We start from the raw sequence: 72,089 nt of genomic DNA on the forward strand, positions 1-72,089 counted from the left end.
ATGTGTTTCAATTTACAACCTCGAAAGCAAAACCAACTAGCACCATGTTTTTTTCATGGTGCTGTGATCAGAAATAATACTCTTTGACTGACCAAATGACTGACTTAGGTTTGGCTACTGATTCACCTTGCATTGAGGCAGTTTCACATCATCTTCCAAATAAATGTGTATTAAATCTTCTATCTGGTGAGGTAGAATACAGATATTTCTGCAGCAGCTCAAATACTACCACTTTTAAGTATACAGTATACAGACCTTTTCCCAATACGTATGGTTGGGTTATGCCATAGAGAGGCATATAATTGTCTTAAGTGTGAAACACCACACATCCTGTGTATTTCTCTCCACACTGCCTTAGAATGAACCGGTGCTGGGTTTGAAGAGTAATCTTGTCTATTAGTAGTTGAGATGCGAACGAATATCCAAAGGTTTGATAGGATTTACTAGCTCCTGTTCTATTTTGATCAAGCTCAGCTCTCGGTCTGTTTCCTTCCATCGCTTAATAAATCTAGTTATTTCAAATGATTGCATTGCCTTAAATTGGTAAGAGCCATACCACCTACATTATCCCTGTGTCCCTTGGTGACCATATTTTCTTAATATTGATCCTTGGTCTCTTCTTGTACCACAGAAAGTCTTTGATAATTCTATCAAATTGCTTAAACATCTGTGGTGATATACTGACAGACAAAATCATGGAAACAAAATTCAATTTTGAGGCAACCACCACTTCAATTTCGCCCCATTTATCCAGGTTCAGTTTTATCTTCTGGAGGAGTGGTTCCATATTTGAGATGATCCTCCAAATTCAAATTTAAGTGAATCATACCTGAAGGTATCCATTTAAAATGAAATTAAGTAACAACACTTTGGTGACATGTATTTAATTTAGGCATACCCTACAAGTTATCCTGTAACCTGACAATTTAGCGTATGAGTCATTATGTTAAACTATTATTTCTAGAACTATTGTGAAGAGCACCTAGAAAGGCAGAACACATTTGATATCAACCCTTTTGTGAGAACAGCTGCTCTCGAGTACTTTCACCCAATTACGAACGCCGGGACCATACCCGATTTGGTTAAAAAGATAACACCCGGTCGGCCAGGCTGACACGAGTTTCGGACTAGAGAAATTGTCTGTCGTTTAATGACAATATTGCTTTAATTTAGTAGAGGACACTAATATCCAAAGCCTGGTGTGCTGCCATTTTTCTCTGCGGTCCCACGTGACTCTCAATATACATTCTTCAACCAGTAGACAGATCTTTTTCCACAGTATAGTAAAGTTTGCACCTGTGCTGCTCTCTTGACAAAACATAAAAGTGCACTGCCATAGCTCACGGTGCACTTCCGTGTGCTTTTAGCACCTTGTCTTGATTCATCTTGTCTCTCTCTAACTCATCTCTCGTTTGCTCTTTCTGCAGCTGTTTGAGATCACAGTGCCGATCACCCAAGGCACCAAGCCGGTCACCATTAGTGTGGCCAACCACACCCAGTGCAGTTGTCTGTCCAAAGTGGACGTCTACAAACAAGTTCACAGCATCATCAGGAGATCCCTGCCTGAGTAAGCACTCACTGCATCGTTGTGTCACACATACACACACACACACACACACACACACACACACACACACACACACACACACACACACACACACACACGCACACACACACACATCCAACCTGCAGACAGTTCTGTCAGCTTCTCACACATTATTCTGAACCAAATTATTGCTGTCCCCTCAGAGCTATGTGTGTGTGTGTGTGTGTGTGTGTGTGTGTGTGTGTGTGTGTGTGTGTGTGTGTGTGTGTGTGTGTGTGTGTGTTTGTGTGTGTGTTTGTGTGTGTGTATATAGGGCAGGAGCAGCCTTTTTCCAGCAATCAATATTCTGTGTTCTGTTCTTATTGGCACACACACACACACATATACACACATATACACACACACACTCACACACACACACACACACACCACACACACACACACACACACACACACACACACACACACACACACACACACACACACACACACACACACACACAGTGTTTGAATCTATTGTTACAGCCGTTGCATCCTGTATGCGTATACTGGCAGTGTTACTTTAGGAAACACTTTTCAGATTATTTCCTGATTAAAGATGCAATTGATAACATTGATAAAGTTCAACCACTAAATGGTGCACTCCCCCTCACGTAAACAACGTGGTTGCCAGTTCGATGCACAACCTGCATATTTCATGGACAGTGTTGGTGTAAATTTCCAGTTAGCTAACTAGTAAACCTTAGTTTGAGTTTACCGGTCATGAAGAAAAGTAACCGCCTGGGCGTGGCTTTTCAGCCCTTAAAACTATGTCGGCTGAGTCCAACGAGCAAAAGCAGAACCAATGTTCACCCTGGTCTAGTTCCTCCTTTTGTCACTGAGCACTTGGGATGGTTACCGGAGGCTCACTAAGTTACTTTTCCGTTTTATTCCAAACTAACTGGTAACTAGTAAGAGTCTTGATTGCTGACTACACAGAGATACCATGCGATACCAACAACGTTATATTATTGTCTCACAAGCCTTATTAGCAAAGGCGGCAACAACACGTTAATGGAGAAATACACACAGCCCATATTTAAAAAACGTTGCCTTTAAACAATCCGTCATGACCTCTGTAAGAATGTGATGTCATAACTATACATATATAGGTCGAAAGTTTTGCTGCAATGTCGTTGCAACGCTGAGAGCGCAGACACTCAGCGATCAGAGCAGATTGGGCTTTTTCAGGAGGGTGGCATAAAGAGACAGGCGCTTAAATGGGCCGTCTTAGATAGAGGGTAAAAACAGGCGTAACAGACAGTATGAACAATAATGTGTTTTTTGAACATTAAAGCATGTAAACATGTTCTTGAAGAAACTCAAAATACATAAAGTAAAAATGATGAACCTAAAAATGAGCATTAGATATATCTCCTTTAAAGAACTGTGATCATTTTTAGTGAGCAGGACATTTTACAGTGTACAAATTAACTTGTAGTGGAAGAGCTCTATAAGAATGTTTCTGAGTTACATTAAGCATATCGTTTGCATTTGTGAACTTTAGTATCTTGTAAGTTATCGGCAGACATACATTGATACATATATATATATCTTTAATAAGCAGATATTGGTTCATATTTCTTCTATATATAGTTATATATGTATTTTAGGTCACATCATTTTTCAAATCAGATAAATGAGCTGTATTCTGAACGATGGTCAGAACCTGGGGCGGATGAAATTCAAGTAGATGCTGTGTGTGAGAGTGTTTGTGTGTTTGGGGGGGTACATTACTGGAGAATAATGACCTGTTCAATATGGAATGTGCACTTATATGTGCCATAGAACTTCACAATAAACACAAACTAAGGAAAGACATGAAGGGTAAGTCAATGAAGGTTGTGTGTGTGTTTGAAATACATATCATTGGAATGTAACTTGTAGGTAGTTTGCTGCTCTAATGCAGTGGCTCCCAAACCTTTTCTGCAGGGCCCCCCTTTTGTAGATAAGAACATTTTCGAGCCCCCCCCCCCACTACGACACACGTACACATATTTACCTTCCAAACTCCACTGGGATTTATTTTAAACATTGTAATTTATACAATGTTATTACTTATTATAATACTTATTATCTTATTATTTAACAAAACAAAATAAATAATAAAGTGGAATTATTAAAAGTCTAAGTCATTAAGCTGCTCCTCTATGTCCTACACATACATATGATACATATCATTATTTGACATAGGAACTTTAGCTTGCTGGCTGTTGCTTCATTGATCATTGTGGAAACCATATTGATAGCAGAGGGAAGTATTAAGGCCATAGTGTGCGGCTTTTTACACTGAGCAACTCTGTAGCAACTTTCTATGAGGCGAGTTGAGCGTTTGAAGGCACAGATGCAGCTTCAGTAAAGTGCGCAACAGTTTATGAGTTTTTTCCTGAAGAAATCAACTGGTTTGTCTTTGTGCTCCGGATGTGTTGTCTCCAAGTGGCGTCTTAACTTGTTCGGTTTCAAACCGTCACAAGCTAGTATTTTCAGACACACACCACACTGTGGTCTCTCCTCGTTACCCACTGGTGAAGCTGAAGGTGATATATGCCTCATCATATTTTCTGGTCTTGACTTTTGCTTGGGAAGCTGGCACATTTGGTGAAGATTCATCCTCTGCTTTGCGTTTAGCTGGGAGCCCTGTCATAAACTTGTCCATGTTATCCTAGCAGGGCTCAAGCATGCCTCATTCATTTGGCACACCTCCCACTTTGGGAACCACTGCTCTAATGTGACTGATGTTCTGTGATTTACATGGACATCATATATATTTACACACACACACACACACACACACACACACACACACACACACACACACACACATACACACACACACACACACACAAAGCAGTGGCGTTAAACACAGCGTGACAGATTATGTCTGGAAAAGGAAACGCATTGTATAGGTTTTCACACTTCCCCAACATGTAAGAATACATATGTAAGCATGAAGCACATATATGTTTCACATTAGGTGAAGTGAGAGAAACACACCAGTAACACAGCAGCCTATTCCCAAGAAATCTTTCCCTCTTTTCCTCTCTCCATCTTTTTCTTTCACTTTGCTCTATTTCCTGTCAGACACATTAGTGAGGATGTCTGTTTTTATGTGTCTATGCCACTGCAGCTCTAATTGAAACCACACTATGTCTCTAGTCATCACACACTCTTTCACAACTTCAACACTTTGTCTGCCTGCAAACACACAATCACTGTCTGTCTCTGTGTTCAGGTCAGCTCTTCCCTAAATGTTGATGTTCAGCCAGACCATTTTCACATTGAGATGTTTTATATAATAGTCTATGTGTGTATGTGTGTGAGTGTGTGTGTGTGTGTGTGTGTGTGTGTGTGTGTGTGTGTGTGTGTGTGTGCAATAATAAAGATGCACTATGTTCATGTGTAGAGGACAACAGACCTATCTCTGTAGCACTTTACTCACAGTGAGAAAGTGGCTGTATTCTCTTTTACCAAACTTATAGCCATGTTTACATTGCATGTTATGGCTCTACTCAACTCGACTGGACTCCATTTGTGGCTTTCTATTAGGAAAGTTGTGGATAGTACCTAGTACCTTTTTTTAGTACCACCTCGGTTGAGGTTGTGAATGAGCTGAGCCGATACTAAAAGGTAGAGTTAAAACACTGCAGAACGCTGATTGGTCAGAGATAATTGTAACTTTACCGTTTTTAAATAGCATACTACCGTGTATTGCGATCACATTTAAATTACGGAAACACTACAATAGTTTCTTTATGCAGTCACGGACCCAACCAGTGGAAAAACATTCTACCAGAATTCTACTACTTCAAAAATAGCCCAATACTGTGAAAAAAAAGCTTGGACATGGCAACCCCAAGTTAACCTCTACAATGTCCCAGACTCATTTAAGGTGGACCAGCTATTCTCCTTTTAGGGACAAGCAGCAGTCAGACCTCCAACAAGATGAGGTCTATTTTTATTCTTTTCACTAATAAAATCTTTATCAACTGCTCCCTTGTACTACGCGATGGTAGCGACAGTGACACTGGAGGACAGTGTAATAAGAGTAGCGCAGCTGCTTTCAGGAATAGCTCAATGCGTAGTCAAGAGAGAGAAGTGGCTGCACTCAGGAGCAGACAGGTGTTGATCGGAGCAAAAGTTGTCAGGTGGTAGTAAATGTACAGTGTAGGTCGCTTTGTTTTTGTAAACATCACAGCACCTGCGCAAAAAGACTGCAGTAAACAGGTTGCTAGTATTTATCATATACATATACAGGAGTATAAATAACCTGATTTCTCTGTGTTGCATGTTAACATTATGTTCAGAACATAATCAAAACCGGGATAAGCCTCATAACTCATGTCCATGCAAACACACTCAGTAGTGTGACGATGACCCAAGAGGCCTGTCTCAGATGGAGATGTTTATTGCCTACAATCTGCTTCCTTCCAGTCTTCTAATCAATTTAACTATTCTAAAGTATGTTTCATCCATTTACCATTAAAATGTCATGCAAATTGTAGGAATTTTGGGATCCGTGTAGGTTTCTCTTTGTCTAAATCTCTGAGGAGACACAATGTTAATATTAGACAATACTACAAAACAGCAGATTAGTTATGACATTTTAAAATGTTCACTGACAAAAAATTTCAAATGCGTATTCATACAATACTGTATCTTCACCTGGCAACTGCTAAGTTTACCTGTGTTAGGCATCTAAGTGACTTGGTTAAAGTTAGGGAAACATCTTGATCAAGGTTGAATATTAAAGAAACTTGATGTTGACTGCTTTTGAGAAATGGCCTTTAGTGTATATCTTACCATCCAAACCTTCTATTTTGTTATGCTATAACAATATCACACTCACTGACAGTTGCCATTGGTTGTAAGGAAGTCTGGTTAATATGCTAAAACATAAGCTCCTACATGTAAACCAGAGTAAGTATTTCCGACCATGCTAGTGATTCTGTGAGGCTTTACTCGCTCACACAAATCTTAGCTTAGCTTGTTGCTCTTTAATGCGAGGTGTTTAAGAGAATGGCACATTGTTTTAGCTTTTGGTTCAATAGGTGAGAGAAAATACAACCATTATCTCTTAATGTGGTTCTGCTGCATAATATTCAATAATAAAGCTGCAAAAATACAGCATTAGAAGAACTGCCACTGTATATAAGCACTTGTCATTCCAAACACAGTGATGTGAGGCAGTAGAAATCCCAGAGACATCTCATCAAAGCTAATCCTCTGATACTTCCTTCTCCCTCTTCACTATTTGATTGAAGCTGAACCAAGAAAGCTTTCTTTGATCAAGGTGTTTTTTGTCCACCATCCCTCAAATGGCTTATCATGATAAGCCATTGGGTTTAGAGAGTTAACGTTCACATGCCCACAGATCTGAGGAATCCCATTTTTTTTAAACAATTAAGTGCCCAGTTTCCTGAAGATCAGATAGAAAGAGACAATTACTTTTTAGTGGGGTTGATTCTGGCTTTAGTGTTATTTAGGCTTTGCTATAAACATTTTGTAGATCTTGTAAAATGAATCTCTCAAATGAGACTTTGAGAAATTTGGCCGCCACGGTTATATAATAGAAATGTAACACTGGGCGGAATCAGGGTTTTGCTGCCTTCTCCGGTTAAAGGTTCAATGTGTAATCCTGAGCTACCTGCTCCAAAGAAATAGAGGGCAGTATTTCACATCTAAACTGGGTCCATACAATCTCTAATATTCATATTTAGTTGGAGTAGTTTACTATATTTATTGTATTCTAACTTACTCCTGTATAATGCTATTTTGTTTCCCGGGCTGCTGACAACTATATGCTCGGCGAAACAGCCTCCTGGCAGCTGTGAGGTTGAGGCGAGGTGATGCAGGGGGTTTTCTCATTTCTGCCAATGAACAAACTATAAAACAGACACAGGACATGGCTGTAATATTTACAAAGCGAGTCAGGCAGCTATGCTTCTTCTCCCTCTGTACTAAGGCAAACTGGTGTCTCACTATCACCTCTAGAGAAACAAGTGGTAATACAAGACTGGACGGAGCGGCGCTAAGCAGTTAGCATCCTAATTTTGCTACATATTTCTGCAACACAATACATAGACGTCTTTGACACAATTTCAACACTGTTACCTCTTCACATTCTGTTGATAATGTTAGTTAATTGTTTGAATCCTTTATAAGTCACACATCACCAACTAGTCACTGAATTTGGTGAAACTGGACCATATTCTATGGAGAAAATATGTTCAGATCTTCCCTTTGATCTCCTCTGTCTGCTCTTGCTCAACTCTGTGATTAACAGAGTTTCCTGATGAAAAGAAAGCTTTACTTGTTGCGAAAGTAACGCTTACTGCTAAATGTTGCTAACTGCAGCTACCGTCAGCTAGTTAGCTCAGTAAGCCTTGCTGCGAGAACTAGCCGAAGCTTCTAGCACAGGATCTTTGGACCGCTGGGAGGAGGTTTTCAGAATCAGGGCGGGGGAAATGCTGGCGGCGAGCAGTAGCGGTGTCGAGCTAGAACAGAGCGGGCAATGGAACCAGGTTAAGCAGTTTCATCATAGCAGAGGCAAAGAGACTGAAGAGGATGTTGATGGATGAAGCAGAGAACACAGAAAGCTGAACATCAGCTCCCTCATCAAAAAAGCACAGGCGAGGATGTTCTTTCTGCCGCAGCTGAAGAAGTTCAACCTCCCAAAGACAATGATGCTGCACTTTTACATTGCCATTGTCTAGTCCATCCTCACCTCCTCTATCACCATCTGGTATTCTACAGCTACAGCCAAGGACGAGGACAGGATTTAGCGTATCATATGGTCTTTGGAGAAGGTGATTGGCTACAATTTGCATTCCCTCCAGGACCTGTACTCCTCAAGAACCCTGAGGTAGGCAGGAATGTTTGTGGCCCACCCTTCGCACCCTTGGCACACACTCTTTGAATCACTCCCCTCTGGCAGGAGGCAGAGGTCCATCAGGACCAAAACCTCACGCCACAAGAACTGTTTCTTCCCCTCAGCCACTGGCCTCATCAACAAAGCCCAGGACCCATACTGAGACAGATTCTTATCTCCCCCCCATAGACAGTATGTGTTACATTAACGTGTGTTACATTAACACACACTTTTGATCTCTGTACACTAAACTAACTTTAAATCAGCACAGCTCTTCCCCTTTTAATTTAGATATACTGTACATATTTCTTCTAAGCAATTTGTCATATGCCAATTGTATTTAATTTTTTTGTATATTTATTTTTCTTGTACATATTCTTATTTTATTTTATAATAGTTTTTAAAATAGTTTTATAATAGTCTTTTTTGTTTTCAATATTTACACTTGTTTTCAAAATTTGGCAATAAACCAAATTCTCATTCTGATATTATATTATATTTATAGGGTATTCCGGTATATTCTTTAAGTTTAACTATTGGGTGACACGCCTCGTCAACATGGTGTGGAAGTCTGGGACAGTTCCTAGGGGTGTGGCAGACCTGTTCCCCTGTTCAAAAAGTGGGACCAGAGAGTGTGTGCCAACTACAGGGGTATCACACTTTTCAGCCTTCCTGGTAAAGTCTTCTCCAAGGTGCTGGAAAGGAGGGTTCGGCTGATAGTAGAACCTCAGATTGAAGAGGAACAATGCGGATTCCGTCCTGGCTGTGGAACAACGGACCAACTCTTCACTCTCGCAAGGATCCTGGAGGTGGCCTGGGAGTACGCCCATTCGGTCTAGATGTGTTTTGTGTTTCTGGAGAAGGCGTATGACCGGGTCCCCTGGGTGATACTGTGTGAGGTGCTGCGGGAGTATGGGGTGGGTGGGTTACTTTTGAGGGCCGTCCAATCCCTGTACGCCCAAAGCGAGAGTTGTCTCCGGATACTCGGCAGTAAGGTGGACTTGTTTCCAGTGGGTGTTGGCCACCGCCAGGGCTGCGCTTTATCACAATCCTGTGATATTCATGGACAGGATATCGAAGCGTAGTCGTGGAGGAGAGGGGTTGCAGTTCGGTGGCCTGAGGATCTCATCGCTGCTCTTGGCAGATGATGTGGTTCTGATGACATCATCGGTCTGTGACCTTCAGCAATCCCTGGATCGGTTCACAGCCGAGTTTGAAGCGGTTTGGATGAGGATCAGCACCTTGAAATCTAAGGCCATGGATCTCAGCAGGAAACTGGTGGATTGCCTAGTTTGGATAGGGAATGAGTCCATACCCCAAGTGAAGAAGTTCAAGTACCTCTGGGTCTTTTTTGCGAGTGAGGGGACAATGGAGCGAGGTATTGGCCGGAGAATCAGAGCAGTGGGGGCGGTATTGCATTCGCTTTACCGCACAGTTGTGACGAAAAGAGAGCTGAGCCAGAAGGCAAAGCTCTCGATCTACCAGGCGATCTTCGTTCCTACCCTCACCTATGGTCATGAAGGCTGGGTCATGACCGAAAGAACGAAATTGCGGGTACAAGTGGCTGAAATGGGTTTTCTCAGGCGGGTGGCTGGCGTCTCCCTTAGAGATAGGGGGAGAAGCTTAGCCATCCGTGAGATACTCAGAGTAGAGTCGCTGCTCCTTTGCGTTAAAAGGAGCCAGTTGAGGTGGTTCGGGTATCTAAATGTATGTAAGGCTGCCACCTGGACATCTCCCTAGGGAGGTGTTCCAGGTAGCTGGGAGGAGACCCCGAAGCAGACCCAGGTGGAGAGATTATATCCCCACACTGGCCTGGGAACGCCTCAGGATCCCCCAGTCGGAGCTGAAGTTTGGGGTTCCCTACTGGAGCTGCTCACGCAACTCGACCCCGGATAAGCGGTGGACAATGGATGGATGGATATTGGGTGGGGCACTGCACAATGGCACGTATAGTCAAGGGTGTGTGTAAGGCAATATGGAGCTGCCTTCTGAGGACACATTCCTGTCCCCTCCAGCAGGCAGGGTATCAGGGAATTGCGGAAGAGCATGTTATCATCCAAGCCCCACCTTAGAGCAATTCACCTTTCTTTAACTATAAGGGAACCTTTACCATTGTTCTCCTGGCCCTGGTGGGAGCATATGGATGGGAGAACGTTGTCCACCTCCGCAATTGGCCGTGGTCTCCCTGGTACAGAGGAACTGGGCACCATCCTCCATGTCTTTGTGGCAGATGAGGCTCCAGAGGTTTCACAGAGAATTGTTTTAAAAAACCTGTATGTTCCACAACTTCATGAAGTGGGAAGATGGTGGGTCTGTGCCAGTGCCTGCAGTGCCAACAGAGCCACTACTTGATACCCAGGACATCAGATGGGTTGGAAGCAACAAAGACACCAGAGAGGCCATTGCTGTCAGGGAAAAATGTACTGGCTACTGCCAAAGGACATGTGCCATGGCAGAACGGAATCATATGAGGACCTCTATCTCATCTATGCTGCACCAACCACAACATTTCTTTAAAAGCCTCCCATGGATCAATCATCATTGATCAATGCACAATTAAATGGTAGTAACACCAGTAGTTGTAGTAGTAAATAAGTAACAGTAGTAGTAGTAAGTAAGTAACAACTACAAACACAATTCTGAGCCATAAACAGAAACACATTTTCAACAAATGACTTGACCCAAGGGTTGACAGGTCCAGTCACTTATTTATTTAATATTTACATGTTTAAATTAAGAATTGGTAGGATTGTTTGTGTATGAACTCATATAAAAGTAATATCTTAATCATCACTTATGACCCACTAGAGGTCTGTTTGTATCTGCAGAGATCTTGCCCTCTGCCTAGATTTGCTTATTTAGCTTTGTTCTGGACATTTCGGGATCAACCTAGCGATAAAGTACCGGACAGGTGCCATATCGTAACCATGCATTTAAGATGAAGTTACAAAATCGATGGAAACAGCAGCTAAAAATGCAACTATAGCGGGCCGAAACACCAAATGGACAAAGCTCATTCCAAAGTAAAACTGGGGTTGGTTTTCACCTGCAAGCAAGCACTGTAACTCTAACCACGGTTAAGTGGCGTGCACTTCTGGTGTTGTTGAGCTTGGGAAGAGGGGCCAACTGCTGAATCTTGATACAGACAAGGGCTTTTTTATAATTATCCAGTCTTTCAAGAGCTTGTAGTAGACTCAAGAGAAGATGTACCTCCTTGCCAAAGTGTTTGTTGAGGCAATCAAGCACTCCCTGCTTGGGTCGATGATGGTTGTGGGGCCATTCCATGTTTTGCTTCCAATATGACCTCCCTGTAGGGGCCAGGCCAGCAACTGACCCCCCCTTTGTTCATGCAGTAAGTTGAGCAGTTATCTCTGCTGGTGGTGCAGAACAGAGTAGGAACAAGGGCACAGGAGATTTCACATGTCATCCTCTCAGAGTAACTCTAACATGTATTTGTCCTTTATTTAGCGAGGATGTCACAACAAGTCGATGGTGGACCCAAGTGCAGCACACAGGAAACCAAGGATAATTGGTAATGACCTTTATTAGTAGTCAGGAACAGGTTATAGCCGAGTACACTGATCCACAGCGGGATGATAATAATCCACAATGACCAACCAATAGGTAGCAGGCAAGGGGTAAGTCGGGGCCGGGCGGAGGGTCGGGAAACAGGCAAGGCAGGTTGAAGGAATCCTGTCTGGGTCGGGAAACAGGCAAGGCAGACAGGTCCAAAACAGGCTTGCAATTGAAAGTGTGATAGACAAAGCTAAATGATGTAAGATACAGGGCTGCAGGGACCCATGGCTGTTTGCTGCAGTCATTTTCTTGCTATTCTACTGGATTGTTGCATTGGAAATTAGTTGAGCTTGTAATAAAAGTATTGAACAATGTATGAACAATTTATGAGGACCATGTTATTGGTAAATAGCAAAAAAGTTGTGAAGTACTTGAAGCTTGTGATTCAGTCTTTACAATATCTGTACAAAATCTACATGATGTGATGAACCAAAATGTGAATGATGTGTGATTTTCATTGCATACAGTCAGTAAACCACCTAGGGAATGTGTCTATTTTAAATCTTACTCTGTCTGTCTCTCTCTGTTGAAGGTGTCCAATAGCAAACAGGACGTGTCCTCCTGGTCAGTCTTGGAGCATCAGGCAATGTCGGTGTTTCAGTATGACCGGCAGTGTGCACCACTATCCTCCTCCTCCACCGCTGCCCCCTCCATGGCCCTCCCAACAGCACCTTGGTGAGTGTTTGCACATTTGTGCACAAGCAGATTTATGTTGTATTATATTTTTAGGAAAACAATGCAGAGGAAATTGTGTTCGCTTAATTGTCTTGCAATAGCCTTACAAATAATAAATGAGGAAGAAAATCAACAAGTACAGCTGCTGAAACTAGATCTAACAGTAGGTATAATCGAAGGGAAAGGACCCTCCGCTGCCAACCAGGTTGAGACTACACTAATAGAGTAGATGGCGGAGCTACTGGAAGCCGGTTATGTAATTGTGTCTTTATTTTTCCGAACCCTAAATAGATGTAATTAATGGTGTAGAAAGGAAAATAGCATTTACTGTAGAAACACCATGATGACACAGCACTACCTCTTGGCTCAATGCACAACAGCTTATGGGAGCTCTTAAGTCTAAATCTTTTAACCAGCTTTCTATTTTGAAATAACATGCATACATGTGACAAAGTGTATCTTCAGTTAGCAAGTGGCATTTTATCAACCTAATTGAAATTGTTGAGGCACATGTGGAGAGAAAGGGAAAGATCACTGGAAAGTTCTCACTCGCCTTAGGTCTTTATGCAGGAAAAGTTGTCTGTTGCACCTGACAGTGTAACATCACTTGGAATCTAATATATTCTATTGATCATATTTGTGACTGTCACACCCCCTTGACTTCCCGTTTTACTCATGGCATCCAACTTGGAGCAAACATACGAGCAGACCTCACAGGTAGAAATCAGAAGTTTAGGGTCTTATTACAGAAATCTTCTGAAGCCAATACTTCAGATCAACCTATAGACTACAGTAAATAAAAAATAAATGCAGTAGCTTCCAATAGACACGACTGATCAGTATGTGTTGCTTGTTGCTGCTTGATGACGTGACCCCATGGTCTGTAGTGAGCACACACATACCAAACACTGAGAGAAAAACACTGTTAGTGGAGCCATCGTTCTCTGTTAGTCTTAGTGACAGGAGAATGTTCATGTGCTTACTAAGGAGTATTTATGACTTTGTGTGTTTGTGTTTGTGTGTATATATGTGTGTGTGTGTGTGTCTGTGTGTGTGTGTGTGTGTGTGTGTGTGTGTGTGTGTGTGTGTGTGTGTGTGTGTGTGTGTGTCTGTGTGAGAGAGACAGAGTTCCTCAGTGTGTGTGTTTGGCTATGATAAAAACTCTGGACTCTATGTTAACAAATGAGGAACAGCCGAATGTGGAGACTACAGAGTAGCAGATTCCACAACTACTCACATATACAAATACACACTTACACAGTATATATTACAGGGACACAACAAATTATCTGTGAAAGATACCAGGACACAGGACACTTAATGCATTGATAAGTCGAAAGCAAGCAGGCTTTTGGAGTTGTGCCCTGGTGCCTCCATATTCTTTTTTTTAAAGCTGCAAAAGTCCCTTATTGGAGCCTCCTATGGTATATAAAACATGTGCCCCAATAAGCCAGAGAATGTGATACCGTGGACTCTAGAGTGCCCTTCCAGCAGAGAAAACGTAATATAGGTTACACATATGCACCTGCCTCTAAGACAGCCTGAGTCAGACACTGTTTTAAAGCACTTTTTTAGCAAGTGTAAAACTACAAAAAATATTTAGAAAAATCTGAAACTTACTGGTACACACTAACACACAACTTTATCTCCAGAATGATGTTCCAACTGCAGCAATCAGGATATTATATCAACACTAAGGCCCATTCTAAAGAACTCAGAATAGAAGCCAACAGGTGCACTGGACATTTACAGATAACTATTTCATTTAGGGATACAGCTAGTTTATTCAGAGAGAGAGAGGAGACAAGGACATCATTCACACAGAGGGAGAGAGAAATTGTGTGTTTTGGGGGTTTTACTCTGAGGAAGTACATTGTGTGGAGCTACGGGGCCACCTTGACATTTGTATTTTTCAGCAAGTAATTCAACGGTAAAAATTATTAATTTAAAGGCGCTATTTATCAAAAGTGTTGAGAAGACTGAGGGACTTTACACACTCCGGGCGTTTTGTTTAATGGGATTAATTTGCATGTCAGTATCTTTTTTCAGACTGTTTTGTCACATTATTTCACACAGAACGCCAATATATATATACATTTATTTTCCCCGAAAAAGGTCAATGTTTTGAGCTTTTGAACTGCAAATAAAAGCGTCAACCAATCACGTGCGTAACAGACATATTACATTACATGAGAATTATAATAGTCCAAACCAAGACTGCAAACTGTATTAGTCCTTTCAACTTTGAGAAAGGCAGCGCATATCAGGTCCACTCCTTCCTGCTCAACCTTCACAATAAAAATCCCTAGACATATACACTATGTAACTGTTTACCAGAGGGAACTCACTCAATCCATCATTTTACAGTAGTTTAGCTAGACTACAGTAAACAGTTTACCTCAGACAGACTATCAGAAACTGCTCTGGGACTATAATCCCTGCAGTCATTCTGCCTGTGAGAATCTATTCAAACCTTTTAATGAACAAGTTTTGTCAATTTGCATATTTGTGCAGGCGAGTGTTTAAATTTTTGTGTTGTTTGTTCATCACGTCCCGTAAGGCCTTGAAACTTCTCCCTACATTATAATGTTATATTGTGTAGTGAAGATTTTGTTCTCAGCTTGAAAACATTCTTCTTCGGCTGAAAATAAAGTTCCATTGAAGCTCATTACAGTGATTTAGGTTGTTAATGTCTGTGTAAGCACATGCTGCTACTCTGGAGTAGACACAGCTTGCATTTTGTCAGCAGTAAACTGTGTGTCTTTGTTATCTGTGTTTGTTCATCTGTAGACACACACACACAGTATGTGTGTGTATACAGTATGTGTGTATGGAACAGATGATCTGTTACTCTCTCAGTCTCTCCCTGTGTTTCTCAGCTGAAAGATACCAGTATTGAAAGAGAACCAGCTGTGTTATCCCTGAGGAAAGAGAGAACATTGCTAGTTCCTTTCAGGAATGTCTCAATTTCATAGTTTATCAGTGTCATCAAACCACTTTTACACACATAGTTTTATGTGTAGTTGTGTTTTCAATAATAGCCAACATTTACAACAGTGTTTGCATAGGATATAATTTGTTATCTTTTAATTTATGACAACAAATGACCATGTGTAACCTTTGCGTTTTAATCAACAACCGTATCTTCATATTAGACACATCATGCTGTACTCTATGTGATGCATGCTGCACTTTTAAACATTGATACTAGTCCAGCTAATATATTTGTATTTAGCACTGCATGTATACCTATTCAGCTATCATGTAATCTAAAAACCTTATTTTTTTTAACTGGCCTGCTAGCCTTTGCAAAGCAATACTCCAGGTGCTAAATGGATGTTTGATTTATATCTAGTTACATAATGTAATTTCCAACATATAACACACCGCTAACTGATCATATGTCGTCCCAGGGACACTCCCATATGGTGAAGTTACAGTTGTTGATGTGGCACTACAGTGTTACAATACTAACACTGTGCACAGTGGTGTTTGTCTACTGTTAATTTCAGTTGATCCTTATTAACTTCTTGCATTGCAATTTTTGTTATCTGGATACTGTTAGATTACTTCAAACTCAAATATTGAAAATATTGCTTATACTTTTTAAAAAATGGACACTGCCACAAAAATCTAAGTTCGACAAATGTAATTTTTTCTTTAAACATCTCAAATCATTTTCAGTGCAAATAAAATGCATTTAGCATGTTCAGTATTTACAGTTGGTCAAATGAAATGAAAAGTGCAGGTGTGTGTGTGTTCTACAACATGCAGGATGCTGTTTCTTCTGTGTACGTTTTGTGTTCTTTAATCAAAGGTCGAAGAATTTACTCAGAATTTTAATCTTTCATTTTCAATATAAATAATATGGATTAAAAACTCCTTTTTCCATAAATCCTCATTAAAAAAACTAAACATTTTCGAATTTTATGAATTAATACCATTGGGTTATCATGAAAAAAAGTGATACAATTGACATATTTTAAAGACGTAATCAAAAATGTTTAAACAATGTAACTCTAATCTAATTACAATTGTGTGATCTGCGTTGATTATATGTTCTTATGTTTTTTGTAATCTGATTGTGTTATCCGTTGTACTGTAGTCACTGCCCGACCCTGGTAACATTGTGTATCAGTACATCAGTGTCCAGTCACTACAGACAAACCCAATGTGTGTGTCTCCCTCTCCTCTTCCTCTGCAGACATATTCTCAGCAGATGTGTGTGGCCTAGATAAGGAACTGGACGTGGAAACCTGTCAGTGTGTGTGTCAGCGGCACGATCAAACTCAAGACTGCGGCCCAAACCGGCACCTCGACCGCAACACCTGCCAGTGCGTTTGCAACATCGTGCCTGCTCCGTCCTGCTCACAGAACCACATCTTCAATAAGGAGACCTGTCAGTGCACATGCAGCAAGACGTGTCCGAGGCACCAGCCCCTCAATAAAACAAAGTGTTCCTGCGAATGTTACGAGTCGCCTAACAAGTGTTTCCTTAAAGGAAGGAGGTTTCACCAAGCCACATGCAGGTAAGGAGGGTCGGGAAGGGTTCAGTATCATCTGCTGCCACTTTGAAAAGGAGAGTACGACAGACCTGGAGTCAAGCTGAAGCCAATAAAGACAGGACAATTTTCAGACACAATTTGTGTAATGTGCACACAGTTCACATCTCCATCTCCGCTGCTCTCTCTCTTATGAGCTGTTTTAGTTTGGTATGGAGCCACACTGTAACGCAAAGTAGTGTGAAAGATTATTAGTAAACCATGTTTTATGGAAATTTTATCTATTTAGAAACAAACAATAAGAACAAGAATATAAAAGTATGTTGTGGGATAAGATGAGTATAGCCTGCTACAATACTTATGAAAATAAATGTACTTATTATATAAATCAACAGGAAATTACAAACATAATTGAGACGGCTGCATAGGCTAACTTCTAACCTTTCCCTAAATACACCTGGCCCTGGACGCGCCGCCATTTATCCTCACACAATATGCTGCTTTCTTAATATCATCATATATCATATCGCCATTTGTTATGTGTGTAGACATATAATTACTTGCTTAATTAGTCACCAGTTTAATGTGAAATAATTAGTATAAATGTATAAATGTATTGTATCTGTACTGTGATCATTGCGAGGCATTTTCCCGCTAAGGCCCTTGTTATATTTCAGTGGTTCATTGGTTGCATCATCTTAGAGTAGAGTCAACCCCCACTCCAACACGCACACGCACGCACGCACGCACGCACGCACGCACGCACGCACGCACGCACGCACGCACGCACACACACACACACACACACACACACAGGCAATGTTAGTGCGAGCGGGAAGCACTGGTCTGGCAGTGGTAGGTGGTTATGGCAGTGTAATACAAGACCTCAGTGTGCTAAAGACTTCTCCTAGCTGTCACTTAACCATTTCCTCTCCATGCACAGAAGGAAACACACACACACACACACTCACACACACGCGCATCCATCCATCCATTCCGTCTAGTCTTGACCCTTTGTGACCTTGTTGGAGAGTGATTTATGAGTATAACATAGCCGTAGGAATCTAGTGTCTGGGATCTGGCACTGATGTGCGTGTGTGTTTGAAAGAGAGCGTGTATGTATATTTGAACTCCTCTGTGTATTTCATCATGGGTTCATAGATGTTTTTAATTAACCGTGACTAAATATTCTGTGACACCCTGTGCAGCCAAAAAAGCAGTGTCATTTTTTTGTAAAAAGGACTCCATCCCTCTAATGCTTTATGTGTTCTTTGGAACTCCATGGATCCACTCCTGGTGTAGTCATTTGATGGTAGGCCTTGACTCTGGACTGGGGTTAACCAGATAAGAGCTTTTCAAGGCCAATACTAATGTTTTTGGGCTTTAAGATGTTGTTGTGTTGCCAATACTGACTCACATGCCATGTACCTGATAAGTAGTCACAGTTACTTCACTTTATTTGATCTTATAAGTTTAACAATTCTCTGAAACAGGATTTAGACCGCATTGTCTCATGATGCCAAACAACATTACCAAGTAAAACTGTAAAACAGCGTGGTATCCTGCTCTGTTGGTTCAGACATGGTCTGTAAATCACAGAGTAGATCTGAAGGCTTTAGTTTTTACTGCTAAGAAATCTAAACCTTAGTCTTAATCTTTGACCTTGAGAACACACAAGAACGTAGTCAGTGTGTGTCTATGTAAATCAGAACTTTTCAGATTATGAATTTGAATATATTGGACTTCAATTATTTAAGTGGCCGGCATCAGCCTGAGTGAATGCTAATGGTTCTCCATGTCTGCTGTATTTTCTTCTTGATGTACACATTTTTATTTTTTAAGCAAAATGTTAAGACATTTGGTTCAAATATTCTTATCCCCCTCAGGATTAATTGTAATCACTTTGGTGAGTTTCATCTAGGACTGTTATCAGGTCCAATACTTTAGTTTATAGTATTCCCAGTGCTATCATCAAACCAAATTGTAAACCGAGAAATATCTAAATCAAATGGGCTGATTGTGGCAAAACTTTACTGAGCACATTCCAGAGGAACATATATACATATATATTATATTATATATTATATTATATATTTCTATTTTCAACATTCCATGAGTTTTCCTGTACCCACCTGGGTAAGAACAAAACTAGCTAATACACAACTGTTTCTGCTCTCAAAGTAAGACCATTTTATATTTGTGAAAGAAATCCAATCCAAACCAATATGTTTTGCCCCGTTTTTATCTGTTTCTCTCCTAACTTGACCTGCTCTTGACATTTTGCTGCTATGGTTTTGGTTTTGAAACTAAATCCTGTTTATTATTTTCATTGCAGTTGTCTCAGGCCTCCCTGTGAGGTAAGGAGGCGAAGGTGTGAACCAGGTTTCTCTTTCAGCGAGGAAGTGTGTCGCTGCGTACCGTCCCACTGGAGGCGACTGGACTGACCGTCCGCTAACAACATGCTAACGAGATGCTAACAAGATGCTAAGGAGCAGATAAGAAACTCAACAAGAAGAATTCATTTCCCATCCTGCTGCTGGTCATGAGTATCCCCATCAGCTGTGATGGCAGCTAAGTGTGCGGACCCTGAGAAACGTGGGGAAACCTCAGTGACTGGAGTGCAGATAAGGGGAAGCTCTGGAGATTTGAAGGTGGGAAATGCACTGACTCGACTTATGAGTTTTAATGGGAGAGCGGCTGATCGGAGCCCAGAAAGACTAAAAGAGAGATAGCCAACACTCGACACTTGTTTTAAAATACTGTTTAAATATTTTTTATATATATATATATATATATATATTTGGAGGTTTTCTATTAATTATGTCTCAGTATTCTTATGTCAGATATTGATTATATAATTTATTAAATGTTATTTTTCAACCTCTGTTTATTGAAATCTCAATCTTTTTCCATGAAAATACACTGTGATCAATATTTTTGTATCATGTACAGTATATGTGTAAAATAAAGTATACTGGATGTTGTACATTGTAAACTTAGTTGGTCTGTTCTGGTTCATATCGTACTGAAGCTGTTCTGCTCTTCATCCACCTCGGCCTCAGAAAAAGATCTGGTTGTAAAAAGATGAATTGTAATATCTTGTAAGGTAAAAATCTTACTGTCAAAGGTCAAATCTGGGTGTGAAGACTAGATGCAGAACTTTAAAAACACATCTTCTTCTATTGATTTAAATGTATTCATATTTTGAAACTGATTGTCAAACCCAGACAACCTAAAGAGTGTTTATACCTGAGAGGCTGAAGTAGAAAATATAAAACACAGAGAAACAGAACAGAGAAAGACTGCTGTATGTGTGTCTGTTTGATATATGAGGTTTAAGTAAATTACTAATGTCCCCTACAGAATCAAGGAAGGACACAATCAACAATATACTACTGCCTGTGATTTGCAAGTGTAAAATATATATTAAAAGAAAAGCTGTTCTTTAAATAGAACAAACCTTTCTCAAAGATTCAATACAAATAATACTGAACACATTCAAAACGGACACATATTTCTTTTCCAGAGGCTCCTGGACAGTTGAGTTGAGACTTGTGAGTCTCAAAGACATGTTATGAAAAAACTAACCATATTATTCTTTCCTCCTCATTTCCTTCCTGGACATTCTCCAGGAATGAGTCGTCCTCCCTGCGGCTAGACAGACGGCTGAGTACAAATGAAGATTAACGTCATGCAAATATGAAAACATCCATCAGCTTTTAAATTGAACGAAGATGTTTTCAGTCTTCAGATTTTCCATAACTGAGTAGAATGAAGTTAATAATACTCTCAGGTTTATAAATAATAGCTATAAAAAATACTAACTACAGTAATGTTTTTGTGGTTCTGGGAGTTATTGGGATTGTAGATGGTGATCTGTTTATATTATTGAATCAGCAAGATCTGTGCATGTCAACGAGCCACAAGTAAACACAGGAGGCTGCGCTATTGCACAACTTTAACAGCATAATGAAAACATCCATGTTAAAGCTGCAGTAATCAATATTTTAAATTAACCATGTGAAAACCATCAAACAGTGGACCAGTTCTTTACCCTTACGGGGCTGTTGGTGGGGTTATAGGAGTTTGCCCATCCATTCTACATACGTATGTTTTCCTGTGGGAATATGGGGTACCAGGGTCATTGCTACAAGCCATCCAGTCCTATAACCAAAGTGAAAGCTGTGTCCTTGGCACAAAGTCAGTTGGTGTTAGCCTCCGCCAGTGTTGTCCCTCATCACCAGTTCTATTTCTGATTGTCTTGAACAAGATTTTAAGGCGCAGCCGGGGTGAGGAGAGTGAACAGTTTGGGGACCTCAGAATTGCGTCTCTGCTCTTTGCATATGACATAGTTCTGTTGGCTTCATCAAAACGTGACCTCCAGCATGTGGTTGGGCAGTTGAAATGGGCCAGCTCAGGTGGTCAGGATACCTCCTGGGTGCCTGCCATTAGAGGTTTTCCAGACACGCCCAACTGGTCAGAGGCCCTGGGGTAGACTACGAACACACTGGAGAGATTATATATCTTGTCTGTTCTGGGAACACCTCTGGGTTCTCCAGATAGAGCTGGAAAACGTTGCTGGGGAGAGGGACGTCTGGAATACTTTGCGTAGCCTCCTGCCCCCATGACCCGGCCCTGGATGGGATGGATGAATGGATTGGTGGTAACATGTAAGAGTAAGAGTGTAAGAATGCTATTGGTGCAGTTTGTTGAGGGCAGTGATGGCAGAGAGCACAAAGCATTTACTGTAGTGTTTTCTTTAGCAAAGATTTGTTTCTGTGGCCGGAGTGGAGTAGAGAGAAGTATGAGTTTACGGGTTGGCTGGGGTCATGTGCTATGGTGATTGCTTTAAATACAGTCAGTATAGAGCTGCAGAGAGATACTGGTCAAGTGCAAAGCAGGGTTAACTAGTCTTTAAATGTATCTTTAGCCAAATTAAACTGTCCCAACAAAAAAGTTTTGAATATCGATTCTGAGAAAATGTCATCTTATATTTAAAATGGAGAGCAGGGACAAGGCTTGTGTGACCCTGTTAGTGAGTATCATATCATAAAGCGGTTTCAGTAAATGTTCAGTAGTAGTGATTATTTTGATAAATTTACCAACTCTCTGCACTTTCTTTCTGTCTCTGTCTCTCTCACTCACACGCACACACGCACACACACACACACACACACACACACACACACACACACACACACACACACACACTCAACAATGGACTTCCCTCAGAGACAGATCAGTTCAGCATGCCAATCATTCAGGTGTGTGTGTGTGTGTGTGTGTGTGTGTGTGTGTGTGTGTGTGTGTGTGTGAGAGAGAGAGAGTGTGTGTGTACACATGACGTGCTGCTCCAGAGGTTGATATACTTTATAATCCTCTCCAGATGTAGAATGTTAGTTATTGAGCCACCATCTCCTCTCATGTCGATAGTGTGGTGTGTGTGTGTGTGTGTGTGTGTGTGTGTGTGTCTCTAAGTATCTTTGACTTTATTGTTTGTGTCTCACCAGCAGAGTCAGACATCAAAATAAACAAAGATCAAGTTTCAAACATAGAGTCCAGAGTTTTTATCATAGCCAAACACACACACTGAGGAACTCTGTCTCTCTCACACAGACACACACACACACACACACACACACACACACACACACACACACACACACGCACGTATTATCTCGCATGAGTCTCAAATTGAAAAATAATCTTTAATATAATAATAATAATATTTCCAAAGTGACTGCAAGTTATTTTTGCTGAAGGAAATGTAAATTATATTTATATTAGATTGAAAGGGAGCTTCAAGTGTCAGAGTATCACCACATGAGTTCTCTATCAGATGATAAGTGGTATATGAAGTATGTGGTCCAATGTGAGATCCACACAAACACAAACACTGCATGTTACAGCAGCTGTAACATATAGTCAAGTGGTGAGAAACTTCAACCTCTAACTGTCAGTGGATCAATCCTACCAAACTGAACGAGTCTCAAAGTTCCTTTGAGTGAAGCACTTCAAACTCAAGTCCCCCAGTTAAAGTGACTTGGACTCTACTGGGAATAAATACCTGATCTAATACCTAGTAAGATGTGGCTGAGAGCTTGTGTCTACTTATTTATATCTAATTTCTATCCACTCTAAAATGATGAATATGTACGGTAGAGCTCTAAGAGATAAATCATTCCTTGCTAAATATGTTTTACCAGGGTTGTAGTTGATGCCTATAGAATGTAACAAAGCATATAGCTTAACATAGGACCCATCAGAAGTATTTTCTTTTATACAGTGGGGATAATACACTGTGTAACTGACGTGCACTGCTGATCTACAAACAGGAAGCAGGAAGCACAAATTGTTTATTACAATTATCAAAAGTTCAGCTGACAGCAGTTACTAATTCTGACATTGTGTCCAAGTTGGAGCTTTTGTTCCCATTCATCATATTGAAGTTAAAGGGGTCTCGATGTTGTTAAGTTTTTCAAAATCGAGTTTGTAATCATGATTATTTTATCCAACCCTTTTTATTGTTAGTATAATGCAATGTAATGCATTGTACTTCAAAAGTTCAGCATTATATCCAAATGTGCCATAAAGATGTTACACTTATCCACATCTGAAACTTAATAGAAATAGGTGTCAATGTCCCCATGTTGAGAACCATACACATAAACAAAAGGACCAATAACAAGTCAAATTGGTGAATCCTTAGGGGTCAGTTTGCCTAAATTATATATTAAAACATCTGTAGCCAAGTAGTAGTTTTATAGATAGTTTTGGTTTCATTTGCTAAGTTTGGAGACATTGGAAACACAATGGAGATGAATGGATTTGTGTTTATGCTCCTCAAAGCACAAAGTTGCACTTGGTCAGTGCTGTGAGGGCCACGTATTCAATTCCATTCATATCCATTGTATTGAAGTGAAGGCAGAACTTTTAAATCCTGGGCAAATAAAACCAAAATGATCTGGTCCATATCAGGTGATACCTAAGTGATTATTTTTTCAATATCATTCTGGTGAACTGGCCCTCAAGAAGTTCACCGCGCATCACTACCAGTCACACTCAGTTACACTATTGTTTATGGGTGTTTGGTTCTCAGCATGGGGCCAGGGACCCCCACAGAAGGCGATGAGATAATTTTGAAGGACTCAGGATTTTTATCTCTTAAATGATGCGGCAATGTCTCTCAACAGCAATAGAGGGAGACAAACAGAACCATTGAGCGGTGTGTTTAAGGAGCGGTCTCATTCTTAACAATAGCAGGGGATTTATGTCTTTAATGGCAGTAAAGTGGAGTGAGTTTTATATGCTCATAAATGGTTAACAGGCAGCCTGCTCCACACAGGATGTACAAACGGCTGGAATCTGATGATGGAAGGTCAGGGCTGCCCAGTGAGAAATAAAGAACACACTGTGGCCTTTAATCCATTTAAAAAGGGAAACCCACTCTGACAGAGACACTGAGTTAGAGCTTTATACAGCTTGCTCAATGTTTCTTTTTCATTTAAAAAATGATAAGGTGATCAATTATAAACAAGTATAATGCTCAAATGGAACGACTCTACACTTGTTACACAACTAGTGATTGTTTCATATCAGGATCTTCTGCTTTGAGCGACCAGCAAACCAAATGTTGTTTAATGTTCTTCAGTTTTACATCCATCAAGAGAAAGCCAACCTTTCTGTAATTTCTAGGTAAAGTGTCAATACTCAATTTTATGAACTCAAACGAGGAATATGAGTTTAGGATATGAAACATATGAGCAGTGATTTATTGATTTTACATGATAGTACAGGTGCTGTGGGAATGAGATGTGAGGAGTTTTATACAAAGAATGCTAAGATAAATTTAAACTTGCGTACAATGGTAAATGCATGTGTATAGCTCTATTCCAGTGACCACTCAAAACCCTTTACAACACAAGCCATTCACACACATTCATACGCTGGTTGCAGAGGCTACGCTAAGGAGCGATACTTGGCATATTCTGTTTTATTTTCTAACAAAAGGTACATATATGAACACACTGTGTTTGCTCATTTAATTGTATAGAATTATCAGTGCCAACACTCCTATGTTATCCATATTTTTGGATCTGGATTACCTGTTGCCCTGGATAAGCGGCAGACAAGGGATGGATATATATATATATATATATATATATATATATATATATTCTGGAATATCTTGCATTTTGCTCTTAATGACTTTTTACTTTTTAATAATCCTTTAATTTATTTTGTTTGTTTTTGTTTCAGTCTCCAGGATGTAAAGGTGGGACAGTTGTAGAGGTTCCAACAAACACACGCACACACACAGACACACCTCAAGTCCCCGCCCTATTATTATTAGAAAACGAAGAAAGGAAGTCACAGAGCTACCCAGGTCTGCCGATTCTAAGATAAGATGTTGGCATACAATGTGTGTGTGCGTGCGTGTGTGTGTGTGCGTGTGTGTGTGTGTGTGTGTGTGTGTGTGTGTGTATGTGTGTGTGTGTGAGAGAGAGAGAGAGAGAGAGAGAGAGAGAGAGAGAGAGAGAGAGAGAGAGAGAGAGAGAGAGAGAGAGAGAGAGAGAGAGAGAGAGATGTGAAGATAAAGCTTGGTGGCACAGAAAGCAGTTCACACCATATATTACAGTTAAGTCCAATATTAACAAACCCACTCCCTTCCTGTCATTCAAACCCTTTTTGACTTATGACCTGTGTTTGTGAATGTGTGTAAGAGAAAGCGAGAGAGAGAGAGAGAGAGAGAGAGAGAGAGAGAGAGAGAGAGAGAGAGAGAGCGAGAGAGAGAGAGAGAGAGAGAGAGAGAGAGAGGGAAATGGGGGTACTGGGTGTGTCAGCAGCATATATAACACAATAGAAAAAGACGATATAAGTGTGTGTGTTTGTGTGTGTACACATTGTACTGGCTGCTTTAGAAAAGGAATGGCCTCTACAATACATGTGGAACAGTTACTGTTATTATAAAGTTACAAAGGAATCAGACTCTAAAAGAAGGTAAATCTCTGTCAGTCATTCTACTTAAAATACATCATATACAAGAGGAGAGAACATAACAGTCTGTTCTCTGATCTGTAATTTAAGGTAGATAATAGCTTGATTTTGTTTCATAACTGGTATTTCATATGATGTTTCACTTGATTGGCTTCATTAGTTCAATGAAATAGTCAAACCAATGCTTGGTATCAGTATTTAGAATGACAAACTGCAGATTGCAAAAATAAGAAATATCCTGTCTCAAAATGATGCAGAAAAACTAGTCCTTGTTTTTGTTACTTCAGGGCTGGATTACTGCAACTCATTGTTATCAGGTTGTCCCAAAAAGTCCCTTAAAACTCTTCCGTTAATCAAAAATGCTGCGGCACGTGTATTGACAAGAACTAGGAAACAGGATCATATTACTCCTGTATTAGCTGCTCTGCACTGGCTCCCGGTAAAATACAGAATAGAATTTAAAATCCTTCTCCTGACTTACAAAGCAATTAATGGTCAGGATCCAGCATATCTTAAAGATCTCATAGTACATTGTAACCCAACTAGAGCATTGTGCTCTCAGAATTACTTGTAGTTCATAGAGTCTCTAAAAGTACAATAGGAGCCAAAGCCTTCACCTATCAAGCTCCTCTCCTATGGAACCAGCTCCCAGTTTGTGTTCAGGCAGACACCCACTCCACATTTAAGAGCAAGCTAAAGACTTTCCTTTTTGATAAAGCTTATAGTTAGGGCTGGCTCAGGCTTACCTTGGACCAGCCCCTAGTTATGCTGTTATAGGCTTAGACTGCCGGGTGACTTACACCTCTCTCCTCCTTCTCTTCCTCTCTCCTCTCTCTCTTTCCTCCTCTCCCTTTCTATCTGTATGCATTTATGTAAATGTATGTTACTAACTCAGCATCCGGGGTATCATCCCCGGAGTTTCTGTGTCTCTCATGTGGCAGGTTACCACTGTTAAAATTCACGTCTACATCATGAATCCTGGCTGTGCCTGCTGCCCTGGTCCTGCCTGATGCCCATGTTAATATTTTTTTTGGAGACACCGGGAAGCCTTTTTTATTACATCATCCTGGATTCATAATTTGTTTTAAACATTTGACCACACCATCATTTCTGTCACATGGATGTTGTATTTTTACTATGTTGTTTATCCTGTACACACAACATCTATTGCACGTCTGTCCTCCTGGGAGAGGGATCCTTCCTCAGTTGCTCTCCCTGAAGTTTCTTCCATTTTCCCCCTTTAATTGTGGGGTTTCTTTTTTGGGAGTTTTTCCTTGAGCGGTGCGAGGGTCTAAGGACAGAGGCTGTTGTGTACAGTCTGTAAAGCCCACTGAGACAAATGTGTCATTTGTGATATTGGGCTATATAAATAAATTGTATTTGATTGGATTTAACTACATTCAAACCAAGAGTTAATCATAAATGAAACCGTGAAGTCAGCTAAAATGGACAGATGTGGTACTGAAAGTAGCAAATCTAGTTTCATAAAAAATTAAGGAAGAAACTTAAAGATACAATATAAAATTCAGTAATTGTGCTTGCATTTTTTTCAAGCAGACATTCAGGATTTTAAAAGGGTCCATGAGTCAAAAATTGGCATCGAAATCTGAACAGTCAGCCACTTAATTATTGTGTTTTCATCCTGAAGGCTGCAGGTACAATGACATTAGCTTTTTGGTCTGGGAATTTATAAAAGCATAATTTTTAAGAGAAATTCTCATATTTTTCAACACGAGTCTTATTACCATAAATGTGATCCTTCTGACTGTGGGTCATGCTGACTTTGAACTCATCACCTCTGTTTTAGAGATTCAGGGAAACGCTGACTTTTGAAAAGTAATATAATAAAAAATACTGACTAGAAAATTCCCTACCGAGAAAGTTTGACTGTGTGCCTGAAACTTGGTGCTCATCCCAATGCTAATATTACCAGCGCTAAGTAAGTAATAGTAGTAGCTGTGTTGTTGAGTAACATAGGCCACACATGTGCTTCCTGTAAGCAAAAAGTTGCCCTATTGGGATTTTATTTTGAAAAGCAAGCATCGTCCTGAGCTTCCTGTTAGGATACAGTTACCTTCAGGTGCTTTTATTTTTTAAAACAAGTCTCATCCTTAGTGTCTTGTTAACATAAAGTGAGAGTTGGGGGTTTTATTTTGAAAAACAAGCCTCTAACTCTAAGACTGCTAACGTAAGAGCTGTTCCCAGCCGCCGCACACGCTACTCTCTAAATGCTAATCTGTAACACCTGTCCACAGTTAAAAAAGAGTAACAAAGCATTGTATGGTTTTGTAATCAAGCCTGCAACGTGCAAACTCTTCAAATAGTTTAGAATGCTGCAGCTCAATCTTAACTAAAACTATAAAGTGTTACCATTTTACACCAGTTTTAGCTTCCCTTTATTGGCTCTCTATCTGTTAGATCTGACTTTAAGGTGCTTATAAAGATTTACAATTTTGTAAATAGGCCCTTCCTACCAGTCTGATCTCCTTAAACCTTATACTTCAATCAGAACTCTCAGACTTCAGGGATCCTGTTTGTCCCCAGAGGGAAAAAGAAGTCACCGGTCCTTTAACCCTCAGGGACCCACATACAGGACTGTCTCAGAAAATTAGAATATTGTGATAAAGTTCTTTATTTTCTGTAATGCAATTAAAAAAACAAAAATGTCATGCATTCTGGATTCATTACAAATCAACTGAAATATTGCAAGCCTTTTATTATTTTAATATTGCTGATTATGGCTTACAGCTTAAGAAAAAATTAGAATAGTTCCTCAGACCAAGTAAAAAAAAAGATTTATAACAGCAAAACAAAATCAAACATTTGAAAATGTCCATTAATGCACTCAGTACTTGGTTGGGAATCCTTTTGCACGGATTACTGCATCAATGCGGCGTGGCATGGAGGCAATCAGCCTGTGGCATTGCTGAGGTGTTATGGATGCCCAGGATGCTTCAATAGCGGCCTTTAGCTCATTAGCATTGTTGGGTCTGGTGTCTTTCAGCTTCTTCTTCACAATACCCCACATATTCTCTATGGGGTTCAGGTCAGGGGAATTGGCAGGCCAATCGAGGACAGTAATGCCATGGTCAGTACACCAGTTACTGGTGGTTTTGGCACTGTGGGCAGGTGCCAGATCATGCTGGAAAATGAATTCCTCATCTCCATAGAGCTTTTCAGCAGACGGAAGCATGTAGTGCTCTAAAATCTCTTGGTACACAGCTGCATTTACTCTGGGCTTGATGAAACACAGTGGACCAACACCAGCAGCTGACATGGCTCCCCAAACCATCGCTGACTGTGGGAACTTCACACTGGATTTCAAGCAACTTGGATTTTGCTCCTCTCCAGCCTTTCTCCAGACTCTGGCGCCTTGACTTCCAAATGAAATACAAAACTTGCTTTCGTCTGAAAAGAGGACTTTGGACCACTCTGCAACTGTCCAGTGCTTCTTTTCCATAGCCCAAGTCAGACGCTTCTTCCGTTGTCTTGAGTTCAGAAGTGGCTTGAACCATGGGAATACGGCTATTGTAGCCCATTTCCCGGACACGTCTGTGAACAGTGGCTTTTGATACCTGGACCAGTCCACTGTCTTTGAAGCTCCCCCAAATTCTGGAAGCGACTCTTCTTCACAATGCTGTTAAGGCTGCGGTCATCTCTCTTGGTTGTGCAGCGTTTCCTGCCACATTTCCCCCTTCCAACAGACTTTTTGTGGATGTGCTTTGAAACTGCACTCTGTGCACAGCTTGCTCTTTGAGAAATTTCTTTTTGTGTCTTACCCTCCTGATGGAGGGTGTCAATGATGGTCCTCTGGACAGCAGTCAGATCAGCAGTCTTCACCATACTAAGCTGAGTGTTTTTCAAGGCTCAGGAAACCCTTGCAGGTGTTTCGAGTTAATTAGACGATTCAAGTGATTCGTTGAACACCCTACTAGTATACTTTTTCATGATATTCTAATATTTAGAGATAGGATATTTGAGTTTTCTTAAGCTGTAAGCCATAATCAGCAATATTAAAATAATAAAAGGCTTGCAATATTTCAGTTGATTTGTAATGAATCCAGAATGCATGACATTTTTGTTTTTTTAATTGCATTACAGAAAATAAAGAACTTTATCACAATATTCAAATTTTCTGAGACAGTCCTGTAGACTAATTTCTGTAATTTTAGGGGGGGACAGGTTGTTTTTATGTGGAGATTGCAGGTCAACCGTTAACGCCACATAGAAGTAGTGTACATCATCTGAAAGTTGAGACTCCGAGATTCAGCTCAGCCCTGCGTTGTTCTAGTCATAAATCGGTAATGAACATTGTGTTTCGGTTAGGCGCCTATTAAAACTTTAAAGTTTAGAGTGAATAAGTGCTTGCAACACTATGATGAATGCTATCATGCTATTTTATGTAATCTTTTGACATTTGGAGATTTCTATAAGAATTGCATTTTTCAGCGAGCACATCTGTTCTGGAAACTGCTCAGAAACCCCCCGTTTAACAAAAAAAAAAGTCTTACAACAATGAAATGGCTACCATCATCACACATGTATACAACTGGACTCATTCCTACCCAATTTATGCAATTCTAAGTTTAGAGAACCCGAATATCATATTATACTGCATTAAAGAAACTGCAAAATTTGGTCCCTAAACTGAATGGGATTATCATAAAGTGGACATGTCTGTATTGTGGGTATCCATAGAACCCGTTCATTCTTATATCTTGAGGTGAGAGGTTAAGGGATCCCTTTGAATATGGCCATGCCAGCTTTTTCATCGCCAAAATTTTGCCTAACTTTAGAGCGTTATTTAGCGTTATTTAGCGTTCTTCGTGACAAGCATGACATGGTTGGTGGCTTTCCAGTTTCACTCCAGCTCCAAAAATAAGCCTGCTACAGTAAAGTCGGCCTGGGCCCCTGGTGTTCCCACCCGTCTCAGAGGGTCTCCAAACTCAAAAGTCTAAAAATGTAATGATGAAAATATTATTAACTTTCTGAAGGCCAATGCACCTGACCCTCTGTTTGTTTGTGTTGCAAGCACAACTCCCTCTCTGCTTCTCTGTGCCGGACCACGAGCCGTCCTGGGACCTCTCTCTCTCCTGGCTCGGTCGGTGCCTCATTCCACAGGTTTGGATCTGGACCTTTGTCCTCCAGGAGATTCAGCCTCTATTGTCTCTCTTAATTCAATTCAATATGCTTTATTGGCATAAGTGTAACAAAGACAATATTGCCAAAGTGAAAAAATTAACACATGGTATATGTATGTGTGTGTGTGTGTGTGTGTGTGTGTGTGAGAGAGAGAGAGAGAGAGAGAGAGAGAGAGAGAGAATGTGTGTGTGCGTGCGTGCGTGAGAGAGAGAGAGAGAGAGAGAGAGAGAGAGAGAGAGAGAGAGAGAGAGAGAGAGAGAGAGAGAGAGAGAGATGTGAAGATAAAGCTTGGTGGCACAGAAAGCAGTTCACACCATATATTACAGTGTTTTTCCCTATCCAAAGCGAGGGTCTACAGAGGGTGTTGAATGCTGTACAGATTATGAAGCCCCCTGAGACAAATTGTGATTTGTGATATTGGGCTATATAATAAAAATGGACTTGACTTTACTCTGCACTAAGTGTTTTAACATCTTTCAGCTCTTTTTTGTGGTATTGCTGCTTTCAGAAGGCAGCTGCTTTCAATGGACAAGTCTTGATAAACCCCCTTAACGGCATATTGTGGCAATCTACTATTGAAATCTTTATATTACAAACATTAAGTAAATTCAGGCCATATCCTGCTGTTAATGTTTTCTACACTCAGCACTGCAGCCTCGTCTAATTTTAAGAAGGCAACATATTGATACAGTTATTGATGTTTTTTATTATTTTAATACAAGTCTAAGCCGATAACTTGACTCTTCTTACTGTAATGCCTCAGTCTGTCTTAACAAGCTGCTGATCGTGGCTGATTTATTCTATACTGGAAATCATTAAAGTTGAGTTTATTTAGTATAAGAGTGGTCAAATTAAAAATGTTCTATTGAGCCAGTGTGTACACAGACCTACATCCTACACATCAGGTTTTTATTTAACTCATGTAAGTGTCTCCTGTGGGTCAATACTATTAAAACGGTCTACTTGCTGTGAATAATTGTGAATGAAAGCAGCAGAGATTAAAAACAGCTGTGTGTGCGTGTGTGTGTGTGTGTGTGTGTGTGTGTGTGTATGTGCCGTAAACTTGACATCCATTAAAATCATCCTAAAAGGTGTAACAAGCTGTCTAACAGAGGCGGACTGCATGACAGATTCAAGAGTAACTGATTATGTGCAAAACAGCCACATGCTGAGTCACAATCACAAGGTAAGTCCGTCTGTCCGTCTTCTCTCATTCTTCCCTTCCAATTAACCTATTACATCTACTCATCTGCTGTGTCTTTTGTCTCTGTTAACAGTTGTATGTCAAAGAAAATCAAATAGAGATGTGTGTGTGGCTGCAGTTGACTGCTTGTAGCATGTAGCATGTGTGGATGAAAAAATTAGATTCTGTGTGGCAAAGTGGCTGATAAAAGTCTGATTCTAAACACTCAGGTTTCTATTGTGGACTTATGGAACTCTTAAACTTAATATAGTTAAAAATAACAATGAATCAATAAAATGCCTGTTTTCAGTAAGAGAGATGTGCTAATATTCTGGTAAGAATAAAGTGTAAAGTCTGAATAAACGGTACATATATTTATGCCTGTAATGTGGAGCCAAAACTCACAAGCAACAGTTCAGTCATATTAATACTCACGTTCCTCTGAGCACAGGCCGAGGAGAAGGAGTTGCAGCCATCTTTGAAGCCTATTAATCAACTCTAAACCTACACTAAATTATAACTCTTTCAAAAGCCTTGTTCTTAGTCTTTCACACCCAACCTGGAAAACAATACATCCAATCTTATTTGTTAAGAAGTACTGTGCATCTGGTCCATATTCAGAATTTGTATCTAAATTCTCAGTTTTTATCAAGTTTAGTCCTTAACACAGATTATTATTATTATTATTATTGTAGGTGGATTTTAATATCCACATGGACGTCAATAATGATAGCCTTAGCACTGCGTTTATTACATTTTTAGAATCAATTGGGTTCTGTCAGAAAGTAGATAAACCAACTCACTGTTTAAACCAGACCCTCAACCTTGTTCTGGCATATGGCTCTTTTATCTGACCATTTAAAAAAAATATAACTTTTGAAGTCCTGTTACTGGACTACAAGCCATTAAGCAAAGCTTACTAAACTAGATGTCTATTTGATAGTGCTGTAGCTAAATTTAAGAAAGTGAGTCCACTTAATCTAATACCATGTCTGAATATAACAGAGGATTTATATGCTAACTTTAGTCCCCCCCAAAGTGATCATCTGTAGCCTCAATGCAAAGGACTGGAACCCCTCTAAAATAAAGAAGGCTCATTCCATGGTATAACCCCCAAACCCGCAAACTAAAGCAAACATCGAGAACACTGCACTGTAGCCAGGCTGACAGAGAACCACATCTCTATTGAGCCTTCTATTCCTATATCCCTCAGTAGTAACGACTTCTTTAATGATAAAATTATAATTATTAGAGACTAAATGAATCACCTCCTGCACTCAACCAATTCATCTTCAACCATTTAAACATTGAAAACATCTGTAACACCTTAAATATATCTAGACTGTTTTCTTAGATCAACCTGATCCAACTAAGCTGTTTAAAGAAGTTTTACCCTTAATTAACACTTCGTTATTAAATATGATCAACCTGTCTCTATTATCTGGCTATGTACCACAATCCTTTAAAGTAGCTGTAATAAAACCACTTCTTAAAAAGCTTGATCCAGAGGTTCTAGCCAACTATAGACCAATATCTAACCTTTCCTTTCTCTCTAGGATCCTTTAGAAAGCAGTTGTAAAACAGTTGTGGGATTTTCTACATAACAATAGTTTATTTGACATTTTTCAATCTGGATTTAGAGTTCATCATAGCACAGAGACGGCACCGGTGAAAGTTACCAATGACCTTCTATTGGCATCAGACAATGGACACTCTTTACTTCTCTTGTTAGACGTTAGTGCTGCATTAGACACTATTGATCATGACATTCTATCACATAGACTAGAACATTTAAATGGCATTAAAGGAACTACACTATGCTGGTTTAAGTCCTATTGATCTGAGAAATCCCGCAAGGTTCTGTTCTATTTACCTAATATATGCTTCCTTTAGCCAATATTATTCGGAAACACTGCATAAACCTTCACTGTTATGCAGATGATACCCAATTATAACTATAACTGCCAGATTTTAAACAACGATGAGCCTTCATGTAGTGAGGAAACCATTAATCTTGCAGAGTGGTGCCCAGAGAACAACATACTGCTTTACAAGAGCAAAATCAAAGTGCTGATCGTTAATTTTAGAAAAAAAAGGGGGAAAGACACACACACCCCTGTCTACCATCAGTGCAGCTGAGGTGGAGCGGGTAAACAGTTCAAAGTTCCTGGTTAACAGCATTACATAGAACCTGACATGGTCATCACATATCTCTATCCTTGTTAAGAAAGCTCAGAAAGCCAAATTCCCCAGCCAAATTTATGTTTGAGGTTACAAAGAAGCAATAGTGTTCTAAATTGCCATTTTCAAGAGTCTGTTTTTATTTCATAACAGATTTTTTCACAATGACACTGCATGTGTATGCAACCTACCCAGCTGGCTAACTAGCTTACTGTTACTATACTAACTCTGTGAAGATCAAAAAGACGGGGAGTGTTTCTCTGTGGTCGATCAAGCCATCAGGAGCTAGCTCTGCTCATATTTTACACTTTTATATTTTAATCGAAGCTCATACATCACCCTAGCTAGTTAGCGTCTAAGAAGGTAGCATGAGCAACCTTGTTAAGCTAAATCTTAAAAGATAAATATATTAAGATACTGTGTATGTGTAGGCCACTGTGTTTACTGAAGCAGCCTCTAGTTCAGTGTTACTCATTGCGCGGATCGCCAAGCTTTAATTGGTGGCTCGCATGGCAGTGGGCTAAATAAAGTGATATATATGATTATTGAGTCAATACAGATATTTCATAAAATCAAGCAGGGCTATTACATATAGCCCATTAGAACACAGTGTCTGCTTTATTATCCTACAAATAATAAAAATAATTGATAATAATAATTGATAAAAGATGCAAATATAGACTAGAAACAAGATATTTAAACTTGCTCGGCCGACACTGACTCACTGCGGAGTTGCCAGTTTTGGCGGTCTATCAGCACTACAATGGCGAATGTGCTCTGGACGGGTAGATACATGGTGGGCTAGTATATAAATAAATAAACTTAAGGTCATTAAAAATATGTTAACATAAGCATGCTTATGAATATGGACATTTGCTAAAAAATCATTTATATCGCTAAATTTGAACATTTAAATTGAAGGATACTACGACCAACCTGACACTTCATACTCGCGTTAGCTTGGCTCCGGTCGACTCGTTTCACCATTACATGCTAGTTCGCGTGTGTTTCTACAGACGTAAAATGGATCGATTTCTTATTAAAAAATAGTTGCACACCAGGTGGACAGAAACAAAGCGCGACAAACGAGGAAAATTAAGATTTGGCTTTGCAGCATCAAACCACAGCGGAATCGAGAGGAAGATGCTGGAGATGGGGTTTGTGGACAGACAACAGCTGCTCCCGTTAAAAAAAGAAAGGTACGAGCCACACAAGACGAGCAAAGGAAAATTCAAGACAAGTGGACAGAGGAGTTTTTATTTGTCCTCCACGAGTTGAAGCCTTTGTGCTTAATGTGCAAACAAACCCGCTCTGGTTTCAAGCGAAGTCATTTGGAGCCGCATTTCCAAACGATGCAGCCAAAATTCAACGAAATTTACCCACCTGGAAGTGAAATTAGTAAAAAAATAAAATAAAATAGAGCAGCTTTCTTCTCTTTCTGGACAATACAGCTGAACGATTAACTGAGGCATCTTTTGAGATCATATGGATTTTGGCTTGGGCAAAACAACCTTCACAGACTCAAACATTGTGAAAGACGGATTTTTTGCTTCAGCAGAAATATTATTTGTAGAGTTTGACATAGCAGTGACTGTTGACCATTCCACTGCCATGAAAAGTGACTTGTCACTGAGAAAAATGCCAAAATGAAACAAAAATAATATGAATCCTATGGATATGATTGCAATGAAAATGTGAAAATGTGAGGGAAGTCAATAACTGTTAACAGGGTGTTAGAGATGAAGCAAAGTGGTGGCTTTGAAAGGAAGCCTTATGAATTCAATGTTCAGAAACAGGATCAGCTTTGGCTCTAAAAAACTTGATTGAAGCATCCTTCAATAAACACTTCATATGTATATGGATGTAAACCCATAAACTGCATCATTATACAGAGACTTTTATCATTTGTTTGCATTTGTGATGCTATAACCTTCAACAAAAGCCTGACATAAAAAGGGATTGGAAAATACAGTATCTTTTGTGTAGAGGCCTCAAGTTTCCAAGGAGTAAGTTTGCCCAAAGTGCTTTTTCATGAGATGAAACAGATTAGTAACCTTCTTGTAGTTCTAACATAAATGGGACTCAAGGTGGCTTTAGTCCTCCATTCAAACTCACAACAAAATAATGTTTGTTTAATCTCAGGGCAAACCATTTAATATTCCAGCTGCCACAACTCAAATTGTGGACAAATTTAAAGAGTGTGTTTGGTCAATATGAGTTTCAATAAAAGGTCAGTATGTGATGTATCTAACCCTGTTAAAGTATGTACCTCTGAAACCTCTCCACCATCTGACCTTCCACTAACTCTGAACATGCCTGTCAGATAGTATGCCTATCAGCCAAAATATGTTTTTTATGTAACATCTTTTAAGCACTCGCTGGCTGTAGTGGTGTATGTGTGTGTGAGAGAGACAGAGAGAGAGAGAGAGAGAGAGAGAGAGAGAGAGACAGAGAGACAGAGACGCAGAGTAACTACCTCTCTCCTCTGGTTATGAAAACACAGCAACCGCCAGCACTAGCAGACACATGGTCTAGCTAATATTAAATCACTGAAAAACACACATTACACTGCATACGGTCGTTCATTTTGAGTTCTAAACATGGGAATAAAACAGTCAATCACATGGGACATAAACTATTTAATGAACATGAACCTTTATTTTTGGCAGATCACCTCACATCATTGGAAGAATGTTTTCAGTGGGATCTGCTGGAGTCCAGGGAGATGTTCAGGTTCAGGGAGGCTGTCGTATCAAAAACTTAACATCTTGTTTCACTTTATTAAAGTGCAGTGTGCTTCGTGGAGCATTATAGCTTTCAGCAAGGTAAGGAACATATGTGTAAGCACACAAGCAGAACAAGACAATGAAAAAATGTATGAACTCATATATTTATTTTTTAATTATAAATGGCTGAAATAGAAGTCCATACATATGTAACTGACCTGAAAAGAAGATAAACAAAGGAAATCGGATCCAACACCTACATTATTTCACATTGTGCTTTTTGAGGCCAAACATTTCTCTTTGGTTAACTCCAGTGCCTGCCAATTGTTTTCTCTGTAGACTAGATGTAGCCTTTACCCAAGTTTTAATAACCTGGAATTATCTATTGAATATAAGATATGCTTTGTTTTTATGATGTTTGTCAAAACTAACTTTATAACTTGCGTTAAAAGAGACTTAAGAACAAGGACAAATGTGAACCAGAGACACTTAAACATCTAGACCTGAGACCTGGTTGGGCTTTATTCAAGCTGAGGCCGCAAGTTTCCAAGGAGTTAGTTTGCCCAAAGAGCTTTTTCATGAGTTGAAAAAGATTATTAACCTCCTTTTAGTTCTAACATAAATGAGACTCAAGGTGGCTTTAGTCCTCCATTCAAACCCACTCACAACTAAATAATGTCTGTTTAACGCATTCTGAGGTTTGCACAGTCTGAGGGTGCTTCCAGATACCTAATGTCACAATTATAACAACTGTGGCCAATAGAGTTTGACTGGTCCTCCCAAAGAATGTAAGCCTTCTCTGACCCAGTGAGTAGGTAATGAGTCCACATTTAAAGTAAACCTTTTTTCTTAGATGCATATTGTGACATTACAAACAGTTACCTGCAACAGTTCAACAGTGGAAGGTCATAGCGTGTTCATTTTATTTGTGTGCCTTGGATGTTGTAATCTACAGAACAAGGCTGTAGTCAGTGACCCTTGACGTTCATCTCTCTATCAAATGTGGCTAAATACTGCCACCTGTTGGTGTGAACAAGAACTCACAGAACTCTGGTGGCTTTGAGTTGCACTGTTGCCAGCAAATTAAACAATAACTTGCAAAAACAGCTAAATGCTGCCATCTTTGGGTCTTATTGAAACATTACAATGGAGTAGGATGGTTATCATGGCATGAATCTCTACTGAATATATTTTATCTATTTTTGTTTTAATTCATGAAAGAACAAAGAAGGAAAGAAGGATACTCTTTTGATTCCTGTGTGTTGCATGATGCTAGCTTTTAATTCACAAATCTTTTACCATTGAAGGTTTGCATGCTCTATGTCAGGGGTCGGGAACCTTTTTGGCTGGGAGAGCCATAAAAGCCAAATATTCTTTTATGTATTTCCTTGAGAGCCATATATTTAATACATTTGAATGCAACTTTATGCAGTGCATTTTTTAAGAATAACACGTCTCCTAGTACTAAAAGCGGTATCAGTGTTGCATTGAACAGGTGCTCTTTTATTAAATAAACTAAACGCTTACGTTATTTATCTCATTTATGTGCACGTTTCAGTGTTTACTGCACGGGTGTCAAACTCAAGGCAATTATATCCAGCCCGCGAGAAAATATCATATGTCTGTCATAACTGGCCCGCCGGTTTTGGTAATTACATCAATGCATGGCACAACCACGGGAAAAGACATTTGAGGAAGTATCTAAATGTGTGAATGAAATGAAAGTTTTTGGAAAGCAAAGGGAAACACACCACAGATCTCTGGGACGATGTGAGCTGGACTGTTTGTGCGACATAGCGAAGCATCTCACTGTTAAACCTGCAGCTTCAGGGCCATGTGATCACAGACATGTGTGATGCAGTGAGAGTGTTCCAAGCCAAGCTGCCTGTGGGAGACTCTGAAGCAGCAAGGAAACTTTGGTCACTACGTGTTTCCAAACACTGACAAACCATCTCCACCGCTGTGTTCCCGACAGCATTCTGCTGATAAACTGAGCGCATTTGCCGACTTTGCAGCTCAGAAATTTTAATTGAACTGCTCAGCAATCCGTTTGCAGTTGACTTAAATATGTTCCATATCTTTTTGCACTTTATCCAATATGTGTATCCTGTTCAATAAATGTGGACCGTGTTTGGCCCTCGACGTAGTCCCAGTTTTTAATGTTGGCCCTCTCTATGATTGAGTTTGACACCCCCGGTCTACTGCTTGCTTTGTGCGGTTTCTCCTCTGCTCGGTTTCGCAAAGGGCGGGGCTCAGCCCCCTACGCACACATGTGCGAACACACCTTAACCCACAGCCAGAGACAGGGCAGAGGAAAGGAGAGGGGAGAACTAAAAACAAATCCGCTGCTAAATGTTTTATTTTAAAATGACACAATATAATTATTTATTACTTGTTTGCTCAAAATTGTCTGCGAGCCATAATGCGTTATCGAAAGAGCCATATATGGTTTGCGAGCCATAGGTTCCCGACCCCTGCTCTATGTGGAGATCCACGATGATTAAATATATATTGTTAAGCAACTGAAGCGATATAATACACTTTGTGTCAAGATGATTGATGGTGACCTTTGACCTTGATGCGGTCATGCAAACTTCTAACTTTAGCTTCTAATTTCCTTGTTTGGATGGATGATGACCTTTGCCCTCAATGTTGGTGGTATGAGCTTTTAATCACAAAGATGATCATAGTCAGAACAACTTTAAGTTCAACTTCTAAGCAGTGAAACTCCATTAACAAATGTTGATAATTTATGAAGGATGGTCTGACCATCAGTTATTTATGGCAGTACCCCTCCTCTCTCTCAAGGTTTTAACACCAATATCTCTGGTTCATGTCACTGCAGGGTGATACTGACACTCAGCTCTTTAAGGATCTCATCAACTACCTAGAAATATGTGCTGGGGGACTCTTAATTGTTTCATAAAAAAAAAAAAAAAACTCCACATCTGAAGGTTGTGAGTTGTTGAGAGCCACTCAAACCCAACACTCACAAACAAACAGTTTATAAAATAACAAAAACATTTCACAAAACAACAAGACTACAATACATGAGTGTTGGGTTTGAATGGCTCTATACAACTCACGACTTTCACATGTGAATTTTATTTAAAGGAAAATAACTCATTTGTTTTCTAGTTTATAACATCATTGATAAGATCAACTTGGATCTCCTTACAACCAATCATATGGTCTCTCACATCTGGCTGGCTGGTAGCTTTTTAAGCTTTCAAAAACAAAATGTTGTTGCAGGAGAGGAAGTAAACTGGTTCTCGAGTAAAAAAAGAAATAAACAACCTTTTTACCACTAAACTTGCTGAAGACTGCAACAAAAGACTGTCTTTAAATGTTGAGAAAAGTCTTTATTATTTCAGAATACAAATGAAGATAAGAATTATAATATAGAGATACTAACCTTGTAAAATCCCCAGGGATATTTGATCTTCAAAAAAGATATTAGTCTTTTGAATGAGAAAAGAAGGTGTAGCCTAACTTGAAGCATCCAACTCCTGAATACAATACAAACAGAAGTTGTTCTGACTATGATCATCTTTGTGATCAAAAGCTCATTCCACCAACATCGAGGGCAAAAGGTCCATCCAAACAAGGAAATCAGAAGCTAATCCGGATATGACATCATACTGTTAAAAATTCACATTACCGCATCAAGGTCAAAGGTCACTATCAATCATTTGGACCATCAATCATCTTGACACAAAGTGTATTATATCATCTCTTAAAGGATTGTACCTATTTGAAGCTAATGTACTTGCAAGATTCTTGCTGTTCGGAGTTGTATCCTCATGATTGTTTGCACTTCTTGTAAGTCGCTTTGAACAAAAGCGTCAGCTACATGAACTGTAATGTAATATAATCTCTAACAAATGACAGGACAGGAAACATTTGCTAGGGGGCTGTTGGCCGCCATAACTGTTCCCCAGACTTATTTAGCCCAGAGTTCCAGAACTACCCCTGTCGTAGGTTTACTGTAATTTACTGCATGTAAGATAGTTTGGGAATTGTTTAGGATACTGTGGATCCCGCTGGGAACATAGACATTCACTGAACACTATGAGAGGAGATACGTCTCATTTAAGACAGGTAACCCAGGAGCTTGCTGATGTTAAGAGTTAACGGAAGTGAGAAATGGAGGAGTTGTTATTGTTTGACCTGTCGTGACTGTTGTGGTTGGAGGCTTGACTACTGCCGCTGTATCGCTGTTCATGTTGGGAAGTAAACGTTCGACTTGACAACTTGTCTATCGTTTCCTCATTACTACGCACGCCCAAGTTCCAGAACTACCCCTGTCGCAGGTTTACTGTAATTTACTGCATGTGAGATAGTTTGGGAATTGTTTAGGATTTGTATCTGTTTTTTGTTTTGGATGCACCGGGAAGCTTATTTTGACATCCTCCTGGATCCATCTTTTTCATATATACGATCACACCATCATTTCTGTCACATGGATTGTCTATGTTGTATTTTTAATATGTGGTTTATCCTGTACACACGTCATCTATTGCACGTCTGTCCGTCCTGGGAGAGGGATCCCTCCTCAGTCTCTCCCTGAGGTTTCTAACATTTTCCCCCTTTAATTGTGGGGTTTCTGATGGGGAGTACCTTGTGTGGTGCGAGGGTCTAAAGACAGAGGGTGTCGTATGCTGTACAGTCTGTAAAGCCCACTGAGACAAATGTGTAATTTGTGATATTGAGCTGTAGAAATTAATTGATTTGATACACACAAATGCATAATATCTACTTGAAAATACTAAAGATATTAAAGACATTGCCTATGAAATTTCAGTGGTCCAAATACCAGATCCTGTAGAACTGTTACGTTATGCTGTCACTGACAAAAACACATGTTTGAGCACTTACCACCCACATCAGCCTGACTGATATGACTAAGATCATTGTGTGGTACTTCTAGCCCTCAGCATTAATCTCTTCTACTATGCGTTGATGAAAGTTAGTACACTGTGGGAGGGGCCAGCCTACTGGGACTTAACTTGCTGTTAAACAACAGGTTGTATCCCAGCATTCAATTATGTGGCTAACACTTTTCCATCTGACCTACTGGGTTAATTAGCAGCTGAAAATATATATATATATTTTTTGTAAGCTGCGGTGACGAAGTGCCACATGAGAGGGGTTTCCTGAAGCCGGTACATTCACTTAATGTTGGCTACATCGGCAGTCAGACAAACTGAAGTAACTGCCAAATACTTTTCTAGAAAGGACTTAACAGCATCTGATCCAAGTTGGCTTTTCCTCTTTATTACATCCATTAGAGAGCCCAGAGCTCTGACAACGGGGTCATCCCGAATGCTTCACTCCTGAAGAGTGTTTTGCAGAAGAAAGATTTACTGAAATGGATGGTAAGGTCCACTGATCTTTAATTCCTCCCCTGTACTGAAAAAAACACCTCCTGAAAGTGGAAAAAATAAGAAATGACATTTGAATTATTCATATTTTGAGAATCTTACCAAGGGAATAACATTATGCCCATTATGTTTTTCTATTCATTTTTCACGGTATAGCTACAAACTGTCCTCCTGCAAACTCAGAGTTTCAAGAAATGGTGATGTCACCAAGAGGCTCAATTTGTTTGTGTTTGAGAAATCATTATTATATTATTGTATAGTATTTAAACTTTAATGCTGGGCTTCTAGCAGTAAAACCTAATGTCTCGAAGTTTCAAAATCCGAACTGCCCAATGCATTAATGTGAAATAATGTATGGGGATTCTAAATTGATGCATTTACCTCTAAGTAAACTGACAGAACCTAGTATGATATTAAGTTGTTATGGTAAATGTCTATCAAGCAAACAACTGCTTATTTACACAAACAAACACTTGTGTTTAGAGTGCATAAATACATTAAAACTCACCTAGAAAGCACACGAATGCTTTTAGTATTTAGAACATGGTGTAGTAATTCAGCATCTTGTGGCCAAAATTAGTATTACAACAACAAACACAAAAATCTGATGAAAAAGGACAATGTGCCAAAAGTCTGAAACTGAAAAAAATACGATCTGAAAGGGAAAAACAGATCTGAATAAAAAAGCCTCAAAATAAAAATATATATGAAAGTAATTTATTTTATTATTTTTATACTCGTATTTTTCAAAGTTCAAGATCAAAACTTAAAATCAGTTAAAATGTGTTTTGTTCGTCTGCATAGCTATAGTAACTCATTTAGTTGTTTTCCATTATCTGAGCCAGTGCAAGCATCTAAATGTTGTATAATGTCATCTATGTGTTTATGGTTGATCGGATAAAATGGTGCCATGCTATTTGAATTTTAAGTGGACACAGGGACAATACATGTCCTGTACCTCAGCAGTCCCCAACCTTTTTTGCAGCACGGACCGGTTTCATGTAAGAAAATATCTTGACGTACCAGACCGGCCTTCAAAGTGTGTGTGTGTGGGGGGGGGGGGGGTAAATATGAGGGAATAAAATGATACGGCCGGCATAAAAACAAATATAAAGTGCATAAAAAACTCACCATTACACTGAATTAGTGGGAGCCCTGAGCTTGTGCCTCTGCAGCGATCCCGTCCAATATAGGGGTATAAATTCTTCACCAATAGTAAAAGGTTTCTTCGCCTTAGCAATACAGTTAGTCACTAAGTATTATGCTCTCAGTGCACTCGCATGTGTTGATGTGGTGGCCATCAGTAATTGTTTATGTCCTTCTTGTTCATGCCGTTATGAAGGCTTCGTTGCCTCATTTGCGAGCCTGTATATTATGCAGAGCGGCGCATGTAGCGAGAAACACGTATTGAGGTGTTTATCGCTACAGGTGGACTCCTGATATTGTCTTTGAAATACCTCCTCATTGGTCTTTTACCTTTTCCAAAAAAGCTCTTTAAAGATGTTTAAATTTTTTTTTTTTTAAGTAAGGTATCACGTGATTGAGATGAGCTTTCTTGACATGTTTCAAGAGACACAGACGCACAGACAGATGTATCCGGTGATTTTTCAAAATAAAACCTCTTTCAAAATATATATTTTTTTTATTCAATCTTTCTGTGTTCGGTACCAAATGACCCATTGACTGGTACCGGTCCGCGGTCCCGGTGGTTGGGGACCACTGTTGTACCTGATATGGAGGCTCTGACTGCTTGTCTAATTTTCTGAATTTTGTCAGCGAAAAAGGAGGCAAATTCATTGCATGCCCTGGTGGATAGAAGTTCAGAGGCTACTGACACAGGAAGGTTTGTTACTCTGTTGACAGTAGCATGTGCAAGGTAAGGCATGTGCATTATTATTGTTTTTACAGATGATGTCAGCATGATGATGCATTTCTCAGTTCCAAATGTGAAGTCTCTCTTTATAGATGTCAAAAAGACATTTATGTTTGATTTATTTGACATTTAAATGTATTTATTCATTATTAAAGTTATTTATTAATTCCTCATACTTATTTATTTAAGTTTTTCTTTATCTTATAATTCTTTATGCATTTCTGCTTCAAATGAGGGGACTGTCATTCAATGTGTGTCATGGAATCAACTTTTCGCAACAGCCGCAGCTGGATGAGCCGCTGTACGGAGCCGCTGTACGGAGCCGTTAATGAAGACTGGAGTTGATAAGCAAACAGTTAGCTAACAAGCTGCATGTGGGATGTATAGGTGAACATTGATCTTTGCACTCTGAAATTGACCAACCAAAAGGCCAACATTTACCCCATTACACACATTGAATGACAGCCCCCTCATTTAATTAATGAAGCAATGATCAAATTATTTTTGCCCAGTTTGAATAAATATAATACAAAATAAATGTAAAAATACAAAATAAATGAATACATTTAAAAGTTCATTAAAAATTAATTAATTTATAAAAGGGAAATTAATACAAAAGGAAAATCAATTTACTATTGATAAAATCCATCTTCTGTATAAAGTTACAGCCAGCAAGCGGTCAACTTAACTTAGCATAAATGAGGGGAAACAGCTAGCCTTGCTCTGTCTAAAGGTAACACGTTTTGTAAGCTGATATGTACCTGCAGCTGATAACAAAAGTCTCAGGCGAACAACTCCGTCAATCATTATAAAAGATAAGGAAATGTGTCTCCCCACCATCAAATCACAATTTTGTTTCTCAATTCAATTCTATATTCACGTTTAATGTAAATAGTCAAAGAAATGTTAAGACTTTCATAGTGCGAGGGGTGAATAAGTGAACACAATGTCATATGACAACACCTAATACCCTTGTCTCTTACTGGGTGTATCTGGGAACTTGCACCTCCCAAGGATACGTACTCTGTTCTTCCAGAGAGGTAGGACTGGAACCAACTCAGGGCGGAGTCAGAGAGTCCGATGGTGTAGTAGAGGCGCTGAAGGAGGATCTGATGGTCGACCGTGTCGAACGCTGCAGTCAGATCCAAGAGGATGAGTAGATATGGGAAACCAGCATCAACCGCCATCAGCAGGTCGTTTGTGACCCTGACCAGAGCTGTTTTGGTGCTGTGGGCGGAACGGAATCCGGACTGGAATTTCTCAAAGAGGCAGTTGGTTTTGAGATGGTCCTGAAGCTGGGCTGCAACTACTTTTTCCAATACTTTTGATAAAAATGGCAGGTTGGAGATGGGCCTTTAGTTGGTGAGAACATTCGTGTCTAAGGTAGGTTTTTTGAGAAGTGGTCTGATGACGGCAGTTTTTAAAGAAGATGGGACATGACCAGTCTGGAGTGAGTGGTTAATGACTTGGGTGATCAGGGGGCTTAGAGCACAAATGTTGGATTTTACCAGGGCTGTGGGAAAAGGGTTCAGTGCGCAGGTGGAAGGTTTCATCTTGCGGATGACGTCCTCAACCTCTTGCTGAGAGATGTCCAAGAAGACGCGAAGAGGCGGGAAAATCCCAGGCTGTGGGTTGACAGCAGGGACAGACTGAGCGGAGGAGCTGGAGAGAAAAGAGCGGATGGTGTCGACTTTAGTTTTGAAGAAAGTAATAAAGCTATTGCACTGCTCTTCTGTGGTATCGGTGTATGAAAGAGTTTGTGGCCTGAGGAGATCATTTATGGTGGAGAACAACTGCTTGGAGTTTCCAGGGTTTTTATTGATGATATTGGCGTAGAACTGTGTCCGTGCGATTCTGAGTGACTCTGAGTAGGTTTTTTGGTGTTCTTGAAAGGCTAATCTATAAACACTGAGTCCAGATTTTTGTGAAACGCCTCTCCAGTACACGCCCAGCTGCCTTCATGTTACGTAGCTCTGAAGTGAACCAGGGGGCTGAGCATGAGAAGGTGACTGTCCGAGTTTTCACCGGAACGTGAAGATCCAGGATATTGCTCAGTATTCTATTGTAGAAATCCACTGATTCACGGACTGTTGTGAAGTTTGCAGAGGGGATTTGCTGGAGGTTCAACGTCATGATGTCTGTGTTGATGTTTTTAAGATTTCTGAAGTCAATTTGGCGTTTGGGCTTGGTCTTGTGAGACAATTTCAATGGGGACTGAGTCAGTGATGACCAGGTCAAGCGTGTGCCCCCTGGTGTGTGTTGGGACATCAACATGTTGTTTTAGGTAGAGAATGTCCAGTAGTTGTAAGAACTCACTGAATGTTAAAATCCCCAAGTATGACAGTATTTGCAGATGTGGTACAGAGTGAAGTGAGAAGTTCATTTATCTCTGAGATGAAGGCCGGGTTTGGTTTGGGTGGGCGGTAGATGAGGAGAATAGTCATGGGGAAGGGGGGTATGCATATAAATGCAAGGTATTCAAATGATGACAGGTCAGGCAGAGGTGGGGGTCAATTTGAGGTCACTGCGGTGTATTATGCCAGTACGGCGGGCTTTCTCCAGGTAATTATAGCCAGGAGAACAGGCTTCATTGAGGGCAAAATAGGCCTCAGGCTGATGCCAGGTCTCAGTAAGACACATGAAGTCAATCCCCTTGTCTTGGATGTGATCATGTATGAGACAGGATTTATTTGTGAGAGATTGTGCGTTAAATAGTTCTATTTTGAGGCTTGACGGAGTGGTTGACTGTAGAGGCAGGAGTAGACTGAAATCCACTCCACGTTTTCTGTCCCACTTGGTGTGTAGCGATCTCGCTGTGTTTCCCGTGCTACTAACACCGAGCGCGTCAGTCCTCTGATGACGCGGCAGATGTGTGACAGTGTTCATATGGATGGAATGGATGACACAGGTGGGCCAGGCTGGTGGTAAACAAACTTTCTACGGGAGCCTCTGTGGGTGTAACGAGGTCTGCGTAGGAGTCCAAGTTGTTTGATGGCTGAGATGCACGTTGGAGTTGTGTAGTTGTTGAGACTCAGCAGTTGTGGGATGGAATACTTGGACATCATGCCGGTTACCACAGGTTTTAGTCTGGGGCTAGCCGTTAGCCATGGACAGAGATGGAGAACTGTTAGGCAAGGCAAGATGGTTATCCGTAGCATGGCAGGAGGAGATGAAGCAGGTAGAAGCAGTCCGTAGGAGCTGACTGGCTCGTTGGAAGCCGACAGACTGCTAGCTAGCCAGCTAGCATTAGTTGTCCGGGAGATGTCAATAGCAGTGGAAAGTGCCAGCAACAGGTAGCAGCGGTTATCCAAACATGGTTTGTAATTCAGTAGAATCCAAGTAGAACAGACTTAAACTAGAACTAGCACTAGCAGGAGAAACGGCAAACAACAAACAGCAACAACAGGAGAAGCGGCAAACAAGCAGCGCCAGCGTCCTCTCCCTCATGGTCCATGGAGGCCCATCAGTCACTGTACAAAGACGTGTGAGCCCAGTGTAGGACCTGTGAGCAAACGGAAACAGGAACAAACAACGCATTTCGTGGGCAACCACTAGGTGCCGGGTTTTCACCATTTGCTTGCTTCACCACTGATTCTATCTGCCATGAAACTGCTCCAATCACACGGATAGGTGGAAGGATGCTCTCAGGTTCTTTGGCAAAAGGTTCAGGATCATACAAACGTGACAATTCATCTGGATTAATGTTTTTTGAGCCTGGTCTTTATGACAATACAAAATTAAAACAGTTGAAAAATAATGATCATCTGGCCTGGTGGGAGTTCAGTCTTTTGGACTTCTTAATGTACTCCAAGTTCTTATGGTCAGTCCAGACTAAAAATGGTTGTTCCACCCCTTCCAACCAATGATGCCACTCTTCTAGAGCCACTGCCAAGAGTTCCTTGTTCCCCACATCATAATTTCTTTCAGCAGAGGACAACTTGTAAGACAGGAACGCACATGGGTGGAGTTTGTTGTCCTGGGCAGATCTCTGGGACAACACTGCTCCGATGCCGTCGTTAGAGGCATCCACCTCCACTATGAATTGTGTCTGTGGGTCCGGCATGGTGAGAATTGAAGAGGTGGTAAACAGCCTTTTGAGGCTTCTTCTGCCTGAGCATTCCACTTAAACATGACCTGAGACATGAGAACATGCAATGGTGCTGCAATGGCACTAAAGTTTCTTATGAACCATCCATCCATCCATCCATTGTCTACCGCTTATCCGGGATCGGGTCGCGGGGGCAGCAGCTCCAGTAAGGAACCCCAATCTTCCCTTCTCCGGGCCACATCCTCCAGCTCCGACTGGGGGATCCTGAGGCGTTCCCAGGCCAGTGAGGAGATATAATCTCTCCACCGAGTCCTGGGTCTTCCCCGGGGTCTCCTCCCAGCTGGATGTGCCTGGAACACCTCCCTAGGGAGGCGCCCAGGTGGCATCCTTACTAGATGCCCGAACCACCTCAACTGGCTCCTTTCAACGTACTTATTTCTTATGAACCATCTATAAAATTGAGCAAAGCCTAAAAACTGCTGTACCTTTCTTTTGTTGTTGGGGATTGGCCAATGGGCCACAGCACTGACATTTTCTGGGTCCATCTGGACCTTATTGGCAGTAATGATGTAACCCAGGAAGGACACAGTCTTAACGTGAATCTTACATTTTTCTGCTTTGCAGTAGAGTTGATTCTCCATCAGTCTTTGGAGAACTTGGCGGACATGTTGTCTATGGGTGTCTTCATCTGGTGAGAAGATTAAAATGTCGTTGAGGTACACAAAAACAAAATAGTTAAGAAAATCCCTCAACACTTCATTGACAAAAGTCTGGAAGATCGCTGGACCATTACACAACCCAAATGGCATGACAAGGCACTCGTAGTGACCACTGGGGGTATTGAATCCTGTTTTCCATTCATCCCCCTCCCGAATACTGATGAGGTGATAAGCATTTCTCAAATCTAGCTTAGTGAAGATCTTGGCATCCTGCCTGACTGACTGTTCAAAAGCTGATGACATGAGTGGAAGCGGGTATCTATTCTTAACACTTATTTAATTCAGCGGGCTATAGTCTATACAGGGCCGAAGAGAACCATCTTTTTTCCCTACGAAAAAAAACCCTGCGGCCGCAGGTGAGGAGGATGGTCTGATGAGTCCAGACTTTAGGGAGGAGTCAATGCATGTCTTCATGGCCTCGACCATGAATCAACCTTTAGGAATCTGAGCTCCAGGCAAAAGGTCAATTGGGCAGTCATAAAGTCGGTGAGGAAGCAGGGACATAGTCTTTGTTTTATTAACCTCTTAGAAGGTGGGCGAATTTACCCGAAAATATCTACAAACGACATACCCAAAGTAAATTGAAAGCTGCTCTTCAACCATTTGCACCAGCTGCATGATTTTGGGCTCATTCAAAAGATAACTCTCTTATTGTTCTTGCAAAACAGAATCACTCCAAGTGCTACTGGCACTGAGTAATAGTGGTCTGAATATACTGAATTTGAAGAAAATACACTCCGGCAGAATTTCTTTGTTGAAAAAGATGTCTGATGATGGGTATAACTGGTAGTCCCGAGCTGAAATACACAATACAAACATAGAACCAAGTGATTTAGAGTTCACCACCAAATTTCAGATGAAAAGGGATAAAAACTTAATTTATTAGACAGGTTTGTCTAAGAGTAACACCAGGTGTACACCAACTGTGCAATATGTACATGTACATGTACATGTATAATATTTATTAATAAATATTATTTTTATTTATTTATAAATTTATAATCACACAGAGTAAGTGAAGTATAAAGACATTTTATTCTAATATTTTTATGTTTTTTTTGTATTTCTTTCTGTACAATAAATAATACATATTATTTTGGAAATAAACTTTATTTTGAAAAAACATGAAAGACGAAAGAGGCGTTCGTTTTCTATACGATGCACGCGCCACCAGGAGGCTGAGCTGGTCCAGGGTCGGTCTGTAACAAAAGAAGTGGGTGGGCACTTTCTTATCAAGTTGACACTCATGAAGGTTGTAAAAAACCCATCGAATCTCCAATTGGCTCAAATGAAGTGTAAATCTAATGCTGAGAGCCCGCGCTAAAACCAGGACGTGCCTGAACCGTGATGAGCGCACAAGATATTAAGTTATGACTGTTTATGATCACACAATGTAAAAATCGATCAGCTGATTTCACAAATTGCAACACCTGTTCATGGACCTTTATCGATGTGACGATGTTCACAGTGGATATTTCTTTTACCGGAAACGAACGTGTGAACAACTGGCAATGGCTTATGAGCGTCTTTTTCAAAATATTGCTGAAAAGAGGATATTTATGAGGCTTTATAGGTAAGTGGGCTCAAAGTTATGATTTAGATTTTGAGTGTACTTGCTAGTTTGAGGAGCTGATTGTACCGCTGTTGTGATTTTCATCTCCATATTAAAATAGATGAGATTCTACGCGGGCCCGCACACGGTCAGAGGTTAAAGGCCTCTTTCAAGTCCAGATAGCTCGAGGGCACTTCGGTCAGGTCAGGATAGTCTTAATCAGTGTCAATGGTTGTCTCTCTTCTCTTCCCTAGGTTCTTTGGTAGTCCCAGGGGAGGTTAAGCAGGTGAGGTGACAGTCTGGGCCCTGACCCTCCCTGATTTCCAGTCTATGTATGGTATGTGCCTGATAAGCCATGGAAAACCTAAAATCAAAGAGTGCTGTGCCGAGTCAATTAAATGGAACTTAGTTTTCTCAGTGTGGGTGTTATCAATGGTTACCTGAACAGGTTCAGTCACATGAGTTACTTGAAATAAGAGCTTGCCATCTAAGGCCCTGGAATTAATAGGGTCAGTCAAAGGGACAGTCCTAATATTCAGTTCCTTGGCCAAACTCCAGCCAATGAGACTTTCATCTGCTCCTGAATCTACCAGTGCACCCTGAGTAACGGTATGGTCACGGCTTTGGATTTCTACACTGCTCAACGAACGCGAAGGGAAATCAGCCGCAAAAAATCAGCTCACCAGTGTCCTCCACTGTGCAGGTGAGCCTCTCCTTTTAAACGGGCATGACAACGTTACATGGCCATGTTGTCCACAGTAGAAACAACATCTCTCCAGATAACGGCACCGTCTCTCTTCTGGTGAGATCTTGGCTCTGCCCAGCTGCATGGGTTCCCCTGGTGCAGCAGAGGGGAATGGTCTCTCGGGTGACGCTGAGGATGGAGGCCTGGGGCTCGAAGGAGTAGGCAAGCGCTCCATGTGATTTGGGGAACGTGCATTGGTCTTAAATCGCTCTTTGCTTCTTTCATGAAGTCTATTATTAATTCGAATAGACATGGCAATGATGGAGTCCAGATTTGGGGGTAACTCATGGGGCGCTATCTGGTCTTTAATAGAGTCTTTTAGACCATTCATAAAAGCGCCTATCAAAGCCGGGGTGTTCCAACCGCTGTCCGCTGCTAATGTGCAAACCTCTATTACATAGTCTGTTACTCTTTGGTGTCCCTGTTTGATCTGCATGAGTACTCGTGAGGCTTCTCTGGCAGGTGATGAGTGATCTAACACACGGCTAAGAGTCTACATAAACATGTTCAAGGACTGAAACACAGGGGAGTTTCTTGACCACTCTGCAGTAGCCCAAGCAGCACCTCTACCCGCAACAGGATTATGGGCATAATGCAGTTCACACGGTACCAGAAAGGGTCGACAGTCTCCGGAGTTCCCGGAAAACCTTTCTGGAGGTGCCAAACAAAGTGTTGTTCCTGGGAAGGTGACTTGATCCCCGCCGCAGGAACAGCAGGTGACATGCTTGGATTTGCAGCAGTAGTTGCAGAAGAACCTTCAAGGTGTGTAAGAAGTTGCTGCATCTGGACTGCCAGTTGATATACTTGATTGGCGACAGCTGACTGGAATTCTCCCTGGTCGATCATTCCTTGGTTGATGGAGGACAGCTGTTTGGCATGGTGTTAGCCAAGCTTTCTGTGCTAACACATCGGTCCATTTTGTGGCCAGTTTGGTCCGTTATGAACGGGACACAAAAGGGGTTGAACTATATATACACACACATGAGGTAAGGAAAACAGGTGGCAACAATCAAAAAGGCGGGAAAACTGACAAACAGGAAGTACTCTGAAACGAGAGGGAAAGGTAATTCAGAAATCTGAGGAGAAACACGTAGCAAGCTGAAAAACACAAGTCTGATGTGTTATTGCTCAATCACAGATTCAGGCCGCCACTGGTAGCCAGTGAATGGAGCGGAGAAGCGGTGTAGTGTGGGAGAACTTGGGAAGGTTAAAGACCAGTCGGGCTGCTGCATTCTGGATGAGCTGTAGAGGTCGGATAGCACATGTAGGCAGTCCAGCAAGGAGGAAGTTGCAGTAATCAAGGTGTGAAATGACAAGAGCCTGGACAAGAACCTGCGTTGCAGTCAGTATGGGACGAATCTTCCTGATGTTGTACAGAGTGTGTCTGCAGGAGCGGGTTGTTGCAACAATGCTGCAACTGAAGGACAGTTGGTCGTCCAGTGTAACACCCAGATTCCTTGCAGTCTGAGGTGAAACAACAGAGGTGCCAATGTTGATGGTAAGGTCTTGGATGGGAGGGCCCTTCCCCGGAAGGCAAAGGAGCTCGGTCTTGTCAAGGTTGAGTTTCAAGAGGTGTGCAGCCATCCACTGAGAGATATCAGCCAGACAAGACAAGATCCGTGCATCAACCTGGGTTTCCGATCTGGAAAAAGACAGAATCAGTGTCATCTGCGTAGCTGTGGTTGGAGAAGCCATGAGAGTGAATGACAGAGCCAATTGAGTTGGTGTAGAGAGAAAAGAGGAGGGGACCCAGTACGGTGGTGAGTTGAAAAGGGTCCGACAGAGCCCCTCTCCAAGTTACCCTGTAGGTAAACTCTGTATTGCAAGTGGCTGACCGCAGAGCGGTTAAGGTGATGTTGTGAACATGTGCGAGGCCTGTAATATCTACAAGAACAGACATGAACGGGAATGAAAAATATACACATTTGAATAAATGAGCAAGCAAACCGAAATACTCAGCTCAGTGGTGTTGGCTGTGCCTCTCACTTATCCTCCTAACGAAGACTCCTGCGAGAGACTGCTTTGTCTTTGTCCTTCGAGTCTTTGTCCGATGAGGCTGCCACTCCAACAAATGCTGTTTCCTTAAATGAAGACTTAATTACCTAGGTGGCTACAGCTGTGCCACAGCCACTGTAATCAGTCCACAATATGGGCCTTACAGATGGCTTACAATTGAAACTCACTCAGCAGTCAAGACTACTTTAGGTTTAGCAGACAACCTATTAAAAGCAATACACTTAGTAACTTAGTAAAACAATATTCTCACAGTCTGGTAGAAGATCCTCCAAGATCCAGATGCACTGTTTGACATCTTTCCAAATCCCAAGGGGAGCACCACACAGTCCTATGTTTTCCACAGCTTTACGTTTCTCTTGTCAGGTGATACAACATCATGTTGGTGTTGAAGTTGTCACAATGGGCGAGGAATAATTTACTGTTTAAGTTAGCTCAACTTCTATGAAGAAGAAAAACTTTATTAATCCCTCTTGGGGAAATTAAATTTGTTCACTCTGTTGTTAATTTAATTACTAATCAAATCAAATCAAATCAAATTTATTTGTATAGCCCAATATCACAAATTATACATTTGTCTCAGTGTGCTTTACAGACTGTACAGGTTACGACACCCTCTGTCCTTAGACCCTCGCATCGCACAAGAAAAAACTTCCTAAAAGAAACCCCAAAATGAAAGGGGGAAAAATGGAAGAAACCTCAGGGAGAGCAACTGAGGAGGGATCCCTCTCCCAGGATGGACAGACGTGCAATAGATGTCGTGTGTACAGGATAAACAACATAGTACAAATACAACATTTGACAGAAATTATGTTGTGTTGGGATAATTGGTAGATAGTGGAAGGAAGCTCTCGGGTCCAGTTTACATCCAAAAAACAACACACTCCATGTTTGCTATCAAAACTTTTACTATGCTAATGCAAACTGTTGCTCTCTGTACTGACTGTCATTTAAATATCACTGGAAAGTGGCACTTCCTGCAGTATAAAGCTTTCCATCACAACCAAAAAAGCTGCATAAGGCCCACTTTATATTGCATATACAGGATTTTGTGAAACTGTGTAAGACCTTGGACCCTGCACCCGGAAGACATTCCTTAGAAGTTAAATACATTAATCTGGTGCACTTTGAGAACAAAATTAGGAGGCTTGATCTATGAAGAACTTTGTGCTCTCGTAAACTATTTAATCATGAGCACACTGGTTGTATAGATATGCATTTTCTATTTGTATACTACATATGAAACAGTAAGATATAACTCTTTTTGACCTAAACCAGCTCAAATGTGTACACATAGCTTAGTAGAGATGCAAAAACACACATTTGCTCCTCCAAGTATAACAGTGTGCAGCTGCTCCCTGCCCCGGTCAATATGTGTGTATTTGCATATTTAAACAGCCATTGTCATGTAGGTTGACCTAATCTAGCTGGCCCCGTTCGTTTAAATTTCAGATTTCAGGGAAGTGCACAGACATCTCCTCCTTCAGTAGAGGAATGTGAGACACTTTGCACAGACACAGTATGACAATGGAAAATACTAGAAAAGTGGTTCATTTTCTGGCTGTGAAATTATAAAAAAAATTATTATATATAATATAACAAAGCTGTTATCAATGCAGTAAACTTTAGTTATAGCAAAGTTACTGGTCAGTTGGAGACAGTTTGAGATTCTGCACTGAGCTGTTTTAAAGCAACAGTGGAGATGGGCCGTGGATCGATCTATCTGTCTGTCTGGGTTTGTGTAAAACCAAGGAAGCGAGTCGTGTTTTCCTGCTTCCTCAACATTCCCATCCCGGAAGTTTTTGATTGATCCCGAGCCCTGTCGGATCGGAAGCTCAGTGTGCAGATGGGAATGAGAGGCACTTCGTCACGGCCTGTCAATCACAACCACCACCCACCCACCCACACACAGACAGACAAACAGATAGACAGACACACACACACACACACACACACACACACACACACATACATACATACATACACACACACACACACACACACACACACAGACACACACACAGACACACACACACACACAAACGTAGACTATGAGCAGCTTACACACTTCATAGACTTGCCTTTCCTTTTCCCTACAGGAGAATAACCACAAGAATATTCAGTTCCCCCACATTACCAACCACCCACGGACACACACACACACACACACACACACACACACACACACACACACACACACACACACACACACACACACACACACACACACCATCTTGTCTCTCTCTCCTCTCATGTGGTAAATCTTTGAGGTTTTTGACAGGAACACAAGTAGTTTAAAAAAATATATTCTAGTTTCATCACCCTCCTCCTGATCATGCTTTGAAAACATGACGGCACACTGATGTAAGAAGTCTCCAGCTAACCAAACAGCGATGGAAAAGCATTGACCATGTATGAAAATAATACAAACAATTTAAATTTCATTTAAAAGCATTGGATAGAGTCAAACTATTTAAAAGTAACTAGTATTATGAGGTTATCACAGTCAGGAAGTAGTTCAATTGAAAATGAGAACCCTCTAAATGAGAGTCTTGTTCAGGCCAAATAAATAATCAAAATCTATTAGCTATAAATGATCAATGACATAAACTAAGATCCCACTATATATAATGCGAAGAAAAATCTTACACTGAAGGTTTATTAGATCTTGATCAAGGAGAATAGATAATTAAAAGTACAAGCAAATACAGAGATGCAGTCACGTTGTCTGCCACCATCCATTCTGACAAAACAGCCACTTTCGCTCGATATTTATCCAAAAACAAGGCATTACATTAATTGTTTAACTAAAGATGGATCATCTAGATCAAGCAGGGGTCTTCAACGTTTTTCAGGCCAAGGACCCCCAAACTGGTGTAGCATAGAGCAAGGACCCCCTGCTTCAAACGAAGGGGGGTGCTATCAGAGTTCTGTGCGACGGGGGGTGGGGAGGATGTGAATGTGCAATTCACCTTGCCTTGCCAGTCTGAACACACTGGTCCCATCTTAACTCTTATCTTGCAGCTGTGGTTTGGGTCCAAGGAGACAACCAGGGCGATCTGTAGATGCTTCTGGGAACAGCCTGGCCTAAGAAGGAACATTCTGTAGGCTGACCTTTGACCTAAAGATGATTTGTATGTGCGCTGCACTGAGAAACACAGTCACATCTCCAAATATGTACAAGTATTAGGGTTTGAGCATATCGACATGTGTATACTGAGAATAGTTATGTAAACTGGTCCAGTTATTGAACTAGGTCCAAAGTTCTTTAACATATAGTACTGTACTTTTCTTCTGGAAAAGGTATCATGACATCCATTTATTCAGATATGTGTCTGACTGAGGTTTTTTTATACACAAGAATCCCATTTCTCATCAATTATGTACAACATACTCAGCCTGGGCTTGATTTTGTAATCTTCAGGTAAAAAGATGTCTTCACATCTGGGTTAAAACTGTACTTACTATACTAACTAACTTACTACAGCACTTCCTCTATGTATAGTGGTCATAGGCCTATGACCACTGAACTGCCACAGCTAAAGCGTTAAGACTAAAGACACGTTAAATGTAAGTGTAAATGAGTCTGTGCAAGAAAAAATGACAGCTTAGTTATTTGGATGATAAGAGGGAGAGATGGAGATAGAACAAGAACATGTCTTGACTGTTATTATTCTTATTCAACCCGGCTGCTTCTGGCGAAGCCAGCTCTAAACCATAAAATAATCAAGAAACGGAAAATATTTGACAAAATGGAAATCCTGGAAGCACCTTTTCTTCTCAGGGGCCTGGTAGTGTTTGTGAGGGGTATGTGTGTTTATTTATTATATTTTTATATTTTGTGTAGAAATTGAAGTTTCTGATTGCTGTGTGAGATGAAAGGTCAGGGGCCACGTCCAAATTCATTCTTTTAAGACCATGAGTATCCACAGCAGAAATCCAGCTAGTTTTTGAGCTTATTTTTGTTTGTTTGGTTTGTAAAGTTTTCACTCATGAAGGCCTAGTAAATCACTGTAAAGGTTTTTTTACAGAGAGTTCAACTTTGCTAAACTTTGACACTTTGTACCATTTAAACAGCATATAAATATAACCCTGATCAATAGAACTTATATCAATTTGACAAGAATAAAAACAAAAACAAAAAACTCACAAAACCAATGGTAGCCACTGCACAACCTGCAAGTAGTTAATACACGACAGGGCAAACGTACAGATACAGCCACTTCCCTTCCAACAGATAATGTATGCCACCAATCAGTTGTCAGTAGTTCTTATTCATGTATTTTTAAAAGCAAAAATCCTGATTTTAAATGGTGAAATGTAACTAAGTACATTTACTCAAGTACTGGACTTAGGTAAAATTTTCATTCTTGTAAGTCACTTGTACTTTACTTATAATATTTATTTTATATTTTAGCACCAATGCTGTTTTAAAGTATCCAAATCTTGAATATGGTTATAAAATCTGAACTCCAGCCAGAGTCTGGCTCTGATGTTACAGGTACAGACCATCCTGGCCTCCTGCCCTTTTTCTATTTTCTACTCTTTACCGCTAACATAAATGACCATTGTTGCTTCTCCTGATAGGAAGTTTAGGAGCTGCCACTTTTCCTTGTTTGTCTTTTTGTAGGCAGCTCTCATGAAAGAAACACTCTCAGTGAAACTTACACTAGAGAGAAGAAACAGTTAAAACATGGAAAAAAGTCTTACGTAAAATCACAAAAAGACACTTGTTAAAAACAGCAGGATTAATAACAGCAATAAAAGCATTTGAGGCGATAGCACCATGTAAAATCCTCCACTGAAGGTCGGCAGACCGCTTTATGAGGGGAGGTTTATATAAAATCCTCCACTGTGGACCAGGTCCGCTTCCTCCACCCAGTCTGTTGCTCCACACATTGGAGGGTCTGCTGCACGGATTTTTCTTTCAGCTTTCAAGAGCCATTTTTTCTGCTCTGTGCAGAGTCAGTTTGTCCGGGTTAGTGACCTCCGGGCCCTGGTCAGTTCTCCTACGCCTGGGCTCAGGTAGTTTTCAGGAAATGGTCTGAGGGGTCTCGATCATCCTTTCCCTGGCTGCAGATGCAAGGTCTTGGACCTGTACAGCGCCACTATCAGGTCGGGTGTGACGCTGCAGCTGATGTCCAGCCTGGCTCCGTGGCTGTGCCTAAAAACACTCAAAGAACACAGTAAGAGAAATTTAAATGTAAAATCAGAGTAAATATAGAATTACTATTACTAAAGACTATTGTGTAAACTATTTTAAAATAAAAAAAATATGTACAAGAACATAAATATACAACAAAGGAAATACAACAAATTGACAAATTACTGTAAAAGAAATATGTACAGTAAATCTGAATTAAAAGTGGAAGAGTTGTGCTGTAAAAGTATTTTCTCCGGGCCTGAAGTGAAGTCTGGACCTTCCTCGAACACTTTAAATCTAATAAGCTATTGAAGTTCTGGTAGTCTTAAAAGTTATAACAGATTCAAAAGAAGTTCACTGGAGAAGAACAAAGTTAGATACCATCGAGTTTATTCTTGCACAAGTACAGATCATAACTCTGAGGACATAACCGGTTATATTCTGAAACTTAATGATCTATGCTCCCTTCTTATACACCTTTGCCCACACCTCTATGACGGAGATGAGGCTAAAAGGTCATCCATTTCCCATCGTCTTATTCTCCAGAGAATAAATCAAGGGACTGTGCTTTTCCCATTCTCTCTTGATCTAACACCTGAGACCACATAACATCCCCGGACATAAAGCTTGTCTAGCCTGTGTAAGGGGATGTCATCGGGTCATCAAGCATGGTCTAGGTCTGTCATATGCCCTCTCCACAGGCGCATATCAACCCCTTATCTCCTTCGCGATATGCTATGGGTCTCATAAATCTGTCTTTTATGGGTTAACTTGGGGGGCCTTCTTTTCACTACTATATGCTCAGCGCTTTTACTATGGCTTTCAAACCTACTGTGCATACAACATACTGTGCTGTCATAAACCAGATTGAGTATATTGAATGTCACACGTCATTGTATATTACACATTATTGTTATATATGTTAGATACAAAGTATGTAACAGTATGTAATACAACGATGCAAGACATATTTTAGGGAAATCTGACAATAAAATGCAATCACTTCAATCCAACTGACTCAACTCCAACTCACTTTTTCTCCTCAATGGCCTCAGCTCTGCGGATCTCTGAACAATAGACAACAGCAATATTGGTATGTTTTCATGTGTCATTCTCAGCTCTCCAGATAACAGACTGAACTTGTTAGGTTTACTCTCAGGCTGAGGAAGTTCAGAAGCGTGATTGATTATCTGTCACTGCAGAAAACTTCAAAAAGAGCTTCAAATGACGTGCATTTAGCTGCCTTTCTGCTTCCAGACTGCTTCTCTTTTCACTCCTAAAATCTTATTAGACATCACATCAGAGACTCCGGACTTATTCAGCTGTGTCACTCCCACTAGGATAGCCACTTATCCTGTCACCCCCCCCTACCCGGCGGACATGGCAGGACCCTTATTAACAGGAAAAGCTCCAGTGGGTCGTACCAAAACCCCCATGGGGGGGTGGTCATCAACAATGTGCCGCTGCGCTGCTGAGTGACAGCTAAACGGCTTAAAATGTCACTTTGAATAAGAAGCAAGCCACACACAGGGACTCACACATAGTGCACACAAGGGATCAAACACAAATACACACACACTCTGGAGTACATTTGTGTTTTTGTAGGGGGCGCTCTTTTCTTTGTTCAGCCCTAGAGTTCGTAATTTATTCATTGTAAACAAATTTAAAAAGTGAGAGTAAAAGTGAAACCTCAATAGAAGAAAGTAGAGTAGCTGAGATTGTCTTAAGACACCATATGTGATAAAAGATGCATTTTGCACATTCACACTGATAAAAAGTGATTTTGATCCAACAACTGACGTAACAATCAAAAGCCACAATTTCCTCTTTATCAATAACTGGAAAGGTGCTGGTGTTTTTGAAGTGTCAGCAAAAACACCCATGGATCATCCAATCATGACACTCTGCAGACCAGAGACCTATTCCAGCGTTCATTTGCTGCATAAGAGTATTTTAATATTGTTAAGTAAATAGTTGTTCCAAACAGAAATGTTATAGATTCGGTTCTGTGTTGATCGGGATTTGTTGGGTATTAAGAGTTGTTGTTTTGTTTTTTTTACTCCGTTGCTCATACCATCCACAATCCAGCAGGGGGTGCAGCAGCACCCCACTTCCAACACCTATGCATTAAATGCAATATTTTCAATATTTGATGACTGATTCTACCAAGGAGCATTTCTGTCAATATACAGCCTGACAAAGACTTTTGATTTCTTGCTTTGTCACTGCACAGCAGAACAAAAACGTAGTTAGGGTCGAGATATTCTGACCATTATCTGTAACAGGAGAATTTATTTTGGCTGGTTTCTGATCAAGCACATTCACATGTTGCCAGTGGAGTTTCCATCTGCAGACAGCTGAATCTAGGCTGGACATAACTTTTAATTTTACACTGAAAATTCCTATCTTGACATGGTTCATGTAGCGTGGTGATAATCACCACTTATCCAAGCACCCAGCCTCCGTTGACGTTTGTTTTTTTAATTTACGTTCTTTCCTCCTGCAAGTGATATTTCTTGGAATGTTCATTTTTAACAAACCAAGTGAAAGTTATTTTACTTGAAATGCACTGATTAACTTAGGGTGCTTCCACACCTGACCTATTTGGTTTGGTCCATTTTCCTAGTTAGTACGGTTCACTTGGGCTGGTGTGAAAGCTGTCTATTGAACCGGACCTGATCGTGCTGACCAAACAACTGAACCGAGACCGCCTGAAAAAGAAGGTCTCGGTTTACTTTCAAGCAGACTGCAGTTTGCTTGTGGTGTTAAAGCAATCAAACCAACCACAGAATATTTTGCATGATTTCAAACAGGCCCGATTCCAGACTGCTTTGAATTGGGGGGCAGTTTGAGATGTTGGTTGGTCACCAACAATTAGTGTTGATGTACGTGTTCTTCAGGACTATAAGCTATACCGTGCACTTTTTTATGTTTTATCTAGAGCTATCTCCCAACAAGTACAGGCAGGCTGTGTACATTAATTGATTAATTGATTTCAACAAGGACGTGGAGCAGCCAGTCCGTGGGGAAAAAGTAACTAACTAGGGGGGTACAGGGGCAAGCCCGCCCAGAAAAACATGTGGCCGTAAAAGCCTAAAATAAAGAATCATTAGACCTTAATTATTATTTATTTTATAGTTTATTTAATTTATTGATTCCTTCACTCCCTTTTCCTCTCTGCTGATATATTAAGTAAACCGGTATGAATTAAGAATAAACATTCTCTTACACACAAAGCAGGAGGAAAATACTCAATGACATATCTGACGTGAGTTTGCATATTTGATCAATGGCCAAACATATAAAAGTATAATGTGTACAATGACAGTGTGAGGCAGCCTACATTTATCTCATATGATATATTCCTGTTACTTAAAAAACATTGCCTTTTTAGTGTGTTTGCTAAAAGTGCAATGTAAATAAAGAAAGTTCTTTATTTGTCCATTAATTAGGCCCACAAACATCTATGTGGCATTCATGGAAAATGCAGCACTTTCAGTCGACTTTTTAATACTAGCTGGGCAATCGCTGCCACCGGTGTGTCGAGACTACACACGCACTGAACACACACACACACACACACACACACATACACACACACACACATTAGTCGGCTGTTTCACCAGGAGCCGCGTTTATGGAGAGTGGATCAGAAAAGTGACACCGCTCTCTTGCTGTCTCTCCATGTTCTTCTGGGCCAAACCAGATATTAGATGTTATACATATAACATGTTATTTTTATATGGCAATTTTATAACTGATTTGAGGAGGAGGAAATAAAATACTTTTTATTTTTGAAATTTGGGGTTTAGAGAGGATTGCCTACTTGGCGTTGGGGGCGCAGGTGGAGCCTTTGGGGGGTCATTGCTTAGAACCGGGTCCAATTTCAAAGCTAAAATACTAATGAATCCTTCTGCTGATTGTGAAATCTATTCAGTAAGTGATCGTCTCTCCTTGCAGGGAGTGAGGGTGCAGCAAGCATGGCCATAAAAGACACCGAAGTTTGAGTGAGAGATGTTGTAAAGCTCACGGCCACCTTCATCCCGAGCCTTTTCAAGCCATCATAAAGTCGCGGGTGGCACACTGCCACGGAGGAAATATTCCTGGCGAAGGGCCAGCTTATATTATGTATATCAGTTATATCTGACTCCATGTACTTTGTCAGCTCATTAAGTCCATTAAAAAGAGTATGACAGCTACCCCACAGTGATAAGACTTTTGTCTAATAATATTGATTATAGTCAGTTATTTCTTTGTGCGCTATTTGTGACAACAAATAACTTACATATACACAGCAGAAGCATTAAAGTCCTGCAGAAACGTTTAAAAGGGATTTGATTTCCCCATGTGGGCCCTGATTATTATAATTTATTTTTTATTCTCTGGGACAATGCACATTGATAAACATCACTGTAAATGTGCCGGTGTTAGCTAAAAGGCACATTTTCAACATTTTCAGGATAATGATGCAGGATGACAATCGCCAAAACTGAGTTACCTGCCAGTCTGTATTAATTCAAGTTACTTCCTTTTGCTTGTTCATAGAAAGTCAGTGTGAACACAACTGGACCAAAATTAAAATGCAAAATGGTGGTCAGACCAGCCATTTGTAACGATGCATGCCAGTAACCTTTGCCAAAATTGTATTACGTTAATGTCGAGTGTATTATGCTCTCACCTGGTTCAAATCATACTGGAACGGACCGTCGCCTCCCAACTCAAGACCCACCTGGACTTTCAACCATCTCTATGAACTATTTCAATCCGGTTTCAAATCCTTTTACAGCACAGAAAACTAATCAAAGTCACCAGTGACGTCCTCCTCTCCTCTGATACCAACTCCTTCAGCATCCTCATCTTACTTGACGTCAGTGCTGCCTTCAAAACTAACAACAGTCTTTAATCAACTCTCATCTTACCATCACCAGAACAATCTGGTTTCAAGGCAGGTCACTCAACTGAGACTGCCCTCCTCGCTGTCACTGAGGAACTTCACGTTGCTAGAGCAGCCTCCCTCTCCTCAGTTGTCATCCTTCTGGACCTTTCTGCTGCGTTTGATACAGTAATCCACCAGATTTCCTCTACACCCTCCAAGAACTGTCTTTTCCCAGATCTGAAACCCAGGTGGAGGCACGGCTTGTCTAGCTGATATCTCTCAGTAGATGGCTGCACATCACTTGAAACTCAACCTTAACAAAAGGGCTCTCCCATCCAAAACCTTACCATCAACATCGGTACCTCTGTTGTTTCCCCGACTCGGACGGCAAGGAATCTAGGTGTGACACTGGACTACAAACTGTCCTTCAGTGCCAGCATCATTGCAACAACCGGCTCCTGCAGGGTCTTTTCATCTCACGCCTTGACTACTACAACTCCCTCCTGGCTGGCCTGCCTACATGTGCCATCCGACCTCTATAGCTCATCCAGAATGCAGCAGCCCAACTGATCTTTAACCTCCTCAAGTTCTCCCACACTACACCGCTTCTCGGCTCCCTTCACTGGCTACCAGTGGCGGCCCGAATCTGCTTCAAGACTCTGGTGCTGACCTACCGTGCTGTGAATGGATCAGCCCCTTCCTACATCCAGGCCATGGTCAAACCATACACCCCAGCGCGTTCACTTTGCTTTGCATCGGCCAATCGGCTTGCTACTCCCTCACTGCGAGTGGGACCCAGATTCCCCTCAAACAAAACCGCCTATTTGCCATCCTGGCTCCAAAATGGTGGAACGACTTCCCCATTGTCAGGTCAACAGACGGTCTTCACACCTTCCGTCACAGACTGAAAACTCACCTGTTTCGACTGCACCTCAACGAATGAAAAAAATAAATAATTATAATTCTGTTCTTTGTATGTTGCACTTACATTGGTTTGGCTTAATTGTAGCTAATGGAAACATATTCTATTGTTTCTATATGTTGCTTATTGTCGGCTTATTTGAAGCTATTGTTCTGCACTTAAAGGATTGCACCTATCTGAAGCTAATGTACTAATGTGCTCGGAGTTGTGTACTCATGATTGTTTGCACTTATTGTAAGTCACTTTAGACAAAAGCGTCAGCTAAATGAACTGTAGTGTAATGTAATAATTGTGATATAATTAACTCCTGAATGTATTAATATGTATTTGTTTACCACAATTTGTAATAGTTAACTACTATATGTATTTGTGCACTACTGAAAATAAGTATTATGTACTGAATGTATTCACTGCTCAGGTCAAGCAATATTAGAGTAAACATGCTGGAGGTACTCCCCTCCTCAAGGACTGAAGAAAAACTAAGGAAGACATCAGCGTTAAGGGACGTGGACACGCTTGTGCGTCCACAGGGGGTCATCCGGACATGACCCCAGCCAACCAATGGGAGAGGACAACGCCCCGCGGAAGAAAGTTAGGCAAAATGTTAGAAACTTTAGAGGGCACAATTTAAGTAGAACCGGGAGACAGTAACTGCTTCAATGCGGTCTGTGTATCGGTGACGCTGAATTGTCCTCAGCTGAGTGTATCTTCTATGCTGTCATATCACATTAATAAATGCTTTGATATAAATAATACGTTTACTGGATTGATTCGAGGTAGAAACTGTCTCCAAATTAAGAACACAACATAATGTAATATAATGTAACAATCACTCCATCCTCCTCACTCGCCTTGAGTCCCAACACTCACACAAGAGCACATCATCCAGTCTTTCAAAACCTCCATTGGCTCTTTTCAACAAATAATCCAGTTTAAATGAATCCTGATCACCTATATAGCCCTCCTTAACCTAGTCCTGTCCTACCTACTGACCTCGGACATACTCCCAGCTGCAACCTCCAATCCACCGACATCAACCTCTTTAATCTTCTCGCCTGGTCCAAGCATTGGACCTGGTGCGACCTCCCTCTGGAACTCTCTCCCCTAACACTACACAGCATTCTCCCTCACTCCTCTCTGTCTAAACCACACTCAAAACCAAACTATTTAAACATATTTTAATCTACCTCTTCCTTTTTCATAATAATAATAATAATAATAATAATAATAATAAATTGTATTTGTAAAGCACCTTTCAAAGCTAAAAGCAATCTCAAGGCGCTAAAATTCAGGACAACAACAAAAACAACAACAACAACAACAACAAAAACAACAACAGACATAAGAGGTTACGAAAAATGCTTTTTTGAAGAGAAAGGTTTTTAGGCCCTTCTTGAAGGAGTCGGTGGCCTGTGGAGCCCTCAGGTGTTCTGGGAGGGAATTCCACAGGTAAGGAGCGGCTGAGCAGAAGGCCCGATCGCCCATGGTGCGGAGCTTGGTCCTGGGGGGGTGGAGCAAAGTTTTTTTAGAGGAGCGGAGGTTGCGTGTGGAGGTTTGTTGAGGGAGGAGTTCCTTGAGGTACGGAGGAACATTTCCATGTATACATTGATGGGTGAGTAGGGAGATTTTGTACTCATTCCTGAATGAGACAGGAAGCCAGTGGAGGGAGTGGAGAATGGGTGTGATGTGGTTATATTTTCTCACCCTCATCAGAATCCTAGCGGCGCTGTTTTGGATATATTGGAGCTTTTGAAGGCTCCCGCTTAGAATCCCGATGAGGAGAGCGTTGCAGTAGTCCAACCTTGAGGAGACAAAGGCGTGGATGAGTTGTTCAGCATCTGACAGGGAGAGAGTGTGGGACAGAGTTTTGCAATGTTCCTGAGGTGGTAGAAGGAGGTCTTGCACAGATGTTTGATGTGGATGTGAAAGGTCAGATGAGGGTCAAATCTTACACAGAGGTTGGTGACTGATAGTGATAGGGGTATGTCTTGGCCAGAAAAAGTGAAAAAGGGGTATGGGGGAAGACTAGACCTGGTGTGGTGTGCCAACTAAAATAGCCTCTGTTTTTGAGCTATTTAGTTGAAGGAAATTTTCTTTCATCCAATCATCAATGATGATGATGATGATGATGAAGATGTCGACAGTGGGGCTGCATGTGGCATTGGGTCGGCTTTTATATATAGCTGTGTGTCATCAACGTAGCAATGGAATGGTATTCTATGCTGGCTGATGACACGGCCAAGGGGCAGAGTGTAGAGGGTGAACAGAGTGGGGCCGAGAACCGACCCTTGAGGGATACCACAGGTTACTGGGTGTATCTGGAAACTTACACCTCCCAAGGATACGTACTCTGTTCTTCCAGAGAGGTAGGACCGGAACCAGCTCAGGGCGGAGTCAGAAAGTCTGATGGTGTAGTGGAGGCACTGAAGGACGATCTGATGGTCGACCGTGTCGAACGCTGCAGTCAGATCCAGGAGGATGAGTAGAGATGGGGAACCAGCATCAGCCGCCATCAGCAGGTTGTTTGTGACCCTGACCAGAGCTGTTTCGGTGCTGTGGGCGGAACGGAATCTGGACTGGAATTTCTCAAAGAGGCAGTTGGTTTTGAGCTGGTCCTGAAGCTGGGCTGCAACTACTTTTTCCAATACTTTTGATAAAAAATGGCAGGTTGGAGATGAGCCTGTAGTTGGTGAGGACATCCGGGTTAGGGTTAAGGTGGGTTTTTTGAGTAGTGGTCTGATGACAGCAGTTTTTAGAGAAGATGGGACATGACCAGTCTGGAGTGAGAGGTTGATGACTTGGGTGATCAGGGGGCTTAAAGCACAAATGTTGGATTTTACTAGGGCTGTGGGAAAAGGGTCCAGTGCACAGGTGGAAGGTTTCATCCTGCGGATGACGTTCTCAACCTCTTGCTGAGATATCTCCAAAAAGACGCGAAGAGGCGGGAAATCCCAGGCTGTGGGTTGACAGCAGGGACAGACTGAGCTGAGGAGCTGGAGAGAAAGGAGCAGATGGTGTCGACTTTAGTTTTGAAGAAAGTAATAAAGCTATTGCACTGCTCTTCTGTGGTATCGGTGTATGAAAGAGTTTGTGGCCTGAGGAGATGATTTATGGTGGAGAACAACTGCTTGGAGTTTCCAGGGTTTTTATTTATGATATTGAGTAGAACTGTGTCCGTGCATTTCTTAGTGACTCTGAGTAGGTTTTTTGGTGTTCTTGAAAGGCTAATCTATGAACACTGAGTCCAGATTTTGTGAAACGCCTCCCCAGTACACGCCCAGCTGCCTTCATGTTACGTAGCTCTGAAGTGAACCAGGGGGCTGAGCGTGAGAAGGTGACTGTCCGAGTTTTCACCGGATCGTGGATATCCAGGATATTGCTCAGTGTTCTATTGTAGAAATCCACTGATTCACTGACTGTTGTGAAGTTTGCAGAGGGGATTTGCTGAAGGTTCAACGTCATGATGTCTGTGTTGATGTTTTTAAGATTTCTCCATTGAGATGACCTTGTGATCAGACACTCCCAGATCGTACACCAACAGATTTGTAATGGGGACAGGTCAGGCAGAGAGATGGGGGTCAATTTGAGGTCACTGCAGTGTATTATGGCTAAGCCGCCACCGCGACCAGTACAACGGGCTTTCTCCAGGTAATTATAGCCAGGAGGACAGGCTTCATTTAGGAAAAAATAGGCCTCAGGCTGATGCCAGGTTTCAGTAAGACACCTGAAGTCAATCCCCTTCTCTTGGATGTGATCATGTATGAGACAGGATTTATTTGTGAGAGATTGTGCGTTAAATAGTTCTATTTTGAGGCTTGACGGAGTGGTTGACTGTAGAGGCAGGAGTAAACTGAAATCCACTCCACTTTTTCGGTCCCTCTTGGTGTGTAGCGATCTCGCTGTGTTTCCCTTGCTACTAACACCGAGAGCGTCAGTCCTCTGATGACAGACTGCTAGCTAGCCAGCTAGTGTTAGTTGTCCGGGAGCTGTCGATAGCAGTGGAAAGTGCCAGCAACAGGTAACCGGTAGCAGCGGTTATCCAAACATGGTTTGAATTCAGTAGAATCCAAGTAGAACAGACTTAAACTAGAACTAAAACTAGCTGGAGAAACGGCGAACAACAAACAACAAACAACAACAACAGGAGAAGCGGCGAACACGCAGCGCCAGCGTCGTCTCCCTCGTTAAACGGTAGGGATCAGGGAGATGGAGGCTTCCCGACGCGCCGATACGACCCACTTTTCATTGCTGTAATTGTTTTTAAAATGGTACTGTTTCTGTAATTAATAATATGTAAATTGTTTTAAACACTTTTTAGCAAATTTACTATTATTATTTGTGTGGATTTTCTTTCTTTAATCTTTTTCCAGGCTGGTGCTTCCATGCTGGTTATTCTCTGCATGCTATTCTCCCTGCAGCACAATTTAGAGTATATTCAAATCTACAGTTAGTTTCGTAAAAAAAAAAGTTTGACATTATTAACATCCATATTGGGTGAACAGTGCAGGAATTGTAGCCCTTTTCATACAGCCAAAACTAATTGAACAAATAAACAAAATCTGACCTAAAAAGCGTGAAGGTGTTACAGTCTTTGTTAAATCTAAGTTTCATTTAAATGTTCTTCTCTCTACATCACTGACAAAACAATTTGAACTTTTGGCTCTTGACTTGGAAGTATCAAAAGCTGTCCATATCACTGTCGTTGGTTGCTACAGACCACCTTCAGCTGTCAGTGACGCTTTACCATCTTTAATGCAGCTTTTGTTCAGTCTTAACTATAGTGAAATTGTCATTGTGGGTGACCTTAACTGAAACTGGCTACTACCAGCATCAGAGGACTTTAAAAAATACTGCAATTCCTTAAATCTCTTTCAGATTGTTGGTAGTCCCACTAGACCCAATCTGAAATCTCCTGAAAATCCTCCTTAATTGATCTTATCCTTACAAATACTCCTCATAAATACACCACTGCTTCTGTATTTGCAAATGACATTAATGACCACTGTGTCATGAAACATTTTGTGGAGCAAGGTTTCTTTTATGACCTGTTTCTCTTTGATTGGGAGAAAATCAATCTCATATCCGATGTTGAAAATACCTGGAAATTATTTTATGATGGTTTTATTATAATTGTTGACAGGCATGCCCCCTTAAGAAAGTACAGAGTAAAAGGCAGAGATAATGTATGGTTCACATCAGATCTCTCTGATTTACTTCACAAGTGCAATGTGGCATGGTCAAAAGCCAGGAGTACAGGTCTTGGGTCGGATTGGCTGCTTAACTATAGTGAAATTGTCATTGTGGGTGACCTTAACTGAAACTGGCTACTACCAGCATCAGAGGACTTTAAAAAATACTGCAATTCCTTAAATCTCTTTCAGATTGTTGGTAGTCCCACTAGACCCAATCTGAAATCTCCTGAAAATCCTCCTTAATTGATCTTATCCTTACAAATACTCCTCATAAATACACCACTGCTTCTGTATTTGCAAATGACATCAATGACCACTGTGTCATGAAACATTTTGTGGAGCAAGGTTTCTTTTATGACCTGTTTCTCTTTGATTGGGAGAAAATCAATCTCATATCCGATGTTGAAAATACCTGGAAATTATTTTATGATGGTTTTATTATAATTGTTGACAGGCATGCCCCCTTAAGAAAGTACAGAGTAAAAGGCAGAGATAATGTATGGTTCACATCAGATCTCTCTGATTTACTTCACAAGTGCAATGTGGCATGGTCAAAAGCCAGGAGTACAGGTCTTGGGTCGGATTGGCTGCTCTTCAGGCAGCTGCGAAATGCATCCACTGTAAAATCAGAAAAGCCAAATCTGATTATTTCCAAACTGAAACCACAAATAACTTAAATAATCTCCTTAAACTCCTTAAATGGAAAACTATTAAATCAATAGCGAAAATGTGATAGAGCTTCCACCTTGTATTGTAAAAGACTCTCTTCGAATCTCTGTCAAGGCAGAAATGCTTAGTTGTTTTAATGAACATTTTATTGCCTCTGGTTCCTTATTTGAATCTCAGAACATACCTCAAGGAGCCCCTGCTCGCTCTGAAGGTTGTGTCTGGCAGGGTCAAACCTTTACTTTTAATCCAGTAACAGTCTCAGAGGTGCATAAAGCCCTTAAAAGTTTAGACACAAGAAAATCAGCAGGTCCGGATAACCTGGAGCCATACTTTTTAAAGTTAGCAGCTGATTTCCTTGCCTCGCCCCTTGCCTATCTTTTCAATCTATCCCTGGAGACAAACGAAATTCCCCTTATTTGGAAATCTACTTTGGTTCTCCCACTGTTGAAAGGGGGTGACCCCACTCTCCTAAACAATTACAGACCCTTCTCCAAATTGTCTGTCTTAAATAAAGTGCTGGAATCATTGGTAAGTCAACAACTAGAGTACTTTTTAAAGACTAATAATATTTAATCTGGTTTTACGAAAAAACACAGCACTACAACGGCCGCCTTAAAAGTAATAAATTATTTTATACATTTCTTAGACAAGAGAGAACATTGTGCAGCACTTTTTTATTGACTTATCCAAGGCTTTTGATACAGTAGATCATGCCTTATTGTCACAAAGACTCTACAGTATAGGTCTCTCATATCAGCTGTCTGTTGGTTTGAAAACTATTTATCAGGCAGATCACAGTGTGTGTGGGCAGAAGGTATAACATCTAGTTCTCTTAATGTATCCAAGGGTGTACCACAGGGATTGGTTGTAGGACCATTGTTATTTATCATTTATATAAATAATCTTAATCACAATGTTTTAAATGCAAATTTCAATTTTTATGCTGATGTCACAGTAATTTACTGCTCTGCGTCCTCCCCAAATCAGGCTCTTTGTGAGCTTTAGACTGCTTTTAACATTGCACAATGTAATTTGTGTGATTTGAAACTTGTTTTAAATGCTGTAAAGACGAAGCTCATGATGATCTCGAAAGCAAAACCAAACAGTTGAACCTCCCTCCTATTACCACTTCACAGGGTTCTGAGATTGATTCTGTGTCTCAGTTAAAATATCTTGGCATTATTATTGACGATTCTCTTTCTTTTAAACCTCTCATTTTAGAACTTTTGAAAAAATTAAGAATTAAATTAGGTTTTTATTTTAGAAACAAGTCCTGTTTTTCTTTCGAGGCCAGAAAGAGATTAGTCTCTGCAACGTTTCTGTCTGTGCTTGACTATGGAGATATGTTGTTTATATGAATGCATCGTCTCAGTGCCTCAGCTCTCTGGATACCGTCTACCACGGGGCACTGAGACTCATAACAAACCTCAAAACCCTGACGCACCACTGCACCTTATATGCTCGTGTTGGATGGTCTTCCCTGACCACCCGTAGACTGAAACACTGGCACATCCTGAT

At 40.8% G+C, this 72,089-nt stretch overlaps 1 protein-coding gene across 1 annotated transcript; it reads left to right on the plus strand.

The window, feature by feature from the left end:
• Positions 1-1,318: 1,318 nt before the first annotated feature.
• LOC115010883 (vascular endothelial growth factor C-like) lies at positions 1,319-20,190 on the plus strand. The gene is made up of 4 exons (XM_029435769.1): positions 1,319-1,567; positions 12,562-12,704; positions 16,909-17,233; positions 19,542-20,190. The coding sequence occupies exons 2-4, from the start codon at positions 12,632-12,634 to the stop codon at positions 19,648-19,650; spliced, it is 507 nt and encodes a 168-aa protein (XP_029291629.1). The 5' UTR covers positions 1,319-1,567; positions 12,562-12,631; the 3' UTR covers positions 19,651-20,190.
• Positions 20,191-72,089: the final 51,899 nt, after the last annotated feature.

This window comes from Cottoperca gobio, chromosome 1 (assembly GCF_900634415.1).
Source record: "Cottoperca gobio chromosome 1, fCotGob3.1, whole genome shotgun sequence".
Lineage (NCBI taxonomy): Eukaryota > Metazoa > Chordata > Actinopteri > Perciformes > Bovichtidae > Cottoperca > Cottoperca gobio.

What these genes read in the sequence shown, in the direction of transcription:
- LOC115010883 (XM_029435769.1), top strand. Translation starts at nt 12,632, where the DNA reads ATGACCGGCAGTGTGCACCACTATCCTCCTCCTCCACCGCTGCCCCCT. An exon ending in GCCCTCCCAACAGCACCTTG is followed by an intron (nt 12,705 to 16,908) that starts GTGAGTGTTTGC and finishes CTTCCTCTGCAG; the next exon opens with ACATATTCTCAGCAGATGTG. An exon ending in TTTCACCAAGCCACATGCAG is followed by an intron (nt 17,234 to 19,541) that starts GTAAGGAGGGTC and finishes TTTTCATTGCAG; the next exon opens with TTGTCTCAGGCCTCCCTGTG.